Consider the following 72,089-nt stretch of genomic DNA (forward strand, 5'->3'; position numbering starts at 1 on the left):
ATTTTGTATATGGCCAAAAAATGAACAGACTATTGCTGGTTAAATGCACTTGGTGTCACAGCTTCACCCTGATGTAGGCTTTAGCCAAAAAACAACCACACCATTGAGGGTTAAATGCACTTGGTCGCAGCTTGTGCTGGCGCACCACAAGACACAAAATGGCCGCCGATCACCCCAGAAAAATGAGACTGACAAACGGTCTGTGCAGCCTAAAAACAGTGAGCAATTGAGGATCAGCAGCTCAATGATCCACAGCTGCAGATCGATCAGTTAATCAAGTCCTTTGGAGGAGTTAATCTGCCTAATCTCGCCCTACTGTCGCAGCCGCAACCTCTCCCTACGCTAATCAGAGCAGAGTGACGGGCGGCGCTATGTGACTCCAGCTTAAATAGAGGCTGGGTCACATGGTGCTCTGGCCAATCACAGCCATGCCAATAGTAGGCATGGCTGTGATGGCCTCTTGGGGCAAGTAGTATGACGCTTGTTGATTGGCTGCTTTGCAGCCTTTCAAAAAGCGCCAAGAAAGCGTCACAAAAGCGCCAAGAAAGCGACGAACACCGAACCCGAACCCGGACTTTTACGAAAATGTCCGGGTTCGGGTCCGTGTCACGGACACCCCAAAATTCGGTACGAACCCGAACTATACAGTTCGAGTTCGCTCATCCCTAAACATGACCCCTCGGTGGTTAAACAAACCATCAGAAAAAAGGGGGTAATGTGGTGGTCATGGACAATGAGCAGTAGTGGTCTATGTTCTCAACTCTCTACACAAGTATCCCACACCATCTTGGTTTGAAGGCCGTACAGTTTTTCCAGCAAACCAGAGGGTGTCAGTACCATGCCCACAGTCTTCTTGTTCTCTAGCTTTTGTAATACGCACTGTACCATAAGATTGACCACCTGCATAGGGGCACTACTATGGGGAGTAGTTTGGTATCTCATCAAATAGCCACAGAAGTCTGCATGCGTCAGGCATGAGCAGCCACTGGCGTGTCGGAAAAAAAATAAAAAATCTCCCCAGAACCTGTCCTGCCGCAGAGTTCATACAGGTAGCCGTTAACTGCACGTTTCTGCTGGAGCAGCCTTTCAAGCATTTACAAGGTGGAGTTCCATTGCATCGGGCAGTTACAAATCAGACGTCTGACGGGCACACCACTTTACCAACTGTCAAATCTGATCGGCCTGTAAACACAAAGCTGAAAGGAGTGCCGGACCGGTGTGGCTAGTGGCTACCAGGCACAAAAGATGCAGCACAGCATTGCAACGCCTCACCTGGCACGTTGAATAGGTTCTGGGAAGCACAGCGGAAGAGACGGTAGCATCGGAAAAGGAGGAGTCAGCCGAGGAGGAGAGGGAGGATGGAGTAGGAAGAATAGGCAGGCCTGCATGCAAGGTGCCACGGGTTTTGCATGCTTGACGATTGTCAGAAGGTTCACCCAGTGGGCAGTAAAACTTATGTACCTTCCCTGCCCGAGTTTGCTAGACGACGTGTCTGTGTTCAGATATATCTTGAAACAGACACTGTGTTCCAGAAATACATTCATTTGCCGCTGAATGTGGACATATAGCTCTGGGATGCCCTTTTGGGAGAAATATTTCCTTCAGGGCACCTTCCATTGTGCCAATGGTCACAAATTTTCTAAAGGGATCCAAGGTCACCAGTTTATATGGCAGTAGTTGGCAGAGTAGCAGTTCTGACAAGGCAGCGGTCAGATGTTGGAAAAAGTTGGTTATCCGGCGTCGTCATCTTTTTTTGCTCGTACATTTGGGGCAAGGAAGCCTACCTTTTGCCAGATGAACGTGACGATGGCATGGTGGAAGGTGAAGTGGAGGAAAACTGGAAAGACAGAGGAGAAGGAGAAGAGGCAGGATAAGAAACGCCGGGAGTGTGGCTTTGTGGGTTCTTACGGTGTTTCTCCCACTGGGCTCGGTGATGGGAGGCCAGGTGCCTTCTTAAGGCGGTCGTCCCTAGGTGAGTGTTGGGCTTACAGCGACTTATGCGTTGACAGCACAGGCTTCAGATGGCAACACTATTGTCAGCAACGGACACGTAAAAAAAAGCCCACACTTAGGAACCATGTGCCGGCGTCCTGAGAGCGCCAGATGTTACCGTGCATGGTGGATGGCTCATTCCAGATACATTAGCAGTCTGCTTTTTGCCTCCTGTGCACTGTAAGTTCTGCCTGCTTTTTCTCCTTCTCCTCACTATCTGCTGGTCCGTCTTTCCCTCTGAACTCCCCTCCTCTTCCTCTCTTGTGGGCACCCACTTGACGTCCATCGACACATCATCATCGTCACCTTCACCACCACTGACATTAGAGATCTCGTAGTAGGCAGCAACAGTGGAGACCACACTCCTTGGACTGATCTGGGTACTGTCCTCAGACTGATGGGTGGCAGCCGTTAAAACCCTCCTCTTCCTGATCTGATGCCAAGAATGGCTGCACATCAGTAAGGTCTTGTAAAGAATGGGAAAATAATTCCTCTGACTCGATCAGAGGGTATATGGTGGTGTCGGTGTCTTTGGGGGTGCACACAGCAGAAAATGATGAGGGTGCAAATAGAGAGGATGAGGAGGGTGTAGAAACGGAAGGCTGAGTGAGCCACTCAACCAAGTCTGGTGCATCCTTTGACGTAAATGCACGCACATTCTGCAACTTCCCACTTAGGCACTGTCCTGGTGCACCTGCCCGACCCCTACCACCCCTGCGGAATGATCTGCCTCTTCCTCTGCCTGTCATTTTTAAAATGATCCTGTGATAAAAGTCCCTATAGAAGAGCAGTATTTGTGGAAGAAGGTATATCACACCCCTAACTCAATTTTTTTTTTTTTGGGGGGGGGGCAACTAGTATATCACACCAGTAGAAATTATTTGTTCCAATAGCGTTTGGCACTCTGTGTAGCTGCAGTATCACAGCAGAACCGCACACAACTGCTGCACAATACAAATGCACTATAATATAATTTCTATGTTAGAAAGTATATTATAATTATATTACACCCCTCAGTAAGTCACACCTATCGATAGCACACCTATACCAGTCCTTAAAAGGACATTTGTGGCCCCATTAGCTAGCGTTTGGTGTCCCTAAGAGTCTGTCCCTGCTCCACACAGCAACCTCTCCCTACACTGGCAAAAGACTGAATGTAAAATGGCGGCAATATCAGGTTTATTTGTAAGGTAGGGGTATGTCCATGTGCTGAAACATCTCAATTGGCTGTCCTTTACCACCTTATGGATGTGTCATGGGTCAAAGTTCTTCACAATGTAAAAGAATATGGCAGGCGCGAATATCGCCATATGTTCGCCTGTTTAGCGAACCGCGAATGATCAAAGTTCGCAAACCCCAAGGCCATCTGTACCAGGCACCCTCAACTCTTCAGAGCAGGGGGTGCCTGGTTTAATGCTCGGGTTCTCACACTGACTTTCATTATACTCTGGTGCTCAAGCATCCCGATGTTTTCGGCCCGGACCCCTGAGCACTAAGGTGCACGATCAACACTAGTAAGAGGGCTTCATTACATAATACGCTCTAGCACTTGCATATAATGAACATTGGTAAGTGTTCCTGTCAGGCTGCTAAGCGATGATGGCAAGATCACATCATTACTATCTATGCTCTAGCAGTATATAAGGTTTCTGGAAGCCATTTGAAATCATCCCTAGAGAACCCCTTTAATATTGCATGTCCAAGATGACATATAGAATAAAAGGTTTCATTGTAGAATGCTGTGAAATATCTAAAGTTAAATATCAAATTAATAGTAATTATCCCCTATTTCTGTTCAGGTGTGTATCATATTTGGGAAGAATAGGTGGAAGTCAGCGGGTTGGACTAGATATCAGTGGTTGTATGAACAGAGGAACTATACAACATGAACTAAACCATGCCCTGGGGTTCTACCATGAGCAAACAAGGAGTGACCGGGATAACTATGTCACCATCATGTTTCAAAATATAGCACCAGGTAAAGCCCTCACCATGAATACTTGACACTTATTTTCATAATGTCTTTCATTGCCTCTTTTTCAGAGATGCATGTGAACAGGGTTCTGGAAACCCTATTCGATTGCATTTGATACAGTTTTCTCACAGATTTAGGCCCAGTACACATGCCAAATACTCCATGACATCTGAAACACAAGCTCATAGAGATCCTTTGTCTTACAGATTACACTGGAAATTTTAACAAGCAAAACACTAACAATCTTGGTCTGGAGTACGATTTTGGATCAGTGATGCATTACAACAAGTAAGTTCATTGTATATTAATATGTGGTTACTATAAAGACTAAAACTAATACAATTATAAAATACTGTACGCTGTTCTATGATGTATCATAGAGTCACCTTCTTTTTTGTCTATTCTATCTGTCAGGTTTGCATTCAGTAACAACTCAGGAGAACCAACTATTGTGACCAAACCTGACCCAAACATCCCAATTGGACAAATAAATGGACTAAGTGTTCTAGATGTCTCTAAAATCAACCGATTGTATCAATGCAGTAAGCTTTTGCAGGTCTACAGTTTTCAAAAAGTTGCATACAAGATCCATCAGTCATTGATTAAATTAAATTTAAATTTCCCTTTTTAGATGCCTGTGCTTATTTACTTAATGAAAAAAATGGAAGTCTAACCTCCGCCAACTACCCATCAGCCTACCCCAATAATGCTAGCTGTGTTTGGCTGATCAGAACACCATCAAATCAGGTACTGTAGTGAAAAGGCACAACTATTGACAAAGAACCAAAACCTTTTTCATTTTTGACACAAGACCATATTTTCTATCACAATTTAACATCTAACATATCAGGAAGTTGATCTATATCATGATACATGGTCCACACAGTCTGGAATAATTATTGACATTATGTTACATAGACAGATTAAATTATCCAACTGTTATTGGTATTTTGTGCCCTTTTATCAATATGTTGGCATTAACTAAACCTATATCAGAATTGCTATGTATAGTTTCTATATAAACCATCACTATGATATTGGTTATTCTCCGATTTACATCCTATTTGTGTTTCTTAATGTTGGTCTTCAAGACTTATCTTTCTAACACATATAATTTCCATTACTAATGATTCAACAGACATCCGGTCATTGTGGTCTACAGTATCTACAATTGTTGTGGTCTACAGTATCTACAAGTGATTTTATCTGTTTTTCTTTATTATTTTTAGGTTGCTTTGAACTTTGTTGCCTTTGATGTCCAGTCATCTCCCAATTGTATATCTGACTATATTAGGATTTATGATGGTCCCACTAAGAGAGATCCCCTGTTGTTGGACAGAACTTGTGGCACTGGGTTGATCCCTCCAATTATTGCCTCTACTAACCAGTTACTGGTTGAGTTTTCCACTGACAGCAGTGGTACTGGGGTAGGCTTTAAAGCCTTATACAGCACAGGTACAGTATTATATTGATTAAAGTGGTTAAAAAAAACATTGCAAAATAAAATCATAAAATCTTAAAATATCCTAAAACATGTCAAGACATCCAAATCTGTAGAGATCAATTTTTAGCAGTCATCTCATTATCATCCTAAGCAGGATGACAATTAATATATAACCTATATATGGATAACACAAGAATCATCTTTCACAATAGGAGGCTACACACATCACATAAATGTTGGAGGAAACCTTTGATTTTAATTGCCAACAATTTCATGTCTCCGGAGGCCTCCTAACCCTGGAAGAAAAACAATTTGCTCTCTGAAGTAAAAAAAAATCAATTTGATCTGCCTAAGTCTCTGCCAGAGATTTTGTGTAATGTGAATTACTGGAAAACTTGTTTAAAAGGAAATTATAAGATTTTTATATTTATGGCCTTTCCTCAGGATAGACTATAATTAGGTGATCAGAGAGGGTCTGACACCCTGTGCCCATGTTGATCAGCTTCTCATAAGTGGGTCTGGCACTGGAACTACAGATCTCCATAAAATGTGTAGTGGGCAGAACTGGTTACAGCAGCACTGCTCCCATTAAAGCGATCACTGCAGTAACCAGCTCTGTCCACTACATATTGGAATGAGCTGTAATTCACCGACGTCTTACACAGGCGCTATTCAGAACAGCCAACCTTACACTATTTTGACAGCTTCTCCTGAGGATAGGTAAACAATCATAAAATCCTGAAATACTCCTTAAAGGGCTTATCCAACCAGATACTTCAGGTTTTTGGTGTAAAAATCTCATGCAACATGTCAAAAGCGGTAGATCTCCAAAATATCACAACGTGTTCTATGTTTAAAGGGGTACTGCAGTTTGTTTAAACTGATGATCTATCCTCTGGAAAGATCATCAGCATCTAATCGGCGGGAGTCCGACACCCCCTCCAATCAGCTGTTTGAGAAGGCAGCGGCGCTCCAACAGCGCCGCGGCCTTCTCACTGTTTACTGCTGGCCCAGTGATGTCACGACTAGTATCAACTTGCCTCGGCACGACTGAGCTCTGTTCACTTGAATGGAGCTTATCCCTGCCAAGGCAAGTTGATACTAGTGTCATGCCCTGCTTAGGCTATGTGCGGAGGTCTGCCAGGTTAGCAGCACGTGTGTAGCCTTTTTGTTTTGGAATTGAGCTATATCCGCCTACCTTCAGGTACACTGGGTGGGGTCATTGGTTTGAGTTTAAATTACACCCACTCCCAGTGTCCTGTGCGGCTTACAGCTTCTGTCTGGCTCAGAGGAAGGAAGGAAGGATTTGCTGTTCCTGCTCAGTACAAGATAAGTTGGTTTTGTTTTCTTGTGGTTGTCTGTCTAGGTTGTTAGAGAGACGCCTGCCCCCTCTAGGTCCTGAGGGAGCAGGCTGCCTCTTTCCCCCTTTCACCATCTTAGAGATTTTAGGGAATCTTCAGCCTAGGCACGGGGACACGTTCATTCCCACCTTCAGGGTCTGAATGTGGGCATAGAAGTCTAGGGAGAGCTGGTAGGGATTTGTCAGGAGGTGACATCTATCCCCAGCTTCTTGCCTATACACTTGTTTGTTTATATCCTGTGTATCTTGTATCCTGTCTGCCGTGACAACTAGTCATGACATCACTGGGCCAGCGGTAAACAGTGAGAAGGCTGCGGCGCTGCTGGAGCGCTGCTGCCTTCTCAAACAGTTGATCGGTGGGATTCCCGGGTGTCGGACCCCTGCCGATCAGATGCTGATGATCTATCCAGAGGATAGATAATCAGTTTAAACAAACTGCAGAACCCCTTTAAGGCAGAAAAGTGAGATTAGAACTGGATTATGGCTCATTTACTGTCTGCCGCACTTGAAATGTCACAGAAAAGTCACAAGAAGTCGCATCCTACTCCAGGCTGCTGCTTGGTGTCCTTTTTAGGGCTAAGCAATATAATGTTGCACCAAATATATGAAAACTCTGCAGCAATTAAAAATTTAGTGCAACCACACAATGCCAAACCAGACTTAAAAGTGACATGAAAACAATCTCAAATGATAAGTAACCCCTTATATGTTTACATGGCTCAGAGTTCGAAAATAAATATTTTTTAACATATATTTTTCATTTAGTTGAAAAGACTACCATTTTAAATGCAATGGCCAACTACAAGCAAATGTAAAATACATAGTATAGGATTATTTATGTACTTCAATAATGATATTAAAATGTATTTCCCACAGTGAAATGTGGAGGAACATTCTATACTCCTGAAAGAAACTTTACAACCCCCGGGTACCCCAACTCCTATCGTCCAAACATGAATTGCAACTACACCATTACAGCTCCTGTTGGAAAGAAGGTAAAGTGTTTTTTTCAGTTTGTCCAAGAAAGCCCCAAAAATATTTTCACTTTATTACTTCCGGTGTTGTCCTAGAATCTATCAGTCTGTCTGTCAAATATCTAGAAACTGTCATAAAGTGACAGCACAAAACTTAACTCCACGGGATTTTTACAATCTACACAAATTATCACTGTCTCTGGTGAACTCCTTAGTAGTGATGAGAATTTTTTTTTGCCTCTTCTGAAGTTCAGATTTGGAAAAAGATACACTATAAAAAATAAAAAATACTATAGCACTATATTAGCTGTATTTCACGAGCTATATTGCTATAACTTCTGTTTTTTAGAATATTCGTCATATTCTAAAATTTATAATATGATGAATATGACGAATATTCTAAGAAACTAAATTATAGCAATATAGCAAATATTCGTTATTTAGAATATTCGTCTTTTTTTCCCCAATCTCTACAGTCATTCGCATACTCCTCTTTGACAAGTGTCCCCGTCACCATGGGAATGTCTGTGGGTTAGAATATACCATCGGATCCGAGTTTTCACGATCTCAGGGAAAATCAGATCCGATGGTATTTTCTAACCCACAGGCGTTCCCATGGTGACGGGGACGCGTGTCAGGGAAGAGTATGTAAACGACCGTACAGATTGAAAAGAAAAATGTGAATATTCTAAATAACGAATATATTCCCTATATTGCTATATAATCGTTTTTTAGAATATTCGTAATTTTATTTTCCATATGAAAACATAGTTGCTTGTGGGCCAATGACTCATTGACCCACAAGAAAGAAGCAGGGAGGAATCATGTTTTCAGATGTGAAAAATGAAGAATATTCGATATAGCGAATATATAGCACTATATTCGTAATATTCGGGATTAATATTCGCTATTCGAATATTCGTGCTCAACACTACTCCTTAGTAATAATTCATATGTTGTAGTCTGATCCACTTGTGTTATAATGAGAGTACAATGTATTTTTCTGCTCTTTACAGATTTCCTTGACAGTTACTGATTTTCAGACAGAGGGTGATCGGTACTGCCTACATGACTATTTAAAGATCGTGGATGGGTCCACCTGGAAAGGTCCATTCTGTGGGAACCGTACAATCCCCTCTTTTACTTCTGGAAGCAATACACTGTTGCTAACATTTGTTAGTGATGGCAGCATTCAGTTTAAAGGCTTCCAGGCATCATATAAATTTGGTGAGTACCACGGCCTTGATTTTACATGTTCTTTACATTACATAGCACATTATATCTGTAGGTCGACTATACAAGTGCAATCATATATTCATAAATAATGGTATCATCCAGGAAAGAGCATGATATGGTCTAATTGCATTAGTTGTCATACCAATATGTTTTTAGAGGAAATGATAGAGGTTGTTCTCTTTGTACAATGTCCACTTGTTAGGAGACTCACTTGAAAAGATTCAAATCACAGAACATTCCTGTACAATTAGCTATTATTAGAGATGAGCGAATCGAAGTTGATAAAGTGGAATTTGATCGGAATTTCAGGAAAAATTAGATTTGGACCAAATCCGAATTGCTAAAATGGATACTGCAGGTGTGAGGACATGGAGCAAGGAACTCTGGGAAGGCGGGATCACCCATAATGCCATGCATGCAGCCAATCAGCAGCCGGCCAGCGCTGGGATGTCACAGCCCTATAAATAGCCTCTGCCATCTTGGATTCTGCCATTTTCCAGTGTACTTAGTGCAGGGAGAGATGTCAGCAGGCGCTAGGGACAGTGCTAGGAAAGACTTCATTGTGCTGAAAAAACGATTTACAAGTTCAGGGAAAGATTATTCAAGGTGTTTGGAAAGGATATGGAGGAATCATTCCACAGCATTTATGTAGAACAGGGTTCAGTAGGGGAGGTTACAGCCTGGGGAATAGGAACAATCCTATTACACCTTGCTGCACTGACTGGGGATCCAAATTGCCATTATACAGCTCTGTAATTTTTAGAAAACAGTTCTTATTATTGGGGTGCAAGTGCTGTTTGATACAGCCATTAACAGAGTTTATTACAAGAAAATATTGCTATGTCTTTTTTGTCATTGTGCGGTGCAGTTATTTGCCGTTCAGCGATGCAGTTATGTTCTAAAGCCCTTTTGTGGAGTGTATAAGTGGAAAAAAGAAAAATATATTTGCCGTACAGTGGTGCAGTTATATGTTCTAAAAGCCTTTTGTGGAATGAATACGTGGAAAAAAGATATAACTGCACAGCTGAACGGCAAATATATATTTGTTTTAAAGCCTTTTCTGTTGTGTATAAGTGGGAGGGAAAGGGCCTATTTGTTGTTCACAGTGCAGTTTTTTTGTTCTAAAGCCCTTTTGCCGTTCAGCTATGCAATTATATGTTCTAAACCCCCTTTGTGGATTGTATACTGTAAGTGGTAAAAAAATATATATATTTGCCGTTCAGCGGTGCATTTATATGTTCTAAAGCCCTTTTTGTCATTTACTAGTGGCAAAAGAAAAATATATTTGCCGTTCAGCGGTGCAGTTATATATTCTAAAGCCTTTTGTGTTACCTCCACACTATGTCACCTTGCCACTCTGTGGTCTGTTGATGCTGCTGTCACTTCCAACTATGTCATTGTGCCACTCTGTGGCCTCCTGATGCTGCTGCCACCTCCAGTCTCTGTCATTGGGCCACTCTGTGGTCTCCTCATGCTGCTTCCACTTCATCACTATGTCATAGGGCCACTCTGTGGACTTCTCACGCTGTTTCCACCCTTCCCACTTCATGACTGCACTATCGGCCTGGCTGATATCATCATTTATTTGACCCTTCTTCTTATCTGTCAGAAGTAAGGAAAAATTAGACACACAACATATTATGTCTGTTTAGCAGCTGTAAAACCTTTATGTTTCCATCAGAATTGACTTGTGATTTTGTACCCAAAAGCAGGAGTGGGTACAAAACACAGAAGACATGCAAATATTCTATTCACGTGTCATCTCTGTTTTGGATCCTCTCCTGTTTTTTTGGCATAAGCAATACTGATTGATTACTGACCAAATGCTGACCGAGTGAAGGCGGTATGCTCAACAGACAGGATCCGTTTTTTGGGGGTTATAGTTCTGACGGATCAGAGGACGTGCAAAATAATCAGTGACGTCAACACAAACTTACTGCTCACACCCACTCCACTCTGTTCGTGGGGCTATACTTGTATAAGCATTTAATAGAACAGGTTCTGTAGAAATCTATCTGCTGATGACTGCTGAGTGCGCTTCTTCCTTGGCGCTAACATCGAACTGTAAGGCTGAGTTCATACTTGAGTTATTAGTTGAGTTTTGGCCCCGTGACTGCCCAAATAAATGATGTGTGCAGTGAATCTAAGAGCAATGCCTGTGATCTGCATGTCATACTGACTCACAATATTATTTCACTACCACAGCAGACTCCCTATGAGTGTCACTGCAAGGCATAGTGTTCCACTATAAAGGCTTTCTGCAGCCAGGAAATAGACGTTTTTTAATGTGATTTGCCGCAAATAAATTCAGATCAAACCATATTGTTTTGAAAAAGGACTGCAGACATTACATTTATCAAATTTTGAGCAGTTCTTGAGACCTCCAATGATTAGCTGTTAAATGTTAGGTAATACAGCAGAAAATATTCCTTTTCCTACAGCACAACCGCAAAGAAGCATTACATAGTTTCTATGGATTCCTCTTTTATTTCCTATTTTAAAACATTTTATATTATCAAATAAACCCTATTGTAAAATGCTTTCTATGTTTTATCTTCTAATTACTGCATTGCTTTTCTATTGGTTATAAAAATTATTATGATGGATTTTTTACAAATCTATTTGGTTTTTGAATCTATCTTTGTTTATTTTTCTCTGCAGGGTAACTGAAGATGATCAGGCCCCAAAATATTGTGCATTTCTACCAGTTCTCTCTACATCATCACTAACATTATATTTACGTGATGTTCTCGACTTTCTTTTACTTTAGAAAATCATAGTTAATGTTAGTATTGAGATTAAGAAATTCTTTCATATGATTTTTCAGTCCTTCATATAATGCTATCTAATAAAAAAAAGTCTTACAAATAAAGTTACTAATTGCATCTTCTATAATGCTGAATTTTCTTTTATTTTTCGTAAATGTGTATGTGATATTGTGGAGAAATGGCGGTTGTATTAATGGCTGTCTGCTAATGTGACCTGAAGAAGGTATAGGTCCAGTGCATAGCATAGATGATCAATCTGTTCAAAAAGTAGACTTATGGTTGACTGTTAACAAGTAGAGATGTCGCAAACATAAAATTTTCGAATTTTGCGAACGCGAATTTCTGCAAATGTTCGCGAACGGGCAAACCGCCATAGACTTCAATAGGCAGGCGAACTTTAAAACCCACAGGGACTCTTTCTGGCCACAATAGTGATGGAAAAGTTGTTTCAAGGGGACTAACACCTGGACTGTGGCATGCCGGAGGGGGATCCATGGCAAAACTCCCATGGAAAATTACGTAGTTGACGCAGAGTGTGGCAAGTTGAATTCGCAATGCGATTAATATAACCTGCATTAATCGCATTGCAAATTCAACTTAGATCTGAGTTCATAATGGTTGTATTGCTAGAATTGACGAATATAACGAATATAGCACTATATTCTCAATCTTCGTTATATTCTAGCAACACAACCATTCAGTGGCTTTATGAGGGGGGTGCGGTGGGTGCGGGCCTCAGCGGATGACACCAGTCTGATGGGGTGTCACCTGCAACCCGCCGGCGCAGGAGTTCTCACTCAAGTCACAAGTTTAACTTCTAAACTTCGCAAGCAAGCAAGTCGCGCTGTCACGTGGTAAAGGGGGACGGGGGTGTGACTCACTGCAGCCTGGTGAGTGGTGGGGCGCCGCAGCAGCTGCCCTTCAGGAGTCTCTGGTGCCGGAAGGAGGGGGTAGGTAGAGCGGCTCTGACTTTATAGACCAAATTATTTTAATAATACCCCAATAATAAGTTAATAACCTAACCCCATTCATAAATTACTGGTCGATTATTATAGTGACGGCCCCAGGCCAGGAGACATTAGGGGTTGGGTTAAACTGTGGGCTAGGGCCACCCGGCCACATTTACTAATCTTTGCTCAGGGGGGCCCTCATAAATATAGACCCACATGGTGTGGACTGGTCATTTTTACTAAGGAATATAGTTTAAACGTTTATGTGCAAAAGAGAAAATAAGAAGTCAGCTCCAATCAGATATCTGCACATAGACCAAGACTCTGGGTCTATGCAGATATCTGATTGGAGCTGACTTAGGCCCCTTTCACACTGGCGAGTATTCCGCGCGGGTGCGATGCGTGAGTTGAACGCATTACACCCGCACTGAATCCTGACCCATTCATTTCTATGGGGCTGTTCACATGAGCGGTGATTTTCACGCATCACTTATGCGTTGCGTGAAAATCGCAGCATGTTCTATATTCTGCGTTTTTCACGTAACGCAGGCCCCATAGAAATGAATGGGGTTGCGTGAAAATCGCAGCATGTTCTATATTCTGCTTTTTTCACGTAACGCAGACCCCATAGAAATGAATGGGGTTGCGTGAAAATCGCAAGCATCCGCAAGCAAGTGCGGATGCGGTGCGATTTTCACGCATGGGTTTTAGGTGACAGTCTATTCACTGTATTATTTTCCCTTATAACATGGTTATAAGGGAAAATAATAGCATTCTGAATACAGAATGCAGAGTATAATAGTACTGGAGGGGTTAAAAAAAATAAAAAAGTTAACTCACCTTATCCTCTTAATCGCGTAGTTCCCGGTCCCTTCTTTATTAGCTGTGGGCTAAAGGACCTGTGGTGATGTCAGATCACATGCTCCAATCACCATGGTGATGGACCATGTGATTGGAGCATGTGATCTTCTGTGAAGAAGTTTGGGTTTGGGTACCAAACATGCGTGATTTTTCTCACGCGAGAGAAAAACGCATTACAATGTTTTGCACTCGCGCTGAAAAATTGCGCATTTTCCCGCAACGCACCCGCCTCTTATCCGGGCAAAAATACTGACGCCCGTGTGAAAGAGGCCTTAGTGACTTCTTTTTTTTTTCTCTTTATCTCTTTATTATGGCTTCGGGGGGGGGGGGCAGGGGTGACACAATTTTCTACCGCATCGGGTGACACCAGCCATAGCAACGCCACTGCAACCATTAGGAACCCAGCTCTAAGTTGAATTCGCAATGCGATTAATATAACCTGTATTGCAAATTTGCGATTACAACTTAGTCAAATTTGTGACACTGCAGCTTCAGAATGAATCTAAGATGGATGCTGTCTTTGCTTTTTGATAGGAGGTGGGAGGGTCTGGGAGGGAGAGTATGCTGATTGGCTGGAATGTGTCTGCTGACTGTGAGGTACAGGGTCAAAGTTTGCTCAATGATGATGTATAGGGGGCGGACCGAACATTGCATATGTTCTCCCGCCGTGGCGAACGCAAACAAGCTATGTTCGCCGGCGAATAGTTCGGGACATCTCTATTAACAAGCAACATGTGTAAAAACATATTGTGCAGTCATATGCATTATGTTTTTTTTTATATTAGAAAGCTTCCAAAAATTGTCCCTTAGCAAGGACAGATGGTATCTAAACACACACAGTATTATGGTCAAAACAGTGGCTTGTTGAGATCAAGCATCCAGAATACACACATGTTATTATCATAATAAAGAGGGACTTGTTCTGCATAAGGATCCAAAAATGTATGTCTTAACTGGGTAAGATTGTCTATCCATATTTCTACACACATATGTGCTAATTGTGCTTGGATCGGCTATGAGTTATGCCCCTACCTACCTACCTCCTCTATGAAAGCAGTAGAGTTATGCCGAAACTGCTGAACGGATGGTAGGCTGAAGAGGCCTACCCCATTGAGGTATTAAAATAAAAAGGGTTTTAGGGAGGGTGGGGCAAAACGAGCTGTCGGCAACCTGCGATTGCCGCAGCGAGTTTTAATAGCTCCAGCCCCGCCTCCCCTCACACAAATACGGCAAGATACTCTTGCCTAAAACTTGCGCTCGGATCGGCTATGAGTCATGCACCTACCTACATCCCTCAGCTATGAAAGCAGTAGAGTTATGCCGGAACTGCTGAACGGAAGGTATGCTGAACAGGCCAAAATACCACAAGACATAGATTCAGGTGATTATATTTAATGATATTGTTTACAAGACCAGATTTCTGAAAGCTTTCGACATTTCACATTGTGGATCAGGTATGTATCGCGTATAGAATGCTGACTTCCATCTGCCTAACTGTTTAATGATATGCATAGAAACATTATGTTTGGATGCCGCAGAGGCTGCTCTAATGCGGAAAGAGTGCCCTGTTATCGTGCTGGGAACAACTCCTACATTGCTCAATAATATCCAAATGAATCTCATAAAATTCTGGGTACTCAAAGGCGCCGCCCGAGCGATAACAGAGGAGAATTGCCAGGGGTAGCTTTAAAGGAAAAAGCAACCATTCCCGTAAAGCCTTCACTGGACACCACCTGTTATTAGTGGAAAAAATACCTAACTCCCACTTGTTGTCCCACCAGGGCCGTCTTTGAAGAGGCTAAGGTAAGGGTATAACAGGAACCATCCCAAGTCAACTGATTTTTCCTTAAATAGTACCTACAATTAGCGGCACAAGAAAATTTGCCTGGTCTCAGAAAACCGTAAAAGGCTAGGTACATAGCGGTCTTGATCAATAAGCTAACATTTTTACAGAATGGGTTCCTCAGTAGCTTATCGGACAGTAACCTGAACATCGCTCCTGTAAACGGCTGACGGGAAGGACGAACCTCAACAGCCCCCTTCTGTATACCCTTCAATAACATCCTTATCGGATGTGCTAAGAACAAGGAGGGTCGATCAGGGTGCAGCATATACAAATTATGTTGTATCCCATGTATCCCAGCTAGGTCCAACTTAATCGTGCTGTATGTCAACTTACGGTGAGAGTGGCAAAATGCAGCAAAAGCCAATAGGTAAGTTATATTATCCACCCCTGGTGGTGAATAAGACCTTTTGAAGTCGTTGAATAACCCCCAGGCCATCTGGTAAGTCTTCCGAGTATTGCTGGACAAGGCTTTAGACATGAGAGACCTGGCGGTAGCAAGGCGAGTTGCTAATCCATCACTAACTGGTTGAGTCGGGGGCAGGCAACGGTATCCGGTCCACCTGTGGGCATACCTGGAAAAAGAGTGACCAGTTACGCCTAGACAATGCATCCGCAGCCACGTTATTGTGCCCTCTGATATGTTCACACCTAATGTGAAAATTGTGTCGTAGGGACAGCCAGACCAGCCTCCTGACAAAAGACATGATCTGCCTGGAGTCTGATCTACTTTTTTCAAGAATTTCTACTAAAGGCTTGTTATCCGTGAGAAAAATAACTGTCTAATTCTCCCACAGTGAACCCCAAACGCGGGCCGTGCCCACTATTGGTAGATCTCAAACAAGGGGGAACAGCCGGAAAAAAACCTCAACTGAATAATATCCGGTGGCCACAGATCAGCATACCAGTGGGTGCCATAGATATCTGCAAAACCTATCTATGAGGTACTGATTGAGGTACTGGGACCCTCCACCTTATGTGGGGCTATCGGAACTCTAAGGTCAGCAAATACTGACTGTAATACCTGCAGATCTTGAGGTGCCTGCATAGGGGTTTCGATCAACAAAAAATTATCCATGTAATGGATAACATGATTAAAACAAAATTAATCTTGTAAAATCCAATGCAATTCCCGGGCGAATTGATTGAAAATCCAAGTGCTAGACTTGGAACCGAACGTCAGTTTCTTCGCAAAGTTATATTGACCTAGCCATTTCAGAACATGCCATTGCCACAATTCAGGTTGAATTGGGAGTAACTTGAAAGCGTCTGTAATGTCCGCATTGGATAACCAGGTCCCCCTACCTAACGTCAGTATCAAATGAATGGCTTCATCAACTGAAGCGTATTTCATGGCAAATTCCTCAGACGGGATTAAGGAATTAAGGCTGGGTATGGGTAAAGAATGTGGGGCTGACAAATCATAAATGAATTTCTTTTTATTATTGAATTTCCCGCAGACTACCCCGACAGGGTTGACCCTCCAACATTCGAAGGTTGAATGCTTCAAAGGACCATCAGATACCCCTTGTCCAATTCAGCCTGAATGAGCTGTGATATGGCCACGGGGTCTCTGGAAGACGAAATTCTTGCACTCATAGGTGGATTGTGGAAGAGACACCAGACCTGTATGAAAACCATAGGTCAAGCCACTAACCATGAATTGGACCCATTTAGAATCAGGATGAGTTTTTAGCAATAAACTAAACAAATCAACATTCACCACGCCTAGTCATGCTGCGTCCTGATGTTTTAGCGTACAAGCCACGTGGGGATGTGCTCTGAAACAAATCGTGCATAAATGCAATAGGCGACACTGACTATAATGACATGCAGAATAGTTAGTTATTGCAAATTTGGGATTTCCCAAAATACTTGATAGGCTGTCCCAATTTGTTGAACCCCTGAACCGTTTTGCTGACTGATGGGCCTGGGTTATTACTAGCTGGCACCTGGGCGGGATGACTAGTAAATGAACACCAATCTGGGATGGAAGTACGACATAGACGTTGCCATGGAATTAATGGCCTTGTGCAGTTGGGTGAGAGAGGTCTAAATGGGTACCCTCACCTGGCCTAAACCCTCTCTGAAGAGAGCAAGCAAAACAGTTCTGATTTCCTAGCAGGGGCTGGGAATGGAATTCCTCTTCGGGTAAGCTCTGCTGTCAACTTGGGCACCATCCTAGATCTTAAAGACGGCCTTACGTCTTCTCCTGAATGCGACATGACACTCCTGTATCACCCCCGAGGGACTCTTGAGACATGTTTCTAAATGAAAAAATATGACATGATTAACACCATAAATATAACATACTTGCTCGTGCAGCCACCACCCATACACCGAGAACGCCTCCTGTGAGCGATAATGTGCAGAGGCCACCCGAGCTGTCTTGTACATGAAGAATTACTAACAATGACCCAGAACGTGATTACCCAGAGGTCCACGTGACTGCGTGCTGCCAGAAACTAAACCAGACAAACACATAAATACTGCCTCTGGTTGTGAGACCTGAGGCTGTAGCCGTGACAGACGTAAGAATTACTGCTTGTAGCTGCTAGGCCTCCACCCAGTCTGAACATGTGATCGAAATATTACTACAAGTAGTCGTGCCTGGACTTAACCGTGTGTGAAGATAAGATACATGTGTGACTGCCTGTAGTCGAGACAGGACTTTGATATGTCTGCAGACGTGCCAGACGTATGATTGCCTGTAGTTGTGACAGGACTTAACATGTCTGTAGACATGACAGACGTATGATTGCCTGTAGTCGCGACAGGACTTAAACGTGACTGTAGACAAGAGAGCCGAAATACTGCCTGATATCGTGACAGTAACCAACGTGACTATAAATGAGGTGGAGTTGCTAACATGCAGAAATCTTAGCGTCGTATTACTTGCCAGACCCCACTGTGTATGTACCCCCTTTTTTTATTTTTTATTATTATTATTTTATTTAATTTTTTTCCCCTACCACCACTAATGCATGGTGTATGTGGAACGTGCCTTTATCTACCACCACAATTGATAATACCTGACTGCCGCCTGAATGCTGTAAGAAATTACGCAGCTAATTGAAGGGAGAACAAAGTATTAGAAGTTGATCCTTGTTCCTTACAACCCTGACCATGGCCCCTTTATGCCCCCTCAAAAAGGCTTACATCTCTCCTGTTGCGAAGATGGTGCTTAGGTTTGTTGTAGCTAATGATGTTGGACCTAAATCCAGAACTTGCGGTAACTCCGAACCTATTGGGGAAACAGTATACAAACGCCGTTTGTCATTCAATAATACAGATAACCCCCTGGGCCACATAAAAACACTACCACCTTTAGGAGAAGCAAGCTGGACGCGGCGCACCACCATGCGACCCTCCCTTCCCCCCTTTGATCGCTTCATTGCCATTGTGTTGAATTCCCAGTAGTTACATGGTTAACAGTAAAAGAATATTGCTGAGCGTGCAGTACAATTCGTGGCCAGCAGATGGAGAGCTTGCACTAGGCTGAAGAGGATCGATAGTTACTGCTGAAGCTTGTGCGATCCATCTGGCTGGTAAGTAGAACCTCGACCCTGCGCATATGGAGACCTGGCTGCCCCTATTACCCAACCCTCCTCGATCTTACCGATACCCTCCGAGAGCCACAAACAACGCACTGCCGCTGACCGCCCCTGAGCTGCACACCACGCTGATGAATCCGGAAGTGACGTGAACAAGTTGTCCTGCAAAACGAGCTGTCGGCAACCTGCAAGTGCCGCAGCGAGTAAAAATAGCTCTAGCCCCGCCTCCCCTCACACAAATACGGCAACATACTCTTGCCTAAAACGTGTAAGTTGAAAGAGTGGCTTGTTCTAAACAATCCATAAAATATTCTCTCTTTTAATTAGCAGCAGCATCAATTAAGTGTAGATGTGGAAAGGGTAATGTAATAGTCAAATGTGGCCTCAATATTAGCAGCAGTGATAGCAACATATCATGGAACATACAAGGATGTAGATGTATGTGCGGCGGTTTAGGGATAGTAGTAGTAGTGGTATAAGTGGTGGCTGTCTATCAGAAATTGTGATGGCAGTAGGGTGATTAGTAGCAGGGAGTTGGAGCTGCGGTGACAGAAGCAGCAGCCGTATAATACAGAACATGATAGTAGGCCGTAGCATTATGGTGGCAGCAGCAGCCAGGCGGTAGAGAACATTATAGTAGGAAGTTAAACAGAGGCAATGGCATAATGGCAGAAACCATACAGTTCAGAACATGATGGTAGTTATGCAGAGAGTGGCATGATGGGGCACCGTTAGCAATGGCAGATCTATATATTAGCCTCAACCGGAGGTGTATTAAAATCCTTTTGGATCCACACCTCATTCATTTTAACAAAAGTGATGTTTTGGACACTGGTGAAGGACAATTACACTAAATGCTGGGCAAGAGTAAACACAGAGGGCATATTTAGACAGTAGAGGACAGTGTTCCAGTGTGCCTGTCCAGAAGTCCATGGGATGAAGAACATGGTATGAACTGAAGAAAGGCCAGAGTCCAGGTAGGACTTACTATTAATAATGAATAACAATATCCTACTTGACATAACAAAGTTCATAACACTAAATGCTTACCGACCAGTCTCCCACTCATAAAATTTAGACAAAGGGCCATATTTATAAAGACCGGAGTTTTAGAGTTATGAAGAGGTATGTAGATCGCCATAACTTTCAGCGACAGTTCTAAATGTAAGACAGCTCGGAAGCTAAAACAGGCATAGAAAATGATGACTGAGACAGGCCACCCGGCCCATCCCCTTCCCTGCCCACAATTTTAGACCTGATATAAGCGGGGCAAAGTTGCAGATAGCGGCGCAAGTAACCATTGTGCTGCCATCTGCGCCTAAAGAACGCCTAATTTAGGCATATTTCAGCTTAGTAAATGACCCCCAAAATTCTTAGTTCCCACTTTGATACAATCTCACACCACACAATATTTACATATTTACTACTCTACAAATTATACACTATTCCGCCACCGTCATAACACCAATTTTTTTTATATAGTTTTTTTTTTAACCATAATAACCAAAACCCTCGCACCCTTTCTGGAGCCCAAAATACAGTAGTTTTTTTTATCATCCTATTACAAAAGGAACATATTATGCAACATATTAAAACAAAACAGCACAAAGATACATATTACTTCACCATCTATGGTTCAGTAGCCAGTAAACTTTTTCATACCTTTTTCTCAATAGTAAAGAAATGATAATCTACAGTAGATATGGAAAATCAGCCCTCTACCAGGAAGGAGTATTAGTCAGGGTACCCCAAGACAAAAGCTCCTCCACAGGCCAGAAGCCTTGGGGTCACTGAACTTTTCATATTACAAAGAACGCACCTTCACCAGGTCAACCCAAGATTAGTGTTGAGCGAACCTGAACTGTAAAGTTCGGGTCCGTACCGAACTTTGCGAGTTCAGGGAGCTGGACCTGAACCCGAGCTTTACTGCAAAATTTCGGGTTCGAGTTCGTTGTTATGGAATTTAATAAAGCTTGTTGAAAGGATGCAGGGCAGCCAATCAACAAGCTTTTAAGCTGAAGGCATCATAGCCATGCCTACTAATGGCATGGCTGTGATTGGCCGGTGCATCATGTGACCCTGCCTCTATACAAGCTGGATCACGTGTAGCACCGCCCATCAGCTCTGAGTAGTGCAGGGACAGGAAGCAGCCAGCTGAAGTGAGGGAGAGTGTTAGGAATTTGTTTTGTGGGTGACCTACAGCATAAAAAAAATTTGTGGGTGCAATACACCAGCTTTGCACCCCTGACACAAAAATATAATAGTTAATCTAGTCTCTAGTCTGTTAGTTCGGTGGGTGACATATTCCCATTTTTTGTGTGAGGTACACCTGCACTGGATACCTGACAGGGAAATAAATATAGTCAATCAGTCTTTTAGTTTGGTGGGTGGAATATACCCAATTGTTTTCGGAGGTACACCTGCATTGCATACATGAAATTGACATAGTTAATTTGTCTGTTAGTTCAGTGGGTGAAATATACTTAATTTTTGTGTGAGGTACACCTGCACTGCATACGTGACAGTGAAATTGAGATTGTTAATCCGTCTGTTAGACTGGTGGGTGACCTGAAAGAATGAGGAGAGCATCAAATATGGGACGTGGCCAGTGGTGTAGATAGAAATGACTGGCCCCACAGCAAATTTTTGAATGGGGCCCCAGTAAATTTTTTCAAAACCCCTTCCTTTCATGACGGGCCCATTCCTGTGGCTAGTAAAGATTGCTCTCTCAGACCAGGCCAGGCAGCTGTTCCATCCGTTTTCTACACTGTCTATACTGTCACTGTATATCAATTTATTGTGTAATACTGTTGAGGGGGCACTGACAAAATCTTTTAGTCCTCCTCCTCCTGGATGGGCCCCCTTCTGGGTCAGTGCCCCAAAGCAGCCGTTTCCCCTGCTTCCCCTATAGTAATGCCCCTGGACGTGGCCCTGGTGTTGGTGGAGCTCCTGTTGCAGGGAGAGGACGTGGTCGATCTATGCCACCTACAAGCCCAAATGAAATACCTTCCTCACGTGCACGTAGACGAAAAAAACGTCAGCGTTATTTTGTAGGCCTCAATACCAGTTTACGAATGGTGAGGCCAAAACAAGTAGAGGCAGTAGTAGATTGGGTGGCTGACAGTGCCTCCAGTTCCTTCACATTGTCTTCCACCCGGTCCCCTGCTGAAAGTGCAGAGTTGGCACCTGCAGCCCATAGGCATCTGTCTTTCATCTTACCCCCTTGCAAATAAGCCAAGCAGTCTGAGCCACAAGTCATGCAGCAGTCTCTTATGCTTTTTGATGACACTGCTGGCAGGATTTCTGTGGGCTGTCCAAATAGCCCTGCTCCAGAAGTGGAAGAGATTTAGTGCACCGATGCCCAACCACTTATGATTCAGGATGTGGCCATGCAAGGACCACTGCAGCACGCCTCTGATGATGATGAAACACAGGTCACAACTGCTGCGGCTTTCTGCAGTGTGCAGCTCAGCAAGGAGGGCAGGGGTTAAGAGTGGGTGGAAGATGATGTGGAGGATGATGAGGTCCTAGACCCCACATGGAATCAAGGTCATGCGAGTGACGTGTGCAGTTCGGAGGAAGAGGTGGTGGTCACACAGCACCACCCACACAGCAAAAGAGGGAGTAGGGTGAAAAAGCAGAGTGGCTGTCCCATAGCCAGTATGCCTTCTACTGCCCAACGCACCCAGTGACTGAGCACACCAAAGCCAGCTCCAAGAAGTTCCCTGGCGTGGTAGTTCTTCAGATAATGTGCCGACAACAAGACGCGAGTGGTTTGCACGCTGTGCAATCAGAGCCTGAAGCAAGGCATAAATGTTCTAAACCTGAGCAGCACCTGCATGGCCAGGCATCTAAATGCAAGCACGAGCTGCAATGGAGTAAACACCTCAAAAACCACAAAAGATCTCAGGCTCCTCTTGCTCCCTCTTCTGCTGCAATGTCGGCCTCTTCCTCCTCTTCTGGAGTGACAGTGGCACCTGCCACCCAGCAAACACAGGATGTGGCAGCAATGGCCATCTATGGCAAGGTCCACATAACCACCGATACGTGGACTAGAAAGCATGGGCAGGAACGTTATATCTCCCTAACTGCACACCAGAGGAGAGGATGTGGGTTCCAGCGGCTAATGTTAATGCAAATCGTCTGGTGAAAGCCTTTCACATAGCCATCCTGATAAGGTTGGTCCTGGGTGCCCGGAGGTCACCCGTAGAAGGGGGGGTGTACTGTCACGGTCCCTCAGGTGACTGGTATCAGGAGATCAGAGAGAATGGCTGAGCATGGAGGAATCTAACAGCCTCCTTGATTTCTCTTTATTCAGTGTTGATAAGGTTAATGACCATTTCCCTTTGCTCTGTAGTTATCACTTCTACCCTTTATAGTCTGACCCCACACTTCTGACTATGCGGTAGATAGATTAATTTGGGTTTGGCTGAGATGGTGTGAGGTCGTCTCTGGTGTTTCTGCTCTTCCATCTCTACAGAAGTTAAGTGTTGCGTTTGTATTTGTTATATTTCCTGTTGTTGTATCTGGGCCTGAGACAGAGACTTCCATTCGTCCATCTGGGGAGGAATAGGTTGTGTCTGGTCCTTAACTTATTCCAGGGAAATCAGGACCTAGGTATCTTGCATATGAATATTCCTGCCTTAAAGGTCTATTCATATTGATTGGTAGTCAGGGCCCGTATTAGGGTTGTCTAGGAGTTGACCTGTTTCTTCCCTAGTTTCCAGGCCCAGTTACTGTTCCCCTTCCCTCCTGTGTTCAGTGTGGAGTATCCCCCCCCACACTGATCATGGCAGACATTCTATGTAGTCAGTTGGCCACTGCCTCTCTGTGCCAGCATCCATCCCTGTCAACCCACATTGAAGATCAGCTGGACTACTGGGCAGCCAAACTGGATTTGTGGCCGCAACTAGCAGAGTTTACCCTAGAAAAGCTGGCCGGCCAGTAGTGTGGCATCAGAGCAGGTGTTTAGTGCGGCGGGGGCCATAGTTACTCCAAGGAGAGATCGCCTGTCCACCCAAAATGCGGAGAGATTGGCCTTTGTCAAGATGAATCAGCCAGGATTTTCACCCACCAATGCCTTATACATCTGATAGGATCATCCATACCGCCTCACCTAAACCTTAAAAAAAGAGACCTGTTTCTTCTGGCTACCTGCCTCAGCTACTACTCTGATGCTGCAAACCGCCTGATGCCACACATCTGATAACAAGTGCTCCTTCTTTCACACACCTTTGTCAGCGGGTACTGGTATTGCCTCCCACCGCCCCACTCTGTTACCGGGTCACTTTGTGGTCTCCTGATGGTGCTGCTGCCATATCCACACTATGTCACCTTGTCACTCTGGTATCTGTATGCTGCTGCCATATCCACACTATGTCACCTTGCCACTCTGTGGTATACTGATGCTGCTGCTGCTTCCATATCCACACTATGTCACCTTGCCACTCTGTGGTATTCTCCTGATGCTGCTGCTGCCTCCACCTCCAGACTCGGTCATTGTGCCACTCGGTGGCCTTCTCCTGATGCTGCTGTTACATCCAGACTTATCATTGTGCCACTCGCTGGCCTCTTCATACTGCTGTCAACTACAGATTCAGTCATTATGCCAGTCGATGGGCTTCTCCTGATGCTGCCAACTACATACTCTGTCATTGTGCCACTCGGTGGCCTTCTCCTAATGCTGCTGCCGCCACCTCCAGACTTGGTCATTGTGCCAGTCGGTGGCCTCCTCATACTGCTTCCGCCTTCAGACCCTGTCATTGGGCCACTCTGTAGGCTCCTCATGCTGCTTGAACCTCACCACTATGTCAAAAGTCCACTCTGTGGACTTCTCATGCTGTTACCACCCTCCCCACTTTATGACTGGTCCACTATTTTGGCTTTTGGCCTGACTGACATCCTCATTTTTTTTTACATTTCTTCTGATCTGTCAGAAGGAAGGACAAATGAGACGCACAATGGATCCTGTCTATGTAGCAGCTGTATGGTCATTATGGTCCCATCAGAATTGGCTTATGATTTGGTAGCCAAAATCAGGAGTGGTTATAAAACACAGAAGACATGCAAATATTCCATTCATGTGTTATCTCTGTTTTAGATCCACTCCTGTTTTTTTTTTTTTTTTGCATTAGCAATGCTGATAGATTACTTAGCAAATTCTGACCGAATAAAGGCATTTGCTCCATAGACAGTATCCGTTTTTTGAGTGTTATTGTTCTGACGGATCAGAGGAAGGAAAAATTAATCAGTGATGTCAACACAAACTTACTGCTGACACTCTCTCCACTCTGTCAGGGGGGCTTTTCTTGTATAAGCGTTCAATAGAACAGGTTCTGTAGACATCTATGTGGAATCAGCTGACGAGGGTGTAAAAGGACTGCACTTTCTCTTGACGCTAACATCGACCTGTAAGGCTGAGTTGATAATTCAGTTATTTGGTCAGTTTTGGCCTAGTGACTGCCCAAATAAGTGAGGTATGCAGAGATTCTAAGAGCGACCCCTGTCATCTGCATGTCATACTGACAGCAGACTTCCTATGCATGTTACTGCAAGGCACAGTGTTCTACACCCCTCTAAAGGCACTCTGCAGCCCGTAAATAGCCACAAATCTTTTTGAAAAAATTGGCCTCTGATTAAAATACATATTTTTTGTGGGAATTTTTGCCAATGACCCCCCTCTGGTATGTCGCTGTACATGTTGTGGGACTATTTTTGCACTTCTAGTAAGTATCTGGTGCCTGCAAATATGACCTGAAAGTTTATCAGGTTCGCTTGCCATTAAAGTTAATGTGGTCCGCCGCGAATGTGTGGTTCGCTAATATTTGAATTGTCCCGGCCGATGTTTGTCCATCACTAGAGTCCAGTGCTATAAGCAGAGGGGGCTCTCTAAATCATATTAATAAAGCATCTCATGCTGGCTGTCTTTCCAGACATAAAGCCAATTGTTCTAGATTTATCAAACTCATGAGTCCGAATGTTCACTAAAACATAGGTTTTTTTTATTTATTTTTCGGCTGTTTTCGGCAGCATCTGTTTTTTCAAATGTGCCATCTAAAATGCTCGAGTTGTGTAAAGAACATAAAAATGGTAAAAAATTTTGGTTAGTTAGAGTATCTGATGGAAATTTTTGGTGTTGTTACGGTGGTGCCCCTGTCCGCTGTTGCCTTGCGTCTCTTAAGCCACTCTGCATCTTGCCTTCTCTGCAGACCCATGTGCTCTCATCTGCAGCGGGTCTGGATGCCAGTGTTCCATGTGCCCATTAACTCCCCACTCCTCTGTTGTAGGCCACAGCCTGTGCTTTCCTTTCATGTCCTCTACCTTAGGACTTATACCCAGGCTCTAAAAGGGACAGCGCACTTGAACGCTTAATCTTCCTGTGTTATTGTAGGTAACTTTGGGGTATTTAAGTCCCCCCCCCCCCAGAGGAGAATGCCTAAATTTTAGGTTCCTAGCTTGCTATTCTTCCAGTGAAGGTGTGCTTATCTCTTTGCCTGCTCCAAGTCAAACAGGTTAGTTGGCACTGTGGGTCCACACCCATTGCCTGTTACAGGTGAATTAGAAACTTCATGGCTTTATCTGTTTCCTCAATGGTAAATTATACAGAACAAAAATATACTTTTGTTTACTCAAAGCAATCATTGAGTTTTAAAAAGCATTCATTGCCTCCCTTTAGGGCTGGGGAGGTACTGGTGTCATCAATTGATTGATATGTGGAGGGTAGATGTGAGCTGGAAAATATTTCCCTGCACTTGTTTATCATTCATTCATTTCATAGTGAATAGACTGTTTAGATCAGTGTGGAAAAACAGGATTAGTTTCCTGGCTACAAGGAAGCTTCGTTCCACTGGCCACGTTTTGTAAAATTCGAGCATGCACATTCAGGCATGAGGACACATTGTGTTTTGTAATATGCAGTTTTAATGTATCCAGACTATTATATATAGAACTTTAGTTAGAGTTTTTATTGCTAATAAGTTAAATAGTTTTTGATGATTCACCTTTTTTGTATGATATATGACTTTTTAAAACCATGGTCAACAGAGAAAATTGCATCTAAGGGTTTTATAGTCAGTAACCTATCATCAGTTCTGTTATCTGAGGGTGCCAATGTCTTGATGAAGGTCTCCTTGTCTGCCATCTTTGGTCAATTATTAGGCAAGCCAGAGGCAGTACCTAATACAATGTCAAACTGCCAGCCATAATACCCTGCACAATTAGTATTGAAGCGCTGATGAGGTTTGTTTCAGGTTGGTAGAATTTTTCCAAAAAATTGGTTCAGACCTGAACCAGTTTGGGCCAAACCAGATTTGTTCCCATTGCCTTGAAATTGGTATATTAAACCTTCTAGTCTCCTACATAGTACATAATACATAAGGCCTAAAAAAGACATTTGTCCATCCAGTTCGGCCTGTTATCCTGCAAGATGATCCAGAGGAAGGCAAAAAAAAAAAAAAAAAAACCCTGTGAGGTAGAAGCCAATTTTCTCCACTTTAGGGGAATATAAAATTCCTTCCCGACTCCAATCAGGCAATCAGAATAACTCCCTGGATCAACGACCCCTCTCTAGTAGCTATAGCCTGTAATAGTATTACACCCCAGAAATACATCCAGGCCCCTCTTGAATTCCTTTATTGTACTCACCATCACCACCTCCTCAGGCAGAGAGTTCCATAGTCTCACTGCTCTTACCGTAAAGAATCCTCTTCTATGTTTGTGTACAAACCTTCTTTCCTCCAGACGCAGAGGATGTCCCCTCGTCACAGTCACAGTCCTGGGGATAAATAGATGATGGGAGAGATCTCTGTACTGCCCCCTGATATATTTATACATATTAATTAGATCTCCCCTCAGTCGTCTTTTTTCTAAAGTGAATAACCCTAATTTTGATAATCTTTCAGGGTACTGTAGTTGCCCCATTCCAGTTATTACTTTAGATGCCCTCCTCTGGACCTTCTCCAGCTCTGCTATGTCTGCCTTGTTTACAGGAGCCCAGAACTGTACACAGTACTCCATGTGTGGTCTGACCAGTGATTTGTAAAGTGGTAGGACTATGTTCTTATCACGGGAATATATGCCCCTTCTGATGCAACCCATTATCTTGTTGGCCTTGGCAGCAGCTGCCTGACACTGGTTTTTGCAGCTTAGTTTGCTGTTTATTAAAATTCCTAGATCCTTTTCCATGTCAGTGTTACCGAGTGTTTTACCATTTAGTATGTACGGGTGACTTGCATTTTTCCTTCCCATGTGCATAACTTTACATTTATCAGTGTTAAACCTCATCTGCCACTTATCTGCCCAAGCCTCCAATCTATCCAGATCCCTCTGTAGTAGTCTACTGTCCTCATCAGTGTAAATTACTTTACACAGTTTAGTGTCATCTGCGAAAATTGATACTTTACTATGCAAGCCTACTACAAGATCATTAATAAATATATTGAAGAGAATAGGGCCCAATACTGACCCCTGTAGGACTAGAATATTTAGGAAAATGTGCTTCACCACATCTATAAGCTCTTGAGCGCAATGACAGCAATAGTAAATCATGTCAAAGTGATACATACATTGCTATGGATAAACATATGTTTGACCTTGTTAATAAACCAGTATTTTTAAAACTACATCTCAGTGGCTTGTTGGGGGATCAAGAATCCAAAAATTCTTGATGGGGTCAGAATGCCTTCCCATATGATTCACACAAGAGATGTCTGAAGAATAAGTGGCTTGTTATGAACAAGCCTATAAAATTCTCCATTATAATTGGGAGCAGCAGCAGTGCAGGGTGGATGTGGAAAGGGTAGGGTAATAATAGGCACAAGGTATCAATAGTAGTGGCAGAAGAAGCAGCAGATCATGGAACATACGGATGTGTACATAAAAGAAATCGGATGGTAAATATTTAACATGACAGAGTACTTGAATTATAAATGATGCACCAATATACCAGGGAATTTTATTACACTTTACTGTATGTTTAAACAGATTTATATGTGTGAACAAGTACTCTGTCATGTTAAATATTTACCATCCGATTTCTTTTATGTACACATCTGACTTTTATGTTAACATCCGGACCCCGACTTGCCAATATCTAGCATATCGCTACTATTCACAGCGCCAGGTAAACCCACTGAAGTGGGACGCCACAGCGGGATGACCGACGGAACTGTAATTAATTCACCCAAGCGGGCATATATTACCCCAAATATCCATTAAAGGGACATACACAACAATTGAAAAAAAGCGGTATGATTCAAGATTGACAATAGGACTATACAACAGACCATACAATATAGTGTCTGTTACAAAGAAACTGGGAATATAAGCCGCACCCATTGATGCACATATGGACAAACTATACCATTCCTGAAATTGAGGAAATATTGCAAAATGTCCACGAATTCACTGGACTATAGCATACCCTCACATCACTGCATAAAGAATATCATATTGGCAGCTAAATATGCATTGCGGTTTATGATCCATACAGAGTGGTTTGCTATTCCTTTAGTACATACACCTATGTACGTTTTTAAGTTGTATGTTAGAGTTTTTAGATGTTTTAGATGTGTTAATTGTATGACTCCAATAAATGTATAGTCAACTATTTACATTGCATCCATTTGATATCCATATGTTGGAGTGCCAGTCCATCTTTTTGAGATTTTATATTAATGTTGAGAATAGTGACGGTCCTTTTATGTGCCACCACGCATCCTGCGGCACTGAAAACCCTCTCTGGGATGACACTGGAGGATGGCCAAGAAAGGAGTATGCCGTGCCAGTTCAGGCCACTGTTTCAGTCTGCCTGCCCAGAAATCCATGGGGTCAGGGAAGAGTGTAAGCACCGGAGACAGGCCAACGTGTAGTTAGGCTTTAAATTTGTAGCTGAGGCAAGAGGTCTCAGCTTGCTGATTAGCCCCAGCCTGGTGTGGCACAGGAAAAAAATCTATGTTGAGAAGACTGAACAGGCTGCTGGTGCTGCTACTGCTTCTGTGGCTTCTGCTGCCACAGAAAGATACGGCAAGCTGCATACACAGTGCTTCCTGGTTATAACATAATTTGGCCTCCCTATCATAGGGAGGAAAACATTTCCCCATTTTGCTTTTTATAGTGAGGAACTAAAACCATGGCTATCCAGTAAACACCAGACTGCTTGATGTCAATAATATGCCTGTCACGGTAGCAAACAAGTGACTGTACAGCTCAACATTCTTGTCAGTTTGCTAAAAGAGTCAGCCCTTTCCAACTCTGCCCCCCAACGTAGACAATTGAGTTTTGTGGCCGGTATCGCCATCATTAATCTATTTCTCCTTCGACTCTGATTCCTCCTCCAGTGACCTCTCCTTTCCACATCTTCTTCTTCCTCCACCTTGTGAGTTTATCCTTGTGGGACCCCAACAGCTACAGGTTGGACAGCAAGATGCATTAGCTCTTCTTCCTCCGTCGCCCTCTGCTGCATGAGCGTCAGCGTATGTTCTAAAGTGCATATGAGGAGGATGAGGGACAAATGCTGCATGAATTAGAAATGCTGACACTGCCAACCTGGAAACAACACATGCCCCCTTCTGAAGCAGTCCGATGCATGACCAAATTGTTCACGGTTTTCTGCTTCTCATACAGATGATGTAGCTTGAGCAATGTTGAACTCTAGAGAGTAGGAACATCGCGGATTGAGTGGTGTAATTGCAGACCCTTCTGTCAGGAGAGTGTTCTTTGCCATTTGAGAATGGCTGAACAGAGGGACATTGCCAGCACCTTGCGCAAGCCAGTGTACTTTGTGAAAAAGCCATGTAGGGAACATGTATTATTTCCCCTCCAAGTTCAGATCAGCCATGTTATGACCATTGTCGCTGATCACCTTAACCAGTTGGAGTCTGCTAGGTGATAGCAAGTGGGATGTTTGCTGGCCGATGTATTTTATCAACTGTTGGTCTGTATCGCTACTCTCACCCAGACTAATCAGCACCAACACCAGATGGCAACACTTGACTTAACACATGTGACAGGAAGAAGGATCAGTGGGAGCAATGCTGCGCTTTGCTACTGTTAAGGACAGGAGCTTGTCCATGAAGGAGGAGCCAGATAAGTGTCTGCTGTGGAAGTCAGCCTGATATAATCATGGACCGGTGTCAAAAAGAAATGGCCATGTTGCTTGGGGTGCTGCCTCTCCACTCTTACAAAAAACAATAACCCGGTGGGCTATGAAAGAAATACTGTGCGTCTCTGCATGTTACAGCTGCTCCAGGTGTCTACCATGGAGTGCAGGTTGCCATAGAGCGAAAACCACAAAGACCTGCCGGATTCTCCTCCACGTGAGAGTACAAGGCACTGCTACAATGGTATGGCAGCAACTGCACCATCAGCTACGTTGCCAGATGGGGGTTTGGTTTGTAGACAAGATAATTGCAGGTGGAGAAAAGGTTTTTCAAGGCCAAACTTGGCCGTTATAGAGGTCTCACGATGAAGTGGAGGGCAAGGACGAGGAGGATTTTTTGCATGAGAAGAAGAAACTGATGATGGCAAGGGCAGTGTATTACTTGGGGATGCGTGTTGGCTGCCACAAAGAGGAACAGGAGAAGGTGGATAGACTTGTTCTCAATGGGAATGCTGGTCAGTTGTATTTCCCCAAAGGATCCGGTGATGCCACCTAATTTGCTGAAATAGAGCACCGTTATCTGTGATTTTATTGGCACACTGTAGAAAGGCACAAGGAACTATCATAGATGAAGATATGTGTCACCGAGGTTCCTGGCCTTGATGAAGTACGAGCCAGTAGTGCATAAGTCCGCAGCAGTTGCTAAAGGACACTTTGGTAGTTAGCATAACCAGGAAAAGCTAATCCAGGACGGCTCTTACTGGGAACAGCCATAGTGCTGGGCGGGTGGCTACTCCCCATGGTCCAAGCTAGGTTTTGACTGGCTTACAAAAATTCAGCCAGCAGGGTCAGGTGGGGTGTGTGTGATTAACTGTCTGACAGTGGAGCTCTAGATAGCTGGGTGTTTTTTTAGCTGAGTGAAAGCCGGAGGGTCTCTGCCAAGAGACAGAGGACAAAGCAAGATCCCCCTCCACTCCGTGGGGATTAAGGTACTGTGCCTTAATAATTCCTGTGTGATGTCACCAGATACGGGACTGAATTGTTTTTTTTTCTTTAAGTGCCGGCTGGAGTAAGCCGATCACTGCCGCCTGTTAACTTGTTGTGTGCCAACAATAAAATACATTTATTACTTTCACTTTCACCAAATAAAGACTGCTGTGTATTTATCCGAAGGCTACCATTTGATTAATCTCTACAAAGCCTACAATTTTAGTCCTGCATGTCTTGGACTCTGCCTTGGGGAGAAAAACGTCATACACGAGTTACTCACATAGAGCTAGAAGCAGCTGAGCTTATCTTAGCTATCGCATGTTTTGGGCCTAACAAACCCACAGTGTCAGTGGTATCACCAGATCCTGTAGCAGACATGGGCCTGGCTGTTCTTTGGGAGGTACTTTGCGTCTACACTTTATTGCTGCTGCTGTCGCCAATTCCTTCCTCCTCTGATGATGTCTCCTCAGCATCTCTATCCGACTCCCAGGTCTTGTCCAGCACACATTCGAAGTTCACACCCTCCCCGCCATTTTTATCAGACTGTGAGATATCATAATGGGCTCTTTTTGGCCCCCTCCCCTGCTATGAATTTGCCCTGACTGCCACTGTTGCTGCCCATAACGCCAATGTTGTGGCTACAGGTGCCACTATTACCACTGTCAACACAGCTATATATGGGGTCCCTAGCCTCCTCCTGAACCTCTTTCTCAGTGCAGCCCAAATGATGACTGCTTGAAGATATGTTATTAGCAGGAAGACTCTCTTGACTGTCTGCTGTAGGGTTTGGTGGGGTTTATTTGTTACTTCTTAGGAAAAAGGAAGGAGACCCACAAGGAAGAGTTAATGTGTTTTTCCCAAACCAGCAGGAACAACTGAATTTCCATGGTAAATTCAAAATAGTTTTGTGTTAGCCTGCTTCTACTGTTTCATAGAATAGAGTGCTTTGGAATTTACTGTAACTGTGTCCTTCTACAGATTAAGTAACAAAAAATCTGATTTTAATTATTTTACAATCTTTTACAGTCAAGTGGCACCCTGAAGAAGAAAACTGAGATTCCTATAATGAAATAGCCTTACTTTCTCTTAATTTTTCTTAATTTTTATTGTGTATATACTGAGACTTCAGATATATTTGAACACTGTAAATATGGCTGTTTATCCAAGAGGGTTACAGTACCAATATATATTTTTTAATTTTGAACTTTAAATATTTAAATTGAATGTTCATAAAATTAGCTTTTTTTAAAATAAATATTTTGTTTATTATGCTTTTGGCATAATTATGAAAATGTATGATCACTGAAAGTGATATGGATTAACTATATTTAAAGAGCATTATTTATCATCACTTAAAATTGATCTATAATTTAAGAGATTGTCTTTTAGTTATCCAGCCTTTAGTAAGTAATGGCCTATCCTCAGGGTCGGACATCACTAGCTTATTGACGGGTGTCCAACACCTCGTACTCCTGCCAATCAGATGTGTGGATGTCGCTCTATCGCTGGAAGCCAATGCTGGAACTACAAAGCATAGTAAACTATGTAGTGGAGGAAGTTTATTACTATTATGGGAACAGAACTGCAGTGACGATCTCTGTCCACAACACAGTTGATGGTACTGTGTAGTTTTGGCTCTGTACATATATGGTGAGTCTCGGGATGAGGCTAAAAGAAAAAAGACAGAAGATCATTAATCCTCAACATATCTCTAAAAATTATAGAAGAAATACTGTATATGTAAAACTTTGATCTCAGGCCACAGTTGCGGAATCATTACAAAGTCTTAAAAAATACCACTATACGCCTCTTCAGAAATAAAGAGGAGCTAGCGCCAGACCTGAATGGACGTGCGTGCCTGAGCTCTGCTGCTTGATTCCGGCCTTTTCACAGCAAACGTTAGCTGCTGAGCTGCAAAGATGGGCAAAATCGGCCAGCAAAAGACTGGGGACTCATCCCTTTCCCATAAACAGCCCTCAAACTGTGGGGATATGGACAAATTTATTAAAAAAGCCGCGGCAGTATGTGCGGCCCGGGAATCTAAGATGGCGCCGGACCCTAACAAGGAGACGGAAGACAGTGAACCTGACCTCCAAGCAGACAGCAGTGATCTGGAGGATCTTAGACTCCGCAAGCACCTTCCGATCTCTAGAAAGTACCTGGATGCGGCTCTGCAGAGAGCAATGGAACCGCTGGTGAGCGAAATGGCGTCCCTCAGGCAAGATATAAGACATGTGGGAAGCAGGGTCGAAACACTGGAGAACAACCAGGCGGTGATCCTGGACTTTCAGGAGGCAACTGCCGTTAGCCTGCAACAGTGCCAGCTGCACCTTAATGAAGCATTTAATGCCCTGGAAGACCAGGAAAATCGGGGAAGGAGAAATAACCTGCGGTTTAGAGGGGTTCCAGAAATTGATTCTCCCCAAGATCCAGCTGAAGTGGTTAAGGAGATATGTGAGGGGTTGCTAGGCCCTGAACGCTCGGCATCGATTATTCTGGAGAGAGCGCATCGTGCTCTGCGCCCAAGACCACAGGGCAACGAACCCCCTAGAGATATCATTTGCCGGTTCCTTCACTTCCAGGATAAGGAAGAGTTAATAACTAAAGCTCGTCCGCCGAATGGAGCAAAATATAAGGGAGTGCCAATCAACATTTACCAGGATCTGGCTCCCATGACGCTCCAGAAAAGAAGATGCCTCAAACCCCTCACTGACTGGCTCAGAAATCATAAAATCTTGTATCACTGGCAATTCCCGTTTGGGCTATCCTTTTCTTATCAGGGCAAGAGGATCACCATTAAATCTCACCTGGACCTGGGGGCAGCGTATGATCTTCTGGACATTTCACCCCTGCCGATTGCAGATTGGGACACTGTCAAAGACATTTCTTCATAGCCAAGTCTCCCCAGAGTAATCCCATTCGAGGTGAAGAATACTCCAAAGGCACAGAGACAGAGGGACAAGAAGAAGAGTCATCCTCTCACCCCTAGACGCATTTCTACAGACGTTTTCTAAAGCAGCAGACGGGTCGCCTCTTTGTAGTCATCGCTTTGTGTGATGAGTATAGCCCCCCTATATTCTCTCTATTTGTTGCCCTTCTTGTCCCTTCTCACTCCCGTGTTATAGTAGGGGGGTATATCTCCCGTTTCTTCTCCAAATACGGTAGTATATAAGACGAGAGTGAGAACACATAAGGGCCTTTCCTTGTATTGCTGGATTCTTTATTATACGATGCGTTGATAGCCATTACTGGAATGCATGAGTTAATATTGCCTAGATAGCTTCCAGTTGGTAGATGGAGATGAGCTCAATGTGATTCGGGGTATGCTGCTGTCTGATTGGAATCCAAAGTTAGGAGTGAACATTCCATTAGTCGCAATTGCGAATTTAGTCAGAATCAACGGAGTTCTGCGAATATATTTGCCACATTAATTCGCATAAACACGGAGGTTAGGTTAGCCTAGCGGGGTTCAGCAACAAGACCCTTGCGCATGGATCTAATAGTAAGACACAACTAATATTCGCAATGCCTCGGACGTATTAGAATGATAGACAGCTTGAGGTCCCCGACGAGGGTATCCCGTTAGTTAATTATTGAAAAAAATAAATAAAATAAAAAATAAAAAATAAACCAACGCACAGATGGAAGGTCCACCCTTCTCAGTGGAACCTTTTTTGATCCACTATCCAATAAATTGCATCGTATAGGTTATTGCCTCCACAAATCCTACGGGCCCATATACAAGAAACACATAGCTACCTACTCAACTCCCCCTAGGTTTTGTGGAGAGACAGCAATTTATGGCCCATCCCCCTGTATTTCCTATGCCGTGCCCATCTCCACTAGCCCTGTCACCCTCACCTACTGTTTTTATAGCAGCTCAGTTTATCAAAAGGTTTGGCCGGGTCTACTATAGGCAAATGCCTTTTCCCCCTTTAGACCAGGTCCCTCAGGACCTTTTCGTTATTGTTACATTTGTGTTTTTTGAGTTCAAATTTTGTCTGTTCTTTGCTTTTATCATTAGGTCTGAGCGCCCCCTTGGGGGAATACATCCGAGACGGGTCATCTCATCTTCAGGAATAAGACGGCTATCTATTGTACCTCGACTAGACGATAAGTCCCGTATTTTACTCATTAACATACCACATCTTCATGATACTATTTTGGTAGCATGCTTGGTCCCCCCTCTGTATCTCCAATATGGCTGTTAGTGTTGCCTCTTATAATGTCAAGGGACTTAATTCACCTTCTTTGGGTTATTGAAGAGAAATAGAGCAAACATAGTATATTTACAGGAGACCCATTTTAAATTGCAACATTTTCCCAATCTTTCCTTTTCTTATTACCCTACGTGGTTCCATTGTGGATCCCCTTCGTCAAACTCTAAAGGTGTTAGCATTGGATTCCACAGTAAAGTACCATTCATTCTGGATGATCAATTATGTGATCCGGATGGGAGGTTTCTGATGATTAAGGGAAAGATTGGACAACATTTATACACATTTGTGAACCTATACGCCCCAAATGATCACCAGATATCGTGGCTGAACTCAACTCTTCAGAAATTAGAAACTTTTAGAGGTGGTGTCACGGTGGTAGGAGGAGACTTGAACCTAGTCCTGAATCCCCTCATAGACTCTTCCTCCCAAAAATCGGCCCAATCTCAAAAGGGTATTCGTTCTCTATTGAGGAGTCTATCTAAAGCTCACTTGATAGATGTCTGGCGTACCATGAATCCAGACTCCAGGGATTATACTTTTTACTCCCATATGCACAAGTCATACCAGCGCTTAGACTATTTATTTGTGTCAAAAGAGCATCTCCAGCTGTGTTCCAGGGCTGAAATAGGTTCCATAATCCTATCCGACCATGCCCCAATAATTATTCATATGGCACAGCCCTCTAACCAGAAACATAGAAGCCACTGGAGATTTAATGAACAGCTTATTAACTCTTCAAATAACATATCCAAAATGTCACAATTGTTAAGAGAATTCTTTGACACCAATTGTACCCCTGAGGTTTCATCACAAACAGTTTGGGACGCCCACAAAGCTTACATACGTGGTCATTGTATTAGCCTGGGAGCTCATCTAAAAAAAGAAAGGCAAAGACAGATAGACTCCCTTCATGAGAAAATTAGCTTCCTGGAAAGAGCCCATAAAACCTCTCTATTGGAGTCTCAGCTTCAGGAGCTTTCCTCATGCAGGGCCTCTCTCAAAAATCTTCTTAACATAAATTCTGCTAAGTTCTACTTACACTCTCAACATAAAATATTTGCCCATGGAAACAAGGCCTCCCGCTTTATGATGTCCAGGCTAAAAAGTAGGAGAATGCAAAACTTCATACACAAGCTAAAAACCCCGGACGGTGCTCTAACCTTCGAAACTAACAAAATAGCTTCTCTGTTTAGAGACTATTATGAATCCCTTTATAATCTTAACCCACAACAATCTCTCCCGAATGATACGGCGTTGCCTTCATCCCTCTCTCTTTACTTAGAGTCGTTGGATCTTCCCTCGCTGTCAGAACAAAACGCGGCCCGTTTGACATCTCCCTTTTCCTCAGGGGAACTACTGGAAGCTATTAAAACTTCCCCTAGAGGGAAATGCCCAGGTCCCGATGGCCTTCCTATTCCTTACTACTCGACTTTTCAGGAGATACTGATTCCACACCTCCTTCCAGTGTATAACGCCACATTAGCTGGCACACCCCTCTCCCCAGACATGACAAGAGCCCACATTACCTTGATTCCTAAAGAGGGTAAAGACCATACGTTATGCCCCAATTTCAGGCCTATCTCTCTTCTTAACATAGACTTAAAGCTTTTAGCTAAAATGCTTGCGAATAGACTGGCTGTGGTCCTTCCATCTCTTATACACAGGGATCAAGTCGGATTCGTAAAACAAAGAGAGGGGAAGGATAATACGGCCCGAATACTTAATATCATTCACTATGTTAAAAGAAAGAACATCCCTCTTGTCCTTCTTAGCACTGATGCTGAGAAGGCCTTCGATAGGGTCAATTGGTCCTTTATGTACTCGACGCTTAGATCCCGAGGTATCCCGCCTCCCTTTATCTTAGCAATAGAGGCCATGTACAGTCATGCTGCGGCTTCAATCAGGGTAAATGATACCCTCTCTGAACCCTTCAAGATTAAGAATGGCACACGCCAAGGTTGCCCCCTTTCCCCGCTCCTGTTCGTCCTCGCCTTGGAGCCTCTGTTACAGACCATTAGGTTAGATGGGGACATTCAGGGAATTACATTAGGAGACCAACAACATAAAATAGCTGCATTCGCGGACGATCTGCTGTTAATAATTAGTAATCCTGAGACAGCTCTTCCTATTATCTATAGGCACTTGGAAATTTATGGATCCTATTCCAATTTTAAAGTTAACCACAGTAAATCGCTTATAATCTCCACAGGCCTTAAGAAATCCTTAAGAGACCATTTAGAAGCAAACTCTCCCTTTAATTGGTCTGCCCCTTTTTTAACGTTTCTGGGGATTAAAATGTCCATGGATCCAAACCAACTCTTCAACTTGAACTATGTCCCTCTCCTAAGTAAGTTGACCAAAGACCTGAATTCCCTGGATGTCCCCATACTTTCATGGTTTGGGAGGAAAAACATCTTACTCTCTCTGGTTATCCCCAAGCTCACATACCTCCAACAGACTCTTCCTATTCCAGTCCCTTCTACATATTATACTAAACTTCGGTCCATGTTCCGAGCTTTCATATGGAACAAGAAAAAAGCCAGATTGTCCTACACGTTGCTGTCCTACCCGAGGGAGAGAGGAGGGATTTCACTACCAGATCCTGAATTCTATGGGAAAGCAGTTTTACTTACCAGAGTGGTGGATTGGATGATAGCCCCCAAGCATAAATCCTGGGTCCCTATGGAAGAAGCCTTATTAGGACTTCCTTTTAGAACTGCGCTGCTAGGGCAAATGTCATTACCGCCTCATCATCCGAATATCTCTCCAGTAATGAAAGCCACCCTAAATGCCTGGAAAGCTTTACAAGCCTCTCCCCTTGGCTCTCCTTTTCCATCTCCTATCCTTAATATAGCAGATATTCTACATCTGGCCCCCCAGGCCCTGCAAAAAAGTCTACCTACCGAAATTCTCAAGGCTAAGGTGAGATTGATTGACCTCTATGCAGATGGACAGTTACTTTCTGTCAAAGCACTAAATGACCTACTGAAGGTCCCTTGCTCTAGTTTTAACGGCACGTTCTTTTTAAGGGCTTACATGTCTCAACACATTCAAGTACAGGACCTGTTACGCCCTGTAACGTGGTTTGAGCATCTAATTTCCTTAAACTCCCCCCCACGTAAATCAATCTCACAATGGTACAACAGGATAAGGACTCCCCCTACTGCGCTGACGCCGGCATATATCAGACTATGGGAAAGAGATCTAGATAAATGCTTCCCCCCTGAGGCTGTCGCTAATATTTTTAACTCCTCTCATAAAGCCTCACGCTGTGTCAAAATTCAGGAGAATAATTACAAAATTATCACTCGCTGGTATAAAACCCCTGACAAGACTTGCCTGTACTCTGTTTCGGCCTCGGACACATGCTGGAGGTGCTCTGAAAACAAGGGTACTTTTCTCCATATATGGTGGTCATGCCCGATCCTAGCTAGTTGGTGGGTAAAGATTTTTCAGACTAGTAATAAAATTTGTAAATCTAATGTTGTCCCATCTCCAGAGGTTGCCCTTCTAAACCTTTTCCCTACTGATCCTCCCCCACCCAAGTTAGCACTGTTTAAACAATTAATATATGCGGCTAAATTACTAATTCCCCTTCTATGGTTGACAGCAGAGGTCCCAGGTACAGAGCAATGGCTCCAAAAAATAGACCAGATTTATCGCCTGGAGGAATTGTCCTCTTGGGAAATGAGATCTCACCCGAAATTTTTGAGGATCTGGTGTAACTGGATTTCTTTTAGAGGTTATTCGGGGCCTAATGGATAAGGCCAGTTTTAGTACACCCCAAGGGTAATCTGAGCCTCAGTTGATTATTCCTATTTCCATCTGGATTTCCCTACATGACCTGTCTCGGATGTGTCTCACAGGATGTCTCTCAAAAAATAGCCGCTAAGATTGACCTCAGGATTCTATTAATTGCTAGTGACCTGCAAAATTGACCTGCGGACGGTTAAGCCAGGCTTTTGGTGGCTCTTCTTAAGCAATTAAGCAATTATTGTCGTGAACATGTCTAGGTTTATGTAACCGTAATGATAACAGTCATTCGTTTTTTGAGATAAGCTGTCTCCCTGATGTATAACATGTATGAAAATCTTACGACCCGAAATTTGTATTTGCCAGACCTGAAATAAGTTCTGTACTGTTTATGAGTAGTGGAGATTTGTCATCTACCCACTTCTCTAGTTTTTCATGTATGACTTTGAATCACTCAATAAAAACTATTGAAATGAAGAAAAAAAAAAAAAAAGAAAAAAAAAAAAAGAAATAAAGAGGAGCTCACATCTAACTGGCCACCTTTACCCAGATCCTTAAACCAATTCAACTAGATATTTATTTAGCATTTTAGACCAATAGAAGAAAATTTAAATGGACTTCAAAAATCCAAAAAGTATTATGACACAATCATGTAGAAACTTTAAACCCAGCACCATTCTTGTGACTAGGAGACAAATTTTTTCCACCTTTTTCTACGAAAGTAAACCCATCTCCTGCGATTATGTGATTGAAATATATCACCACTGAAGACCAAGAAGAAAGCCAACAATTAAAATGATTAGCACATTATTTAAGAACATTTGGCAAAACTGCCGTCTAAAAAATACAGTAATGTGGTTTTGAAAAAAATAAATAGAAGATGAAAGACTCATGGGCACCAACAGAACCACATATGATGAGGAGCTTCTTGTGGACTGCTTGCTGTGCCTGTGAGCCCCGTCATGTAAGGAGATATTGCACTTGGTCGGATTTGAACCTAGGACCCCAGCACTGCAGTGCACCAATGCTATACTTTAAGCCACATTCTACTCTATCTTATATTTCGCTACAGATGAAAATAATACAGTTGTCCTCCCAAGAAGAGGTTGTAAGTTTAGCTTACAATCATAAGTATTAGTAACCAGGTGTAAAAAATGTGTTTTTGTTTTCTTCATATTTGACACACTAACAAAATGATCAATGGTCTAAGAATTATCAATGGTATAAAAATATCACCATGAAACGTATCGGAATGGTTGAACGAATTGGAAAACATCTCCATGTCACCTGGGGGTGACATATAGAGATCATTCTAAAAGGCTCCAGGCTCTTTTTTTGATCATTACAGATATGTTTAGTTCTGCTTTGTGATTGGTAGAGGTCTATGATTTACAGGTATATAAGGCATATACATTGAGCACTAATCTAGACAAGAAAACAATCTTCCAATACTGTAGCTGTATCTCAATAACATGGGTGAGAAGATGTATCTTCTTCTACTGCTTTTAGTGGTGGAGCCTGTGATGAGTGCTCCTCTAGCTCCATCATTACAGGTAAGGTCATTTCCTATGTCTCTAGTAGAATAGTATCTTGTCAAATGTCCTTCTAGTTTATGCATGTGTTCAAAGGGCAGGGGAAAAACGATTTTCAGAAGTTTCTGCAACATCTCTGCAAAAATCCTGCCATATATAACTACGGTATATCCTAAGTCATCTGTGATATTTCCAATCCACATTCTGGAAATTGTTTGACAGGTTTCAGTTATGGAACATTAAGACAATTTCTTATTTTGTTTGATATAATTAGCACATGCAGGCTTTTATATCTGATGTTTCGGTGAAGTTTTTTTATTTTTCATGCTAAAAATTTCATTCCATTAGTAATTCATCTCAGAAATGTTACAGCCCTTACTTCTCAGTAGGCATTTTTGGTATAGATCTGTTATATTGCACATATATCCATATTAATGTGTTACTAATAATCACATATGTTTGTTTTCCAGCTTTCCGTACCTGGATTAAAGGAATATGGTAAGAGCGCCTTCGTGTTATTTGGGCTGTTATTCAGTGCCTGTGCTTCTATTTTTCAAGTGTGTCTTAAGTTTCTGGTATGAGTTTTCTGGTATCATACCTACTTTTCTAAAATTCTCTAAAATATAACATAACCAGACCTTTTCAGTGCTTATTTTCATTTTTAAGCAGATAAGGTTTTCTGTGCATTGTGGGTGGAGTTTATCAGTTCAATACACCATTGGGTGATCAGTAATATTGTCCAATGTCTCCCCCTCATCTCATTGACAGTTTTCAAAATTTCAGAGCAGGTATTAATGGCAAAGTTAAAGTCAAGGGCACTGAAAGGAACACCCCCACCTACAGGGCACCAAAATTTTTATTTGCATAAAAAAACATTTTCAGGATTAGAATAATATAGTTACCTTTTGGAGTACCTACAGAGACTAACTACCCCTAGACCATACAGGGAAATTTCTTAGTGTGCCAATGCCCAGGGGGGCACCCGAGCCCTCCTAATGGCTGCTATCCAGGTATATAATGATCTGATGCTCTCAGTAATAATTAGTTCTAGGAGCATAAGGTAAGGTAATTGAGCATCAGGTAACATCCTGCCTGCAGATGGCACTGCATTTTACAGTAACAGGTTTCATTGAAATAAAGTATAACAACTGGAAATTCGCTACAAAAGCAAGTAAAATGTTTAATAGGGCTTGCAGAGTGTGATAAAACAGTACATTTGTTTTTGCACTCTAACACATGAAGCCATGTGCAAATCAACTGTTAAGTGCTCTCTTGCTCTGCCGATATTTATTTATTTTATGTACTTATATAGCGCTACTATATTCTGCACCGCTTTACTGACATTAGCATCCAACTGTCTCCAATAGGGTTCACAATCTAAAGTCAGTGTCAGTGTTTTTGGTGTGGGAGGAAATCCCATGCAAACACGGGGAGAACATACAAACTCCATGCAGATGTTGTCCATGGTCATATTCGAACCTAGGACCCCAGCGCTGCAAGGCACCAGTGCTAACCACTAAGCCACCATTCTGATATTGTCCTAAACCCATTTCCTCTCCTGTTTAATGGACAGACCCAGATATTGGAATCTAAGTTCAGTACAATTTTAGGATGAGCGCATTGATTCTACCAGTTTTAAATTTGTTCTGAATTTCCCAAAAAGTTTGATTGGAAATAAAGCCAAATCTTTAGCAATTCCTTTGAGATGAACTGGGGTGAGAGAGAGAGAGAGACAAACAGAGAGAGTGAGATAGGAGCTTTGGGTAGAATCTATTTGTGTCCGGCACAAAACGAATCTCCAAATGTTCACTCAACTCCAGTACAATTCTTTATTCCCAAATTACAAAAAAAATCTTTATCTTCTGGCCACAAGTTATTTTACTCATCAATATACTTCTCTTTAATGTCAACAGAAAATACGCTAAATGTGATCAAGAAAATTGCAAAATCGGGCCCAGGTAAGATTACACCAGGTTTAACTGGTCTTTCTAAGTGTGTAAAGTGTCTTATTCTATATTACAATGAATATCAATGGGATTTCATGTATAAATGCCCTAACAATCTGGGATTCATGATTCTATTATTTTTCCATTTTTAGTTAACTATTAAGGTCACAGATACATAATAATTTTTTTCCCGTCTGTGACTTTATTAGTTAATTAACAAATGGGGCAAATAATAGAAAAATAAATCCCATTAATATAAATTGTTATACAGAATAAGATGATTCAGTTTCTGAGCTTTCATTGAAGGGCAGTATTCTAATTGATGGTAGAATTATAACGAATAGTAATAGATAAATATGTGACAAGATTCCTGTATTATATACATGCTTTTAGATACAGATTCTAAGGCATCAGAAGAACCTGAAGGAACCTTTGCCAAGATAATCCAAGCCAACAAAGGTAACAGCTTAGTTATGTTTCTCGATCAATATAAGTGATGAGTTATAGAAATCACAAAGGTAATTCTTAAGCATTTACATTAAGAAATTATTTTAGTTTTCTACTGCTATAGTGTACTTGGCATGTGGAAAGTATTTTCATTCTATTATAACAAGAGTCCTAGACTTAAAAGATATGTCCACCAATGAACAGCAATTTATATTCTAATTAGAAACCAAAATTGTATATTAAAAAAATGCTTCCAAAGGCGCATAGCCTTTATTATTGCTTTCTACTCATTTTGGGCGAAAAATATTTATTTTTAATTTTCTATATTTAAAAATTAAATTAACCCCTTCTCTGTACAACCTTAAAATTATCTAGTTCTAGTTCTGTGTTTATACTGTTAAAAACATTCATTATAGCTCAGTAAGAAAAGAATATGGCTGCAGTAAGTTTTTATGAGCTGTTAGTAGTTCAAAAATAAGGGATACACATAACCTTCAGCAAAAAAGTCCAAATGGATCCAGCGAGTAAAATCACTGATTCTTTATTTGGTTCATTTAAAAAAATGTATAAACAAGTAATCGCCCTGCATAAAATCAACGTATTTTAACCACAAGACAGGCCTTCTTCATGGATTTATAATATAAAGTATACTTTATACTATGAATCCACGAAGAAGATCTCTCTTATGGTTGAAACGTGTTGATTTTATGCATTACTTGTTTATACATTTTATCCTTTTTTTTTAAAATGAAGAAATAAAGAATCATTGATTTTAATCGCCGGATCCATTTGGACTGTTTTGCTGCATCTACGTTGGGTGCCCGGATCCGTGCAGAGCAGATCAGAGCACCTTTACCACTTTATAGCTGGACTTTGTTCTATCTACAATACACATAACCTGCAGGTAATGACTTAAAGTGAAAGAAAAAGTAAGATGCTTACAGCTACGGTAGGCAATGAGTACGACATGCAGTACTTTTAGTCCAGCTGGCTGCCGTACTGCCGGTGGCACACAAGGACTAGCGGCAGGACAGAACAGCCGGCCGGACTCCCCTGCCTCTAGTGTGAAACTAGCCTTAGCCCTTCATGACAAAAACTGCTAAACATTCTAATAAATACCAATAAAAAGAAATTATTTTAGGCCAAAATTAGTAAAAGGTAGCCAAAATAAAATTACTCACATAAACGCATAGATTATTACATTACTTATTTGGCAGTTTGTTGCCTATACTCATTGGTCCAACACCTCCATCCCTGCAAAGCAGCTGTTTTGCAGTAGATCCGATGCCAGTAGGTGGTGGTAGAACTACAAATCAACATCCGTTTCCATATTGGATGGACCTGGCTACTGCAGACCTGCAGTAGCCACTTAGATAGGTTTTACAATCTGATAAACTTTAAGTCCAAATTAAAGGTTCCTTAGACTTTTGTATGTATGTTGCTATGTCATTACATAAAATGCATTAGGACAGGTTGACTTCTCATGTATCAGGTTAATCTAAATGCCAGGTATAAAAACTATACCTTCCAAAATTGAAATCATAAAGAAAACAGTAACTAATATTACCAATATGGAGAGAATATTACAGGACCTAATTGAGTATACAATGAAAAAATTACTCCGTATGGAGTAGTTTTTAAAATTCAAACATAAACAGGATATGCTAAAGTAGTACTGTACATAAGTTGGAAATTTGATTATGAATTTTCAGCCTTACTTCATGACTTCATCTCTCAATGTTGACAATGAGTTTGTAAGACTACACATGAAATATTCAGGTCGAAGAGCTTTCTAGTTTAAAGTAAATATTTATACAGAATTTCAAATGTCATCATCTTCTTCAATTAGAAATTGCCAAGGATGTACATCAAGGTGACTTGTTAAAAACAACTGGACGCAGCGCTATGTCCTGCACAGAGTGCTTGTGGCCCAAATCTGCCAATGGAACCGTTATTGTGCCTTATTCTTTTTCTTCAAATTACGGTAAGTTTTTGTCTTTCTTTCTGTCTATCTCTAAGGTGGCCATACTAACTGGAAAATAGATTCATCATATTAATTTTCTTTAAACCCCAGGTAGTTTGAACCTTGCCTTGTTTAAGACGTCAATGGAGGATTTCGAAACCCTTACTTGCATTAGGTTTGTGCCTCGGACAACGGAGAAGGACTATATCAGTATTGTGTCTGCACAGGGGTAGGTTTTTCTAGTCAGGTTTCAAGTTTAATTTACTAAAAGTTTATCTATAATAGTGTAATCTATCATTACAAGTTTGAAGCAAGTAAAGAAATGGAAACCAATGTCTACTATTGTGTGTGTGAAGCTTGATATACCTAAAGTAACCTAAAGAAGCATATTCTAATGTAGTCTTTGTCTTTTCCAACACTTACCAATAGCATCTTTATTTCATCTTGGACATGTATTTACATATTAAAAAATTGTTCTCTGCTTACGACTATCTTTCTTGACACAATTTTTTAATAACAGGAAGTTAAGATTGGTGTTTAAGCAAAACCAATTTTTTTATACTAAAGGGGTTCTCAAGGAATGATTTAAAAAGGCCTCTAGCAAACTCTCCTAGAATATGAGTAGGACTTTGTTGCCTCCACTTGCAGAGCTGCTTAGGAGGATGAGGTGAAAGGGCTTCACTACATAATTCTCTCTAGCACTTGCATTTGCTGCACATTGGTAAGTGTTCCTGTCAGGCTGATAAGCCATGATGGCATATCATAGGCAAGATCACATCATTACTATCTATACTAGAGCAGTGTAGTAAGGTTTCTGGCAGCCATTTGAAATCATTCCTAGAGAACCCCTTTAATACTGCATGTCCAAGATAACATATAGAATAAAGGGTTTTATTGTAGAATGCTATAACATATCTAAAGTGAAATATCTAATAGGAATTCTCCCCTATTTCTGTTCAGGTGTGTATCATATTTGGGAAAAATAGGTGGCGTTCAGATGGTTGGACTAGATATCAATGGTTGTATGTTTAAAGGAACTATACAACATGAGCTAAACCATGCACTGGGGTTCTACCATGAGCAAACAAGGAGTGACCGGGATAACTATGTCACCATCATGTATCAAAATATAGCACCAGGTAAAGCCCTCACCATGAATACTTGACACTTATTTTCAGAGTTTCTTTTATTGCCTCTTTTTCAGAGATGCATGTGAACAGGGTTCTGGAAACCCTATTCGATTGTATTTGATACAGTTTTCTCACAGATTTAGGCCCAGTACACATGCCAAATACTCCATGACATCTGATACACAAGCTCATAGAGATCCTTTGTCTTACAGCTTACACTGGAAATTTTGACAAGCAAAACACTAACAATCTTGGTCTGGAGTATGATTTTGGATCAGTGATGCATTACAGCAGGTAAGTTCATTGTATATTAATATGTGGTTACTATAAAGACTAAAACTAATATAATTCTGAAATACTGTACGCTGTTCTATGATGTATCATATGGTCACATTATCCTATTTCCACCTTCTTTTTTGTCTATTGTATCTGTCAGGTTTGCATTCAGTAACACCTCAGGACAACCAACTATTGTGACCAAACCTGACCCAAACATCCCAATTGGACAAAGAGATGGACTAAGTGTTCTAGATGTCTCTAAAATCAACCGATTGTATCAATGCGGTAAGCTCTTACAGGTCTACAGTTTGCAAAAAGTTGCATACAAGATCCATCAGTCATTGATTAAATTTAAATTTAAATTTCCCTTTTAGATGTCTGTGCTTATTTACTTAATGAGAAGAATGGAAGTCTAACCTCCGGCAACTACCCATCAGCCTACCCTAATAATGCCAGCTGTGTTTGGCGGATCAAAACACCATCAGATCAGGTATTGTACTGAAGACAGAGGAGAAACTATAGACAAAAGAAACAAAACCTTTTTCATTTTTGACACGGGGCCATATTTTCTATCATGATTTAACATCTAACATATCAGGAAGTTGATCTATATCATGATACATGGTCCACACAGTCTGGAATAATTATTGACATTATGTTACATAGACGGATTAAATTATCCAACTGTCCTTTTATCAGTATTTTGGCAATAATTGCTATGTATAGTTTCTATATAAACCATCACTATGATATTGGTTATTCTCCGACTTACATCCTATTTGTGTTTCTTAATGTTGGTCTTCAAGACTTATCTTCCTAACACATATCATTTTCATTACTCATGATTCAACAGACATCCGGTCATTGTGGTCTACAGTATCTACAACTGTTGGATAGTTCTATGTGGGTTATTAGTATTGGTGCTGGTTCACACAAGTGATTATATCTGTTTTTCTTTATTATTTTTTAGGTTACATTAAACATTGTTGCCTTTGATGTCCAGTCGTCACCCAATTGTATTTCTGACTATATTAGGATTTATGATGGTCCCACTAAGAGAGATCCCCTTTTGTTGGACAGTACTTGTGGCACTGGGTTGATCCCTCCAATTATTGCATCTACTAACCAGTTATTGGTTGAATTTTCCAGTGACAACAGTGGTACTGGGGTAGGCTTTAAAGCCTTATACAGCTCAGGTACAGTATCATATTGATTAAAGTGGTTAAAAAAAACAAAAACTTGCAAAATAAAAGAATAAAATCTTAACATATCCTAAAACATCAATCAAGGTCAAAGGTAGTCAGACGCATCACCCCACTACTCAAGAAAAATATCACAACAATCAATAGAAGACTGGGCACACCACAAGATATTAAGCCACAAAATTTAATCGGTTTAAAACAGTTCAAAAATTAATTAAAGACAGTAGCTCTAAAATTACTGTCCTAAATAATTTTAGAGCTACTGTCTTTAATTAATTTTTGAACTGTTTTAAACCGATTAAATTTTGTGGCTTAATATCTTGTGGTGTGCCCAGTCTTCTATTGATTGTTGTGATATCCTAAAACATGTCAAGACTTCCAAATCTGTAGAGATCACTTTTTAGCAGTCATCTCATTATCATCCCAAGCAGGAAAACATTCAATATATGACCCATATATGGATAACACAAGAATGATCTTTTACAATAGGAGGTGGTCACAACTAATTTCTTTACAGCGACCTCTGCACAGGAAATATAGGCACATCTCATCTAAATCAATGAGTCCCTTCAGTTTATTGAGCCTACTGCCCATGTGGCTGCTGGAAAGCAAACCTCCAAATGCTGTTAACAATACTTAGACAAGATGGCCACCTCCATGTATTACTGGAAAACTTGTTTAAAATGGAATTACAAGATTTTTATATTAATGGCCTATCTTCAGGATAGACTATTAATATGTGATCAGAGAGGGTCTGGCACCCTGTGCCCATGTTGATCAGCTGCTCATGAGTAGGTCTGGCACTGGAACTACAAATCACCATAAAATGTGTAGTGGGTAGAACTGGTTACAGCCAACCTTACACTATATTGACAGCTTCTCCTGAGGATAGGTCATCAATCATAAAATCCTGAAATACTCCTTTAACGGTTTATCCAACCAGATACTTCGAGATTTTGGTCTAGAAATCTCACACATGTCAATTGAGACTTTGAAAACCGGTAGATCTCCAAAATATCTCAACGTGGTCTATGTTTTAGGCAGAAAAGTGAGATTGGACCTTGATTATGGCTCATTTACTGTCTGCAACACTTGAAATGTCGCAGAAAAGTCACACAAAGTCACATTCTACTCCAGGCTGCCGCTTGGTGCCTTTCTTTTTAGGGCTAAACCATATAATGTTGCACCAAATATATGAAAACTGTGCAGCATTTCAAAAATTTGGTGCAACCACACAATGCAAAACCAGACTTAAAAATAACATTAACACAATCTTAAATGATAAGTAACCCCTCAGGGGCTTAGCTAAAGGCTCATGGGCCCTCGTGCAAGAGTTCAGCTTGGGCCCTCCTTCCCTCAGTGCTTTGTGGCCACATTGCTTTCGTACTGCCTGAGGCAGAAATTGAAACGGCACCCCCACCCCATGCCAAATACTAGACCTAAACCCTTCCCTCCAGTCAGAGGTCTACCTTGAACAACATGCATTTTCTATAATACTGGTGTCTTCATATGCAGCACAAGGGTCATTGGGCCCCCTCAGGCTCCTGGGCCCGGTAGCGACTGCTACCTCTGCACCCCCTATAGCTACACCCCTGTAACCCCTTATATCTTTACGTGGCTCAGAGTTCGATGGTTTTTATTTTTTTTTAAATCTAAAATTCTTTTACATTAATTTTTCTTTTAGTTCTAAAGACTACCCTTTTAAATGCAATGGCCAACTACAAAGCAAATGTAAACTTCATAGTATAGGAATATTTATGCACTTTAATAACGATATTAAAATGTATTTCCCAATAGTGCAATGTGGAGGAACATTCTTTACTCCTGGAAGAAACGTTACATCCCCCTGGTACCCCTATTACTATCGTCCAAACATGAATTGCAACTACACCATTACAGCTCCTGTTGGAAAGACGGTAAAGTGTTTTTTTCCGTTTGTCCAAGAAAGCTCGAAAAATATTTCCACTTTATTTTTTTCCGGTGTTGTCCTAGAGTCTATCAGTCTGTTTGTCAAATATCTTGAAACTGTTAAAGTGGCAGCACAAAATTGATGCATAGCTCTTCCACATGATTTTTACAATCTACACAAATTATCACTGTCTCTCATTAACTCCTTTGTAATAATTCATATGTTGTAGTCCGATCCACTTGCGTTATAATGAGATTACAATGTATTCTTCTGCTCTTTACAGATTTCCTTGACGGTTACTGATTTTCAGATAGAAGATAGTCAGTTCTGCCTACATGACTATTTAGAGATCCTGGATGGGTCCACCTTGAAAGGTCGATTCTGTGGGAACTATGCAATCCCCTCTTTTACTTCTCAAAGCAATACACTGTGGCTGAGATTTGTTAGTGATGGCAGAGTTCAGTCTAGAGGCTTCCAGGCATCATATAAATTTGGTGAGTACCACAGCCTTGTCTTTACATGTTCTTTACATTACATAGCACATTATATCTATAGGTCGACTATACAAGTGCAATCATATATTCATAAATAATGGTATCATCCCGGAAAGAGCATGATATGGTCTAATTGCATCAGTTGTCATACCCATGTGTTTGTTGTTGAGGAGGACAACAGTGATGTGCAGACAGTACTCGACGATGATGATGTAGCTGATCACACTTGGGAGCCGGATGAATTAGGGGCTTTATCATCATCAGTAGAAGAGGGTGGCAGCTTGCCTGTGACGGAGCCAGCAAGTCGGTAGCATGGTCGTGAGTCAGCAGGGTAATAGCAGTGGGAGGTCTGTAGCCAAACATGCCAGAGAGAGATGAGAGAATTTTTTATTTGGCCGATTCGCTTATCTTTTCATAAAAATTTGGTTTGATCCGAATTTATTTGCGGCAAATTACGTTACAAAATGGCTATTTCCGGGCTGCAGAGAGCCTTTATAGGGGTGTAGAACACTGTCCCTTGCAGTAACACGCATAGGAAGTCTGCTGTGGTAGTAAAATAATACTATGAGTCAGTATGACAGGCAGATGAATGGGGTCACTCTTAGAATCACTGCATACTTCACTTATTTGGGCAGTCACGGGGCCAAAACTGACCAAATAACTGAAGTATCAACAGGAAGCTCTTAGCGTCAAGAAGAAGCGCACTCCTTTTACACCCTCATCAGCTGATTCCACATAGATTTCTACAGAACCAGTTCTATTAAACGCTTATACAAGTAGAGCCCCCCTGACAGAGTGGAGAGGGTGTCAGCAGTAAGTCTGTGTTGACGTCACTAATTAATTTTCCTCATTCTCTGTTCCGTCTGTGGAGCATAAGCCTTCACTCGGCCAGCATTTGCTCAACAATCCATCAGTATTGCTAATGCCAGGAAAAACAGGAGTGGATCTTGCAGCATCAGGAGGAAGCCACAGAGTGGCACAATGACCGAGTATGGAGGTGGCAGCAGCATGAGGAGGCCACAGAATGGCACAATGGCAGAGTGTGGAGGTGGCAGTAGCATGAGTAGGTCACAGAGTGGCATAATGGCAGAGTCTTGAGGTGGCAGCAGCATCATAAGGACGCCACAGGGTTGTACAATGAGTGAGTCTGGAGGTGGCAGCAGCATGAGTAGGCCACAGAGTGGCACAATTACAGAGTCTGTAGGTGTCAGCAGCATCAGGAGGAGGTCACAGACTGGTAAGGTGATATAGTGTATATAAGACAGCAGCAGCATCAGGATGCCACAGAATGGCAAGGTGACATAGTGTGGAGATGACAGAAGCAGCAGCATCAGCATATCATATAGTGTAAGGGGGCCTTGTTTGGATACGGCAGGAGCAGCATCAGGATACCAAAGAGTGGAAAGGTGACATAGTGTGAAGATGGCAGCAGCAGCAGCATCAGGATACCACAGAGTGTCAACGTGACATAGTGTGGATAAGGCAGCATCAGGATACCACACAGTGGCAAGGTGACAGAGTGGGGCGGTGGGTGGAATTACCAGTAACCGCTGACGAAGGTGGGTAAAAAACGGAGCACTTGGCATCAGATGTGTGGCATCTGACAGGAGGCAGCATCCGAGTAGTGGCTGAGGCAGGAAGCCAGAAGAAATCAGTCTCTTTTGTGTGTTGGTGTGGCACCATGGATGGTGCATCAGGCATTGGTGGGTGGAAATCCTGGCTCATCCACACCTGATTGATCTTGACAAAGGTCAGTCTCTCCACATTTTGGGTGGATAGGTGAGTTCTTTTTGTGGTAACTATGGCCCCCGCCGCTCTGATACCACACTACTGGTCGGGCAGGACAGCTTTTCCAGGGTAAACTCGGCCAGTTGCGGCCACAAATCCAGTTTGGCTGGACAGTAATACAGCGGATCTTCAATGTGGGGTGGCAGGGTGCTGTCCAAGTATGCCACCACCTGCCGGTTCAAGTCCTGCTCCAGATCTAGCTGCCCAAATAAGTGAAGTGTGCAGTGATACTAAGAGCGACGCCTGTCATCTGCTTGTCATACTTACTCACAGTATTATCTCACTACCACTGCAGACTCCCTATGCGTGTTACTGCGAGGAACAGTGTTAGTGTTCTACACCACTATAAAGGCTCTCTGCCTCCAGGAAATAGCCGATTGAGAACGCGATTCACCGCAAATAAATTTGGATCGAAGCAAATTTATTTTTTTATATATGGCGAACCGGCCGAATCGAATTTTTGAAAAATTCTCTTGTCTCTAGCTATAATCATTGTGGAAACCTGACAATAAAAGTGTTCCGTTTGTCTATAGCACTATCAGGAGGCATATTGGGCATTACACAATGTCCTTAAGCTCAAAGGCTTGTCAGTGTGAACCAGATCAGGTCCTCCAGACATATGGATGATCTTGCACTGATCTCTATTGTGGTAAAAAGTTGAGAATCCTGGACAGTGGATCTTTCTTTAAGTAAAATTTACTAAAAGTCTCTATGAAAATATTTTCTTCTTAGCCTACCATTATTTGTTAGGGTTTATTCACTGGGCATCCTTTGCCTTGAACATGCACTGATTGATGATATATAAGTTTATCAACAATAGTTTATTTTAAAAAAATTCAATGCACAATGAATGAGAATGAATTATCGCTACTATGATTGTTTTTCCCCCATTCAGTTTTCACATTGTTGGCAGCACATTCCCAGTTTACACAGGACCGTGCCCTGCCAAGTACTTTGGGTTAAAAATGTGATCACCTAACAAACAATTCCTGATAAGCGGCCTGTGTAAAAGTGCCCTTAGGACTGCAGACATTACATTTGTCAAATTTTGAGCCATTGCTGAGACCTTCAAAGATAAATGTGAGGCAATACAGCAGAAGATATTCCTTTTTCTATAGCACAACCGCAAAGAAGCATTACATAGTTTCTAATAATTACATTCCTCTTTTATTTCCAATTTTAAAACATTTTATATCATCAGATAAACTCTATTGTAAAATGCTTTTTATGTTTTATTTTTTAATTACTTTATTGCTTTTCTATTGGTAATAAAAAACAAATATGGTGGATAGAATATTTGACAAATCTATTTGGTTTCTGACTCCATCTTTGTTTCTTTTTCTCTGCAGTGTAACTGAAGATCATCAGGCCCCAGATTATAGTGAAGTTCTACCAGTTCTCTCTACATCACCATTAACATTACATTTACATAACATTCTTGACTTTCTTTTACTTTACAAAATTGCAGTTAATGCTAGTATAGAGATTAAGAAATTCTTTCATATGATTTTTCAGTCCTTTATATAATGCCCTCTAATTAAAAAAAAGTCTTACAAATAAAGTTACTAATTGCATCTTCTATAATGTTGAATATTCCTTTATTTTTTTTTAGTAAATGTGTATGTGATATTGTGAAGATATGGGACAATGGCTGTTGTATTAATGGCTGTCCGCTAATGTGACCTGAAGAAGGTATTGGTCCAGCGCATAGCATAGATGATCGATCTTTTCAAAAAGTTGACTTATGGTTGACTGTGTTAACAAGCAACATGTTTAAAAACACACTGCGCAGTCATATGCATCATGCTTTTATAATATTGGAAAGCTTCCAAAAATTGTCCCTTAGCAGGGACAGATGGTATCTAGACATACACAGTATTATGGTCAAAAACAGTGGCTTTTTTAAATCAAGCATCCAAAATACAAATGTTATTATACTAAAAAAGAGTGACTTGTTCTGCATAAGCATCCAAAAATGAATGTCTTAACTAGGGAAAAATGCCTTTCCATATTTCTACACACACAAGTGCTAATTGTATGTTGAAAGAGTAGCTTGTTCCAAACAAGCCTTAAAATATTCTCTCTTTGAATTAGCAGCAGCATCAATTTAGTGTAGATGTGGAAAGGGTAGGGTAATAGTCCAATGTGGCCTCAATAGTAGCAGCAGTAATAGCAACATATCATGGAACATACAAGGATGTAGATGTACATGCGGTGGTTTAGGGATAGTAGTAGTAGTGGTATAAGTGGTGGCTGTCTATCAGAAATTGTGGTGGCACTAGGAGGTTTAGTAGCAGGGAGTTGCAGCTGGGGTAGCAGAAGCAGCAGCCATATAATATAGAACATGATAGTAGGGAGACAGTGGCAGTAGCATTATGGTGGCAGCAGCAGCCAGGCAGTAGAGAACATTATAGTAGGAAGTTAGACAGAGGCAGTGGCATAATGGCAGAAGCCATACAGTACAGAACATGATTCTAGTCATGTCATTTTGACAAAAGTGATGTTTTGGAAACTTGTGAAGGACAATTACACTAAAGGCTGGGCAAGAGAAAACAAAGTGGGCATATTGAGCCAGTATAGGACAGTGTTCCAGTGTGCCTGTCCATAAGTCCATGGGAGCAAGGAACATGGTATGCACTGAAAAAAGGCCAGAGTACAGGTAGGACTCATTATAAGTAAACAATAACAATCTCCTGCTTGACATAAAAGAGTTGATAACAATAAATGCTTACCAACCAGTCTCCCACTCATAAAATTTAGACAAAGGGCCATATTTTTAAAGACCGGAGTTTTAGAGAAAAGAAAAGGCACGTATCTCTCCATAACTCCAGTTACAGTTCTAAATGTAAGACAGCTTCTGAGCTAAAACAGGCGTAGAAAATGTTGAATGAGATGGTCCTGCCGGTCCATCTCCTTCCCCGCCCACAATTTTAGACCTGACATGGGCTGGGCAAAGGTGCAGAAAGCGGCACAACTAACCATTGCTCTGCCATCTGTGCCTAACATGCGTATAATTTAGGCATAGTTCAGCTTGGTAAATGACCCCCAAAATTCATAGTTCCCACTTTGATACCATCTTACACCACTCAATATTTACATATCTACTACTATACAAATTATACACTGTTCCACCACCTTCATAACACCATTTGTTAAAAATTGTTTAAAACCATAATATTTATAACCATAATTTTGGAAAATGGTTAGCTGCTCACTAAGCTAGCACTCTATGGGGTAGATGTGGGGGAGAGTTGTAGCAAGGAAACTCAGGAAAGTGAGGTAGCTAGCTGGATAACAGTTAGAAAGTGGGGTAGAGGGAAGAGTGCCAGGGAGGCTAGCCCTGATCTGACACACTCCAACAAGTTTGCAAGGTTGGCAGATGAGGACGATGTCAGTTCAGGGAGAGCACTGCTGCAGCCGGACACTTCCTCTGCCAGTCAGCTCCAGTGAGCAAGAGACAAGGAGGGCAGGCCAGACAGATGCTAGTAGTGGGAGACTCAATTATTAGGGGTACAGATAGGGCGATCTGTTACAAAGACCAGGATCATCGAACGGTGTGTTGTCTTCCTGGCGTTCAAATTTGACACATTACGGATCGGGTTGACAGATTACTGGGAGGGGCTGCAGAAGATCCAGCAGTCATGGTCAATATTGGAACCAATGACAAATTTAGAGGTAGGTGGAGCATTCTTAAAAATTATTTTATGGATTTAGGTCACAAGCTTAGGGCAAGAACCTCAAAGGTAGTGTTTTCCGAAATACTACCTGTACCATGAGCCACACAAGAAATACAGTGGGAGATTTGGGAGGTTAACAAGTGGCTCAAGTACTGGTGTAGGAAGGAGGGGTTTGGGTTCCTGGAGAAATGGGCTTCTCTGTCGACTACAGGCTCTATCGCAGGTATGGGTGCACCTCAATAGGGTAGGGGCAGCTGTGTTGGGGGAGAAGATGGCTAGAAGGTTGGATGAGTGTTTAAATGAGGGACTGGGGGAGGGTAATCACGTTATAGGATGGGAAGTGCAGATAGAGACCGGCGGAAAGATAATGGGACTGGAGGAGAAATAGAAGGAGGGAATAGAACAGCTCAGAAGAAAAGGTGTAGGGTAAAAAATATACATAAACCTCTTAATTGTATGTATACTAATGCCAGAAGCCTGACTAATAAAACTGGGGAGCTGGAATTAGTGATTTGTGAGGAGGACTATGACATAGTGGGAATAACTAAGACATGGCTGGATGATAGCTCTGACTGGGCAGTTAATGTACAAGGTTACAGTCAGTTTAGAAAGAGTCACAAAAACCAGAGAGGGGGAGGCATCTGCCTTTATGTAAAGTCCTGTCTAAAGCCCATAGTCCAAGAAGATATAAGTGATAGGAAAGACATAGAGGCAAAAACAATAATACAATACTAATAGGAGTTTATTACAAACCACCTAATATACCAGAGTCCACAGAAAATCTGCTACTAAACGAGATAGACGAGACGACAGATCATAATGAGGTTGTTATTATGGGGGACTTCAACTACCCAGATATAGGCTGGGAAACTGAAATCTGTATATCTCATAAAGGAAACAGGTTTTTGACAATAACCAAAGATAATTACCTTTCCCAACTGGTTAAGGACCCGACTAGAGGGACAACCATATTGGACTAGGAATTAACCAATAGACCAGATGTGCAGGTTGGGGGACACCTGGGAAACAGTGACCATAAAGTAATAACCTTCCAATTGTCATTCGAAGAGTGTTTCTTCAGGGAGGAACAAAAATACCAACGTTTAAAAAAAACTAAATTTAGCAAACTAAGAGAGGCCATAGACCTAACTAACTGGGACAAAGTCCTCAAAAACAGAAATACAGCCACAAAATGGGATATTTTTTAAAGCATCCTAAAATCTAATTGTGAGAGGTACATACCGTATGGGAATAAAAGGTCAAGGAACAATAAAAAACCAATGTGGATAAATAGAACTGTAAAGAAAGCAATAAATGACAGAAATAAATAATTTAAATCACTAAAACAGGAGGGAAGTGAGGAAGCAGTGAGAAACTATAAGGAAAAAAATTGAATATGTAAAAAACATATAAAAGCAGCCAAACTAGAGACCGAGAGATTAATTTCCAAAGAAAGAAAAACTAACCCTAAAATGTTCTTTAATTATATAAATGGTAAAAAGTATAAACCTGAAGGTGTTGGCACTCTACAGAGTAATGATGGGGAGGGGGGGGGGAGGGGGGGTTGCAGAGAGCAATGAGGAGAAAGCAAAGCTATTCAATATTTTGCAGAATATAAAAGTAAATTCCCCATTAAAAGTGCCCTGTCTGACCCAGGAAGAAGTGAACGGCGTCTTAAAAAGATTAAAATAGACAAATTGCCAGGACCAGATGGCATACACCCCCGTATCCTAAGAGAATTAGGTAATATCATAGCCAAACCCTTATTTCTTATATTTAAGGACTCTACACTGACAGGGAGTGTTCCACAGGATTAGCGCATAGAAAATGTGGTGCCAATTTTTTTTTTAAATGGTAAAAAACAGAGCCCGGAAGCTATAGGCCGGTAAGCTTAACATCTGTCGGGGGTAAACAGTTTGAAGGTTTTCTAAGTGATGCTATCTTGGAGTACCTCAATGAAAATAAGCAAATAAAGAAAATGTCTGTATGTGGGTAAGTAACTGGCTCAGTAATATAAAACAGGGTGGTTATTAATGGTACACACTCAAATTGGGTCACTGTCATTAGTGGGGTACCTCAAGGGTCAATATTGGGCCCTATTCTCTTCAATATATTTATTAATGATCTTGTAGAAGGCTTGCATAGTAAAGTATAAATTTTTGCAGAATGCACTAAACTGTGTAAAATAATTGACACTGAAGAGGACAGTATACTGCTACAGAGGAATCTGGATAGATTGGCGGCCTGGGCAGAGAAGTGGCAGATGAGGTTTAACACTGACAAATGTAACGATATGCACATGGGAAGGAAAAATTCAAGTCACCCGTACATACTAAATGGTAAAACACTGCGTAACAGTGACATGGAAAAGGACCTAGGAATTTTAGTGAACAGCAAACTAAGTTGCAAAAACCAGTGTCAGGCAGCTGCTGCCAAGGCCTATAAGATAATGGGTTGCATCAGAAGGGGCATAGATGCCCCTGATAAGAACATAGTCCTACCACTTTACAAATCGCTAGTCAGACCACACATGGAGTACTGTGTACAGTTCTGGGCTCCTGTTAACAAGGCAGACATAGCAGAGCTGGAGAGGGTCCAGAGGAGGGCAACTAAAGTAATAACTGGAATGGGGTAACTACAGTACCCTGAAAGATTATCAAAATTAGGGTTATTCACTTTAGAAAAAAGACGACTGAGGGGAGATCTTATTACTATGTATAAATATATCAGGGGTTAGTACAGAGATCTCTCCCATCATCTATTTATCCCCAGGACTGTGACTGTGACGAGGGGACATCCTCTGCGTCTGGAGGAAAGAAGGTTTGTGCACAAACATAGAAGAGGATTATTTACGGTAAGAGCAGTGAGACTATGGAACTCTCTGCCTGAGGAGGTGGTGATGGTGAGTACAATAAAGGAATTCAAGAGGGGCCTGGATGTATTTCTGGAGCGTAATAATATTACAGGCTATAGCTACTAGAGAGGGGTCGTTGATCCAGGGAGTTATTCTGATTGCCTGATTGGAGTCGGGAAGGTATTTCTTTCCCCTTAAGTGTGGAAAATTGGCTTCTACCTCACAGGTTTTTTTTTTGCCTTCCTCTGGATCAACTTGCAGGAAAACAGGCCGAACTGGATGGACAAATGACATTTTTTTCGGCATTATAAACTATGTTATAATAACCATAATATAATAACCAAAACCCTTGCACCTTTACTGGAGCCCAAACTACACTAACTGTTAACAATAAAAACATTACAAGAAACATTTTATCATCCTATTACAAAAGAAACATATTATGCAACATATATAACAAAACAGAACAAAGATACATATTCCTTCACCAGCTATGGTTCAGTAGCCTGTAAACCTTTTCATACCTTTTTCTCAATACAAAAGAAATTATAATGTACTGTAAATATGGAAAATCAGCCCTCTACCAGGAAGGAGTATTAGTCAGGGTACCCCTAAACAAAAGCTCCTCCACAGGCCAGAATCCTTGTAGTCACTGAACTTTTCATATTACTTAGAATGCACCTTCACCAGGTCACCCAAGATGTTCCTATATACCACACCCACCAGTATGATTTTATGACTTGTCAAAACTAAGCACCATGTGTGGTACGTAATCACTATGCTGACTAGAAATAAAGTGCGATGGTCCCTCCCACCCAGTTCTCTGAATCCCCCATAGGCACACTCCGCATAAGATAAGGCAGTCAGTCTAGGCCAATCAATGGAAGTTCCCAACCTACTGTAGACTTCTATATTAAAAGGAATGCATCATCAGAAAATTATCTATTATTTAAATCACATTTTTAAAGAAGGCTGGATGATGTTATTTTATTTGTTCATGTCCATATCTATATTTAAACAAAAAGCATAAAATTCTACCGTTTTTGCACTGGCCACTAATCCTAGTAATAGGCGCAACTTCTTGGTCCGTACAGATCACTTTACTGCAGTTTCCTGCTCATCTATCATTTGAATCCTTCCTACAATTATATCATCCCTTTGTATAGATAAGACAGGATCCACCACTCACAATAATTGATTGCAAAAGATTATCTATACTTTCTTTGTACAATGACTTCTGCATAAGTCACAAAGTATGCCTAGACTTTCTTGTTTGGATTGGCAGATAACCTTTTTAGCGACACGCTTCTTTTAAAAGGACAGTGAAGTAAGAAATGGTCCATGCTTTCTAGCACATCACCACACTGCTCCTAGGGACAATCCCTTTCCTCTGAGTTCTTACACTTCAGATTGTCCCTTACATATAGCTTTCTGTGGAAGCAGCACTAAATTACATCCCAAATTTTCTTAGGGATCCTTGCTGAGTTCAACAAAAGCAAAGTAAAATCCTGATTTGAGCAATCCCTCAAGGCAAATGGTGTCTTGAAGCGAGAAGATAGGACCCTCCTGTCCAGAAACTCCTTGGCATAGTCTCCACTTTCACTCGCCCTCCTGTCTCCCGTTCCTGGCAGAAAGTCCTAAACCATTTCTGACAGGAGACTACACACAAAAGAACCCTCTCTTTCCAAAGGTTTGCAATGTTTATCTTTAAAATTGTATTAATAAATAACACCCAGGGATTACCATATTCAACCCCCCTAGTCTCCTTGTGCGGTAAGTCACTTCTCTCTTGATTAGGTTTAACCTGTTCCCCCATAACTTTTGAAAGATAAGGCTGTAGACCCTCACCCAGAGAGATTCTGACAAAACACAGACACTAACCAACACAGGAATTCAATAACACAGGGATCAAGTAAGCTTTGCTAAATGAACCCTTTCCCTAAGAGATAAAGACCATCCCTTTTATTGGTCCATCTTTTGGGCGACATCTTTTAGTCTGCCTTCCCAATTGTTTTGATGGTAGTCCTCCTGTCTAAATTTTAAGACCAGAACCTTCACTGTCTTCTGAGGCTCTGGGAGAGTGTCCTGGAGATTAAAATCAGGTTTGCCTTCACCCAACTAGAGGGTTTCACATTTGTTCTGGTTCATCTTGGATCCAGAAAGCAGTCCGAAGTTACATCACCCAAATCGCCTCTTCTTGCGAAGACACAAAAATAGTGACATCATTTGTGTATGCCACTATCCTCAAAGAAAAACTAATCAAACAATGTGGACATTTGCCAGGTGAGCTTCAGAAACTATTCTCTTCAAAGCAATGGCATCATATTCCAGCCCACCTCTGGAACCTCCCCTATTACAAACTCTAGTTAAGCTGTTAAAGTTTCCTCCAAAGATAACCTGTCAGCTAATAAACCTGTAGACCTCATGAGAAAACATTTTTCTTCCCACTTTCTCTGTGGGCCATAGAAGTTACTAAGCCTCAGCTCTTGTATTCCCATGAGGACATCCAGGACCAGGAACCTTTTCAATTCCAATTAAATATTCTGTGTGCATTCCACTATTTTAGCGATTTTAAAAAGTCCCACTACAAGGCTCGGACGCAAGAAACCAGAAAGACGGGCCATATCTTCGCTCAAGCTTAGCTTTCACCAGCAGCATGGTATCTGTTAACTCGGTCTCCTGCAAAAACTAAATATGAGCTTCAATAAAGCTGGAAAAATTCAAGGCCACAAAACGAGCCGCATTGGACCTTATGCTGTCAACATTAATACTTGCCAGCATCAACTGGATGAATTCCGCTATTATGGATAATTGAATGAGACAGCTCTCTTTTTCCCTCCCCTGCCACCAGATCTGTCAAAACTTATATTTTTCTTTTGCATTTTCAGGCACAATGAAACATCTATCTTGTTTTTGATTGGAACATATGGTTTAGTCTCTCCCCCAGAGGACACTTTTCCCACTGAAAGAGAGGGCCCAGCAACCTTCGAGGAGGCCCTCTTATTGGTATGTCACTCTACCTCCCCTGAAGCGGCTCAGAAGACATCACCAATGGCTCGGTACCAGTTGGAAAGGTCAACAAGAGGGCCCCTGTCAATCTCTACTTTGGTACCTGGTCTGACAGGTCCAATTCCAGAGAAGGCCATTTCCCTTACCTCTTCCTCCTCTTGCTCTGTTTTTTTCCTATTCCAACCACTCTCTGCACTCCTCATCCATGCTTTTGTTGTATTAGGAAGCCGTAGCTGCAGAGAGGATAGCCTCTTTAATTGAATCCTTAACCTCCTTGTTATCGTCTGTACCCTGGATCACCACATCCAGGATCCTCAGCCACAGGACCAGCTGTGGCCTACTTTCTGGACTTGCGCCGCTGTTCCTGCCACCTGATTTTAGATGGACATTTGTTGTTTCACCCTGACCCTGCCTGCTTCCTCCAGCACTAGTTCCTTCCAAAAAAGACCTAGTCCCTGCAGCGACTTCAGCGCCACCCGCAGGTTCAGCCTCACATCTTTCCTCAGCCTGGTTCTGAGTCTTGTTGGCAAATGCAAGCAGACACTGACTAAACGGGTGGCTTAGATACCCAAACAGGTTACAACAAATGTGTCTACAAGATGCTGCAAGATGGCCAATGTCACCACACATTGCACACTTGAACATTACAGTGTGCATTGAAATGTGTGGGACTACCATACTTGTGACAGACCTTCAGCTGCCCCTGATAGAAGATCATAATCCTATCCCATCCTATAAAGGTATAGAAGGCAATATGAGCAATAGAGTTTTTATGAGCCCTTAGTTTTACACTGAAGGTCCAGGCTCCACTCCATATACCATGTTCATCCAAACAGGAAACTCCTCAACCTCACCATAACGACTTAATCAGATCATAATTTCCACACTAGATAAACAATTCAAGTCTTCCTTTGAAGTCTGCTTTAATATGGCAGTGATGCTGTGATGCCCCCAGTTGTTCTTTCTTGCTACCCTGTTGAAAATAAGTCTATCCAGGAAGGTGAAGTGTTGTGCAGCAGCCAAATTGGCACTTTACTTTTGCGCTACAGGCTGTTGTGCCCTTGCACAACAGCACAAGGTAAGTCGCTCTCCCTTCCACCAGTTTCTTCCAGTCCCCACACTCCATTCAAGTGAATGGAGCGAGTACTTGTCATTAAATCGCACTTCTGACACTATCAATGATAGGTTATCAATATAAATTGCTGCACAACCCCTTTAAAACGGTCACACCCTTTAGCCTAGACACAAAAATGCTGCCTTGCTGGGCTAATTTTTGCCAATTTATATCTAGTACCAAAGATCTCAAGACCCTCTGACGTAACAAAACTAACATTAAACATGGTGGTGCCTTAAACATGTACAAGAGCAAAAATGTATTTTTCTGTAAAATCCATCTTTAGGAGAAACTCAAATTTTCCTCCACATTTACAACCACATTCTCACTTGTAGGTTTGGTTGTTTTATTAGGTGGAGGAATTGAAGAGATCCCTAAAGAAACTGTTGGGGTCTCCTTTGCGACCACACCTTCCATCACCTCCATGCATTGAGCAATATTTATGTTGTTTTTTTAAACCGAGTCCTAAATATTTTTAACTGTCTTAGCCATGTCCATTGAAACCAAAGGTTTTTCCTTTGAAAAAACAGAAGTTTTCCCTTCATCTGCTGAAAAACTCACTAGTTTTTTTTCTTTCCTTCTTACCAGACACCGCGTCTGGACCTTTCTGGACCTTGTCCACAACACTGTTTATTCCTTTAACCTTTTCCCTTCCTGGTTCCCCTTGCCACTGCAGGACACGGAAACAGCATCTGCCACCATCTTGACTTCACTCTCCCATACTGTTTGTCCTGATCCTACTTCAGGGACCAGACCAGGTTCAGTAACAGGATTAAACGGGCCACATTTTAGCAAAGTTTAGTCTTTATCAGCTTTATTTTTTTTATTTTTCACCACCTCATCAATCTCCAAAATACAAATTCCCTATTGGGGACTCCAGTTGCCATCAGTCTCCCTCCAGGCCCACTTTCATCACCAGAAGTTGGTGCCATGGATCATGAAGCTTCCTTCTGCAAACCCAACAAAAAGTCTTCTTTACCTCCAGATTCACACAGCAAACTTGATGAAATTTTTCGTTGGCTCTTAGTTTGCAACCTTGACAGACTTGACTCGAATCGCCCATATTTTTAAGTCTTCTATCATTTGTTAATTTCTCTAAAAAAAGGACCATCATTTTTCTCAATGGCAGCTTTTTTTACCTTCCCAAATCAACATTTCTTTCTCCAGTTTCTCTATTTTTGAAAATAGCTCCTTTTTTCACTTGAACATTATTAAGTTCCTTCCTTAATTCCTTTTTTACTTCTTCATATACATTTAAATAGTACGCTACTCTGCATGAAAAACAACAGTGACCTCTAGGGTCCAGTACCACCCAATTAGACATTATCTTCATACTCTTTACACTTTTGCTCTAAAAACATATCACTCCACTATTGAAAGTTTGTACAACAGTTTGTGAAGCATTCAACAGAAGGTGACTTTGTGGCTTTTCCAGCAGAGACTTGCCTAGCAGAAGCTTTTCCAACAATGGCTGGTCCAACAGCGGTTGTCTTTGCAGCTGGTTTAGCAGCAGACCTCCTTGCAGTTTTTCAGCGGCAGCTTGCTTTTCCACAGGGAGCTCCATTTCTCCTCTGCCATCTCTTGATTCACCAGCTGCATGTGATACCTAGCATTCCTGGGTGCAGATAAGGTCCTTTAAAGCTGAGGACCAGGCAGGGACTTTGCTCCATGAACCCTGTACTGGACCTTTTTTACAGATTCCACAGAAGAACCAGGGGGCACCCTTGAAGAAACAGGGGACACAGGCTTCTTAGCAGAACTTCTCAGCGCATATCTCTGTGTCCCTTCTGTTGAAGCACGTCCTCATCCTCCCAAATAGGCACAGGAACATCTTTCGTCGGGTCCCCGTATTTAGAGGACCCATGCTTGACCTCTTCTGTCTTCCTCTCAGCGTGCGATCCCGCCAGCTGTTCTTGTGGCACATGCTGGATACCAGACATACTGTAGTGTGGAGGTGGAAGCATCAGGAGGACACAGAGTGGCATGGTGACATGGTGTGGTTATGGATGATCTAATCTGCTGCATCAGGTATCGGTGGGTGGAATACTTGTCGATCCACGCCTGATTCATCTTGACAAAAGTAAATCTCTCCACATTTTGGGTGGACAAGCGAGTTCTTCTTGGGGTAACTATGGCCCCCGCCGCACTAAAACCCGCTCTGATGCCACACTACTGTCCGGGCAGGACAGCTTTTCCAGGGCAAACTCTGCCAGTTGCGGCCACAAATCCAGTTTGGCTGCCCAGTAGTCCAGCGGATCTTTAATGTGGGGTGGCAGGGTGCTTTCCAAGTATGCCACCACCTGCAGGTTCAGGTCCTGCTCCAGGTCTACCTGCTGCTGCTTTAGTAGTTTCTTCACTATGCGGGTGAAGAAAGCTGCTCATCATGGACTCTTGACTCAGGCTGCTACTGATGGAGCTGGTACTGTTCATGCCACAGCAACCCTCCCCAGCAGCCATGGCAGTGGAATGTGAGAGCAGAGGGCCCCCCGGTCACAGCGAGAGGGTGGACAATGGTGCAGATAGGCAGAGGCCAACTGACTACATAGGAGATCTCTGTAGTACTTTAGTTTGTCCTCCTTCTCAGTGGGTCTACAAAAGGCCATTTTGGAACGCTAGCGAGGGTCCGACATGGTGGAGAGCCAGATGTCGTCCCTCTGCCAAATGCCGACAATTCTGCTGTTGCTACGCAAACAAGTGAGCATGCAGCGGGCCATTTGTGCAAGTGACTCTGAGGGATTCCCTGACTCCACCACCACTGCATACTGCCACAGTGTATCTGGGTCCTCTGTCTCGTCTTCCTCATCGTCCTTTTGCTCCTCCGGCTGCTCCTGCTTCTGCTCTCCTGTCACCGCAGTAGAAAAAACACTCAATTGGCTACATATTGCCTGTGCTCCAATGTCCTCCCCCCCCTCCTCCTCCTCTTCCAGTTCAGCCCCCAAAAGGCTCATGTGGCTGTGAGATCTAGGCGCCATGTCTTCATTGCCCTGACAAGCCATATTAAACAGCATCTGTCCCAGGACATGAAGCAGTGGAATGACTGCGTTCATCCCGTAGTCCTGGCGACTGACAAATAACGTGGCCTCCTCAAAGGGCTTGAGCAAACTGCAGGTGTCACGCATGAGCTGCCACTGGCTAACATCAAAGTTACAAAGGGGAGTACTCCTATCTGCTTGGATTATCAAGAAATCGTTGATGGACTTTCTCTGTTTGTACAGTCGGTCCAACATATGGAGGGTGGAATTCCAACAGGTGGAAACGTTGCATATCATCCTATGTTGGGGTATGCCGCTCTGCTGCTGCAGCTCAAGAAGGGTGTGCTTTGCGGTGTACGAGTGGCTGAAGTGCATGCAAAGTTTCCTGGCCATTTTTCGGATGTCTTGCAGATAGGTGGAAGACTTCAGGAACCGCTTGACAACCAGATTGACCACATGTGACATGCAAGGCGCATGGCTCAGCCTTCCTTGATGCAGCGCTGACATGTTTTTCCTGTTGTTGGTCACCATGGTTCCAATTTTAATTTGTTGCAGAGAAAGCCAGCAATCTATTTCTTTCTGAAGGACACGGAGCAGTTCCTCCTCTGTGTGACTATGTTCACCCAGGCAAACCAGGTGCAGAACCACATGACACCGCCGTGCCCTGCACATGTGGAATACTGGAGGGGCACTGTGACTTGTCCCTGCAGTGGAGGATGAGGAGGCAAAGGAGGACATTGTCGCAGGACAAATAGTGTGACAACGTGGAGGCGGAAGGAGCGTCATCTGGCCAAGTTTCTGGTGTGGCTATGCAGGAACCACATTCACCCAGTGGGCCGTAAAAGACATGTATTGTCCCTGACCGTAGTTACAGCTCCACACATTGGTGCTACCGTGCACTATGGCAGACACAGACAGGCTCAAGGACTGGCCCAATTTCTGTTCTACATACTGACGGCTTGGGACTCTCCACCTCTGCTCGGCACAGGACATCAGTTCTATGAAAGGTGCAGAGTCCACCACTTGGAAAGGGAGGGACTGCAGCCCCAGCAACTTGGCCAGGAGCACGTTCAGCTTCTGCGCCATTGGATGCATGCATGCACACTGCTGTCTCTTGGCAATCACTTCAGTGATTGATTGCTGGCAGAATGACTGAAGAGGAGTAGAAGGAGGAGAAGCAGGAGCTTCAGGTCCAGCAGATGATGGGACAGACAGACAGCTCCCTTCTGCTGAGCCGGTGGAGCCTTGACTGCCTGCAATAGAGGGCGTGCCACTAGGTGATGCAGCAGTGGCTTTGGCAGGCTGGACCACCACATCAGAGCCACGATTATCCCAGGCGACTTTATGGTGTCGCTGCATATGTTGTCACAGGGCAGTGGTGCCAGCATTGGCCCCCTGGCGACGTCTCACCTTCTGCTCACAGATTCGACATATGGCCATGTTTACCTCCTCCGGAGTCTTGACAAAAAACTGCCACACCGCCGATTAGCTGATTTTCCCGCCAACACTCCAAACTAACTGACTGCTAGTGCCGCTGCTTGCATGAACCCGTTCACGACTCCTTTCCGGGCAGTTAGGCTGCTGCGAAGCGGGTGGTCTACCCCGGGCCCGTTTGGCTGCCGACCTCCCACTGCTGCCACCCTGCTGACTCCCAGCCATGCTCCCACGTTGCTTGCTCAGCCGCTTCCTTGTGGGCAAGCTGCCACCCTCTCCTCCTGATGATGATGAACACCCAGCCCCCAAGTGCGATTGGCTCCATTATCATCGAGTAGTGTGCAAAGCACTGTTGTCCTCCTCAACGCTCTCTGGGTCAGGAGCTGACCACTCACAACACCAACTCTCACACCACTCTCCTCATCACTACATGCCTGCCTAGCGGCGGAAGCGGCGGATGTTCCTCCATGGTAACATTTCATTCTTTGTGTTTTATTAGTTTAAGCAGACTGTGATTGTCTATTGTTGTGACTTAGATAAAGATCAGATTACATTTCATAACCAATTTGTGCAGAAATCCATATCCTTCCAAAGGGTTCACATACTTTTTCTTGCAACTGTATTTGTGTGTTGCCTTTCCCTGTTTGTCATTAGGCCTGAGGGAGTCTCCTGTTCATCCTTCCCTTTGGAGGAACAGGTAGACTCAGTCCTGACATTAGTTCCAGGGTCCTATAGGGGGAGATAGGATTCTAGGTATCCGGTGTATGAACTTGCCTACCTTTGGGGCCTATTCATACTAGCAGTTTGTCAGGACTGGAGTTAGAGTTTTCTCTAGCAGGTGTCCTTTTTCCTTCCCTAGTTTCCAGGCCTTATTCAGGTATCACATTTTCCATCCTATGCTCATTGTGGTGTTTCCCTCCCACACAGGAGCCTTGCAATTTTTGGTTGAGTATCTGATGTTATCTGTATAATGGAATTTTTTGGAGTTGTGGCAATGCTGGCCCATGCCCAGTGCTGCCCTGCATCTCTTAATCTACTATTCATCTTGCCTGCTGTGTGGACCCGTGTGCTCTCCTCTGCAGCAAGTCTGGATGCCAATGTTCCATGTGCCCACTAAATCCCCACTCCTCTGCTGCAGGCCACAGCCTGTGCTTTCTTTTTAGGTCCTCTGCCCTAGGGAGCACCCACTCCAGGCTCTTAATAGGACAGCGTGCTTGCACCCTTACTATTCCCTTCTTATTGCAGGTAACTTTGGGTTGTTTAAGTTGCCCTCCACCAGAGGAGAATGCCTAAAATTTAGGTTCCTAGATCGCAATTTTTCCAGTGAAGGTGTGCTTAACTGTTTGCCTGCCCCAAGTCATACAGGTTAGTTGACACTGTGGGTCCACACCCATTGCCTGTTACAGGTGCATTTGAAATGTCATGGCTTAATCAGTCTCCTCAATGGTAAATTAAACAGAACAATTATATACTTTTGTTTACTCAAAGTAGTCATTGAGTTTTAAAAAGCATTTATTGCCTCCCTTTAGGGCTGGGGAGGTACTGGTGTCATCAATTCATTGATATGTGAAGAATAGACGTGAGCTGGTAAAGATTTCCCTGCACTTGTTTATCATTCATTTCATAGTGAATAGACTGTTTAGATCAGTGTGGAAAAACAGGATTAGTTTCCTGACTACAAGGAAGCTTTTTTCCCCTGGCCACGTTCTATAAAATTCGAGCATGCACATTCAGGCATGAGGACACATTCTGTTTTGTAATATGCGGTTTCAATTTATCCAGACTTTTATATATAGAACTTTAGTTAGAGTTGATATTGTTAATTAAATGAATCATTTTTGATGATACACCTTTTTTGTATGATATATAACTTTTTAAAATCATGGTCAACAGACAAAATGGCATCTAAGGTGTTGTTTAGAGTCAGTGACCCATCAAAAGTCCCCTATTCTGTCATATGTCTTGATGAAGGTCTCCTTGTCTGCCATCTTTGGTCAATTATTAGGCAAGTCCGAGGCAGTACCTAATACAATGTCAAACTGACAGCCATAATACCATGCAAAATCAGTATTGAAGTGCTAAAGAGGTTTGTTTCAGGTTGGCAACATTTTTCAAAAGGTTTGAATTGGACCTGAACCATTGTGGGCCAAACTAGATTGGCTACAATTGCTCAGAAATTTGCATTTTACACCTTCTAGTCTCCTAGGAGTCTGAATATTTAGAAAAATGTGTTATTTATTTTTGTTCATTTTTATTTATTTTTAAAGATGTTTGCTTCCCCCTATCCCTAAGCTCTTGAACGCAATAACAGCAATAGTAAATCATGTCCAAGTGATCCTCATATACATAGCTATGGGTAAAGACTTGTTTGACTGCATTAACAAACACATTTTGGTAGCTTGTTGGGGGATCAAGTATCCAAAAATTCTGGATGGGGTCAGAATGTTGGCTCATATGATACACACAAGAGATGTCTGAAAAAAAAGTGGCTTGTTATGAACAAGCCTATTAATGTCTTACTTTTAATTGAGAGCAGCAGCAGTGCAGGGTGGATTTGGAAAGGGTAGGGTAATAAGAGGCACAAGGCCGCAATGGTAGTGGCAGCAGAAGCATCATTTCATGGAACATACAAAGCAGTAGGTTGCTTATCTATGAGTAGTACTAATATTAGTAGTAGTACTAGCAGATGCATAGCATTAATAATGTTGGTAGTAGCAGATTAGCAGCGTGGAACAGCAGCTAAAGTTACAGCAGCAGCCTTAAGCCCCTTTCAGACGAGCGAGTTTTCCCCACGGATGTGATGCATTGAAGTGAAGACATAGCAACCGCACTGAATCCTAACCCATTCATTTCAAAGGGTTTGTGCACATAAGCATTGCTTTTCATGCATCATTTCTGCGTCACCTGAGAATCGAAGCATGGTTTATATTCTTTGTTTTATACCCAGCCATCGCTCCATAACAGTGATAGGGGCTTCAGTGAAAAATGCATTCCATCTGAATGTAATCCGGATACAGTCCGGGTGCAATGCATTTTTCATTGATGGTTGCTAGGAGATGTTGTGTGTAAACCTTACATTTTTTTCACGTGCATGAAAAACGCATGCATCCAAACTGATTGCACTGGCATGGAAAAAACTGAAACACTGTACGCAATTGCTAACAACACTCACTAAACTTGCTTGCGAAATCGCGTCAGTTTTAATAAATCCTGAGACATTCCACAATGCTCGTGGGAAAGGGACCTTATGTAACATGCTGGTAGGCAGGTAGTAGCAGCTTCAGATGTATGGAATATGTTGGTAGGCAGGCAGCAGATGTGGTATGATGGAGGCAGTAGAAGCTGTATGAGACATGATGGTAAGCATGTACCAGGATAGGCATGAAGGCAGCAGCGGCATGAGGATGGTATCAGATGTACAGAACATGTTGGTAGGTGGAATGAAGACGACAGCAAGATGATGGAGGCATCAGCAGCCATACAGAACATGATAGTAGGCAGCCAACATAATGTTAGGCAGTACAGAATGCAGTGGCCAGGTGGGACATGGTCAGCAAGGCCAGATCTAGTAATCTGCCTGAGCTGGAGGAGTGTAAAAATCCTCTTGAATCCAGGCTTAGTTTATGTTGAGAATAGTGATGTTTTGGTCACTGGTGAAGGACAACGGTCCGTTTGCGTGCCGCTACGCATCCTGCAGCACTGAAAACCCTCTCTGGGATGACACTGGAGGATAACCAAGAAAGAAGGAAGAGCTGTGCTATGCCAGTTCAGGCCACTGTTTCCGTCTGCCTGCCAGAAATACATGGGGTCAGGGAACAGTGTATGCACTGGAGACAGGCCAGTGTGTAGTTAGGCCTTAAATATGGAGCTGAGACAAGAGGTCTCAACTTGTTGACTAGCCTCAGCCTGGTGTGGCACAGGAAAAAAAAAAAATCTACGTATGTTGAGAATACTGAACAGACTGCTAATTCTTGATGGAGAAAAGTTTTTTCATGGCCAAACTTGGCAGTTATAGAGGTCTTACAATAAAGCGGAGGACAAGGACGAGGAGGAATATTAGCATGAGTAGAAGAAACTAATGATGATGAGGACAAGGGCATTGTATTGCTTGTGGATGCTGGTTGGCTGCCAGACAGTGGAACAGGAGAAGGAGGACAGACTTGTTCTCAATTGGAATGCTGGTCAGTTTGCTGCAATTTGTGGCAATAGAGCTGTTATCTGTGATTTTGTTGGCATGAATACAGCCTATTTTATTCCTGCAGATCTTGGACTCTACCTTGTGGAGAAAAACGCTATATGGAAGTTACTCACACAGAAATATA

The 72,089-nt window shown here is 42.4% G+C and overlaps 3 protein-coding genes across 3 annotated transcripts in view; all 3 read left to right on the plus strand.

Annotated features, from left to right (window-relative positions):
• The window catches only part of LOC122921319 (embryonic protein UVS.2-like), a 76,821-nt gene extending 65,174 nt beyond the window's left edge, over positions 1-11,647 (plus strand). Inside the window, exons 12-19 of the mRNA XM_044271296.1 lie at positions 3,792-3,970; positions 4,174-4,255; positions 4,382-4,509; positions 4,599-4,714; positions 5,197-5,422; positions 7,648-7,766; positions 8,762-8,972; positions 11,643-11,647. Of these exons, the coding sequence (XP_044127231.1) occupies positions 3,792-3,970; positions 4,174-4,255; positions 4,382-4,509; positions 4,599-4,714; positions 5,197-5,422; positions 7,648-7,766; positions 8,762-8,972; positions 11,643-11,647 (1,066 nt within the window). The remainder of the gene's footprint in view (positions 1-3,791; positions 3,971-4,173; positions 4,256-4,381; positions 4,510-4,598; positions 4,715-5,196; positions 5,423-7,647; positions 7,767-8,761; positions 8,973-11,642) is intronic.
• A 6,933-nt stretch (positions 11,648-18,580) lies between these two features.
• LOC122921320 (embryonic protein UVS.2-like) lies at positions 18,581-54,222 on the plus strand. The gene is made up of 15 exons (XM_044271297.1): positions 18,581-18,635; positions 19,074-19,225; positions 42,020-42,047; positions 43,463-43,507; positions 43,889-43,954; positions 45,792-45,926; positions 46,017-46,134; positions 46,866-47,044; positions 47,248-47,329; positions 47,472-47,599; positions 47,689-47,804; positions 48,285-48,510; positions 50,314-50,432; positions 50,709-50,919; positions 54,057-54,222. Exons 1-15 carry the CDS (start codon positions 18,581-18,583, stop codon positions 54,059-54,061), a joined length of 1,665 nt encoding a protein of 554 aa, XP_044127232.1. The 3' UTR covers positions 54,062-54,222.
• Positions 54,223-71,132: 16,910 nt separating this feature from the next.
• The window catches only part of LOC122921321 (embryonic protein UVS.2-like), a 21,694-nt gene continuing 20,737 nt past the window's right edge, over positions 71,133-72,089 (plus strand). Inside the window, exon 1 of the mRNA XM_044271298.1 lies at positions 71,133-71,198. Within this exon, the coding sequence (XP_044127233.1) occupies positions 71,133-71,198 (66 nt within the window). The remainder of the gene's footprint in view (positions 71,199-72,089) is intronic.

The sequence above is a fragment of the Bufo gargarizans genome, chromosome 11, assembly GCF_014858855.1.
Source record: "Bufo gargarizans isolate SCDJY-AF-19 chromosome 11, ASM1485885v1, whole genome shotgun sequence".
Classification (NCBI taxonomy): domain Eukaryota; kingdom Metazoa; phylum Chordata; class Amphibia; order Anura; family Bufonidae; genus Bufo; species Bufo gargarizans.

Bases quoted from the DNA above. Each gene is read 5' to 3' on its own strand.
- LOC122921320 (XM_044271297.1), top strand. From the start codon at position 18,581: ATGGTGCTTAGGTTTGTTGTAGCTAATGATGTTGGACCTAAATCCAGA. The intron at 18,636-19,073 runs GTAACTCCGAAC...ACCGCCCCTGAG, and splicing joins ACCTAAATCCAGAACTTGCG to CTGCACACCACGCTGATGAA. The intron at 43,508-43,888 runs GTAAGATTACAC...ACATGCTTTTAG, and splicing joins AATTGCAAAATCGGGCCCAG to ATACAGATTCTAAGGCATCA.